Raw genomic sequence first — 51,585 nt, 5'->3', positions numbered from 1 at the left:
TTAGGTGTCCAACTCTTGGTTTCAGCTCAGGGCCTGATCTTAGGGTCATGAGATTGAGCCCTGCATCTCGCTCTAAGCTTCACACTGAGTCCCTTGAAAGTCTCTCTCCTTCTCCCTCTGCCCCTGTCCCCCCTCTAGCAAGCACTCACTCACTCACTCTCTCTCAAATAAATAATCTTTAAATCTTTAAATCCTTAAATAATCTTTAAAAAGAAGAAGAAGTGTCCACTACCACAGTTTGAAACAAACTTTTGGTTCCTATTGATAACATATCCATGGATTTTTCCAAAAATGAATGACCATACTAGGCCCAAATAAGAAATAGATGTTAATCCTTGAAACAGCTTCTTATTGACCATCATCTACACTCTGACAGGAGCTTCTCCTAACCTCTTGCATGAAGGAATTCAGCAATGAAGACTGAGAGTGTGCTAAAGGCTGGTTGGAGAGGCCACACTGAGGAAGAGAAGACACTGTGCTTGCGAGATGAACTTGCCCACACCGTCCAGCAGATTGCCTTCTGCAGAGCTATCATTGCAAAGCAGCATAAGTGAGTGAGGGGTACTGAGCTCTGAGAGCTGCCCTTGATCCTGTGGGACTTGTTCCTAGAATTGTCCAAAGAGCCCATTTTTAATCCAAGTCTGAATGATGGCTGGATTACAGAGATGTTGTAACTCAGAGATGGGATGTGCTGGTTATCATTCCTCTGCTTGCCTTCAAGATTCATTGAAAGGCTCCCCCTGGGCATGAGGAGGCAGTCCACCTCATTCTCCATCCTTCCCTGCCCTGCTCCGTGCCCAAGGAGATGGATCCACTCAGAGGAGAGGGTGGGAGGAGAGAGTGAGCAGGCCTTATTGTCTGCCCTCCCTGCTTAGGAGCCGTGTCTCTGTTGTCAGCCATGAAGTTCCACACCTATGTCTCCCCTCGGGTGGCCCATCTCTCATGCTCTAGCTCTCACCAGGCTCCAATACCATTTTCCTCCCCTTACCCCTTCCGCCCTGGGGAAAATAATGGCTTCCTTCAAGTGTCAGACTCAAAATCCCCTATTTATTTCCTCAACCCTGGCTGCACCTCTCAAGGTAGCCCCTTTCTTCCAGTCTCTTCATTGAGCTATCTGGGGGCGAATTCTGTTTCCTGTGGGGAACCTGACTGATAAACCAACTGGCACTCATTTGCACAATGAAGCTGTTAAAAGAGACCTTGAGTTAATAAAACATATTTTCTTCACAGTTTCAGAGTATTGCTTAGGAGTATGGGTTCCGAAGTCAGGCGGATCCGTTCTTATAATGTGATTCTATAAATGCTTCTCCTTCCTAAATGTCAGTTTTCTTATCAAGAAAATGGAGATAAAACAGTATTTAGCACATCAGATTGTTGTTAGATTGACATAATGTTTGTTAAATACTTACCACAGTGCTTAAAACATCAAAGACTGTCAATAAGTTGGAGCTCTCCTTTTTATCTTTATTAAGTATTTTCAAACTATCTGAGAAAGCATCTTTATCTCTCTATTAATTGTTTAGCGTTTCTTATTTATGAGATAAAGAGCCAAACACAATATAGAACACTATTATCTTGCCAGTTCGGACACTGGAAGCTCAAGGGATTTGTACCTGTAGATTAAGGACCAATAGCAGAGAAAGAAAGGCGTTCCAAGCCTTACCCTTGGTTACTTTTAGGAAGTAACATTGCTCCTACCAAGTCCCCCAAAACACATACCTAGTTTTTCACTCTTTTTCACTCCAGGCTACCACATATTCACCCCATCCTGGATGAGCAGTATAATGCAATATCTTGTCCCTTAGTGCAAAACAGAATTTCTCTTTTCATCTGTTCACTTGAAATATACTGAATCAGTTGGTGTTGGTTTAACTGTGAATGACCCCAAACTCAGAATAATAGTAGTCTAAGCAAGATGAAAGCTTATTCTTCCTTCACATAAAATCGGAGTGGGCAGTCCTGAGGTGGTAAGGGGCCCCATGGTGTCAAGGACTTGGGCTTATTGCTCTGCTTTGCATAACCCTTGTCCTTTCTTTCAAGATGGCGCTCTAGCCATTACAGCCGTATTCCAAGCAGCAGGATGGTGGGAAAGGGGAAAGATAAAGGACTTTGTGAAATAATAATAGTAAATATATATATTTGTCTCTGCTTCCCAGTTCCTGGCACAGAGCTCCTAGAACTCTTTTAATTTCCTAAGTAATAAGAGCACTAGGAGCATCTTTTGTTCTAACATTTGGCCCTTGACTATAGTTCGGACACAAAATTGCTTGGAATTTCCTGGGTGTGTCTTTTGTTCTAATGAAGCAACTCTTGTTGGTCTCCTAAATAGCTTCAGGATGGGAGCCGGTCACCAGAAAGATCAAACCATAATTACAAGCTTGGAATTTTCAATCCCACTCCCTCTTCTCTGGGGAAGTTTTGGGAAGGGGCTAGAGACTGAGTTAATAATTGCTCATAGGTATGAGTGATGAAGCCTTCATAAAAATCTCCAAAGTACAGGGGATTCAGAGAGTTTCTGGATTGGTAAACACACCAACATGTGGGGAGGGTGATGTACCCCAACCACACAGGCTGCATTTAAGACCCTGTACCTCTCCCATGTATCTCTTTATCTGACTGTTCATCTGTATTCTATATCATATTCTAATTACATAATAAACTGATAAATATGTGTTTCCCCAAGTGAAGTCATTGTAGCAAATTATCAAACCCGAAAAGAAGGTTGGGAAAACCCCGGTTATATAGTCGGTCAGTCTGAAGTACAGGGAACAACACCAGACTTGTGATTGGCATCTGAAGTGAGAGATGGGGGGCAGTTTTGTGGAACAAAGCCCTTAACCTTTGGGACCTGACACTAACTCCAGGTAGTATGAAATCAGAAAGAAACCAGAAAGCTGTACTGTCTCTTATTTTGCCCCACCTCAAGCTCTACTCAGATCATAACTTCCAAACCTGAGCAATCAGTAGATCTTGATTATTGAGATTCTCCATCAAGAAGACTTTTGAGTAATGTGCAAATAAGATCAGAATTGCAGTACAAGATTATTAACCTGGTAATGTTTTAAGTGGTCAGGAAAGAGAGAGAAGGAAGTTGACAACCAGTGAGCAGATACTGCAGCGCTAATGACAAGTGAGGTATACAGCAGGAATGGGAAGCAGATGACAGGTAGAGATCTACTCCAAAGAACTCAGAAGTAGATTGCTTTCAGGGGACACAGTGGGAAGGGGTTTAAAGTCGGAATCTGCCAATTTGTCATTCCAGGTACTTGTCTTCCAATGTTGTCTTTGTAGATACTCGTTTCTCTGCCACTCCATAGGATTTTGGCAAGGCTGCCAAGTTGCAGGACTCTGCCTTTGGAACACATGAGCAAGGACATGACTATGTGCATTAGCAGTTGGGGCCACCAAGTGCAGGTTCAATGATAGTACTTCATTCTCTTAGGTACAGTGACCCAGTCTGGGTCAGTTTGAGCCATTTTCTGAGACTTTTCAATTTGGAGCTGAAGGAGAAGGAGTGTAACTTTTTGGAAGTATGTGAATGAGGACTGCCAGCAAGCCTTTTTTTTTTTTTTTTTTTTAACTGCATGGAGAGCACCTGTCTATAGTGGGAAAGAATGATGGCAACATAGATAAGTGGACAAAGGATGCATAGGGCAATCAGTTGAGTTCCTGAGTCCCGTCAAACTGGAAGTGACATCACTTCCTGGACTTTCCTGCTATGGAGTCCAATAAATCTCTTATGTGTAAGCTAATTTGAGTTGGGTTCTGCCACTTGTAATCAAAACGAGTGTGAAAGAAGGAAGGAAAGAAAGAAAAAGAGAAAGGAAGGAAGAAAGAAAGAAAGAGTATGCTCTTCCTATTAGAAATAGACTTAATAAACACTTAAGAGTTCACAGCAAATTCAATGAAATGAATGCTTAAAGCACATTAGTGTCTAAGAAATATTTATTAGCAAACAATGGACAAATCAAAGGTGTTAGGAGAATGTCCAAGAAACCAGTTTTGCTCATTTTTGTTTTTTTCCATTCTGACACTGGTAGTTTTTGCTTTTGAAATTTTAAGAGGAAGAAAAACAGATGTGTCAGTCAAGAGAGAAGGAATTGATTGAGAGGCAGTAAAAAGATGTAGGGGAACAGAGTGATGCAAAAGGAAATGTGGAGAGATGGCACGGTGTAGACCCGGCTGTCATCTGGGAGGCAGGGGACATGGGTCCCAGCCCTGGCTTTGCCACTATAGTTCCATCTACTTGGGTAAACCACTTTGACTAGTTGTAATTTCTACATCTGAAAAATAAGGAAGCCTGGAATAAAGGATGATGAAGACCCCCGGGTTCTAACAGTTTAACATTCTAGTATAGCCCCTATTTCTGCCAGAAAAATGAAGGAAGCAGAGGAATTGGATTGGATTCACAGTTGTCCAGAGAATGACCTCAGGTTTCCCAAGAAGTCCAGCTTGGATGTCAACTGTGCTGACACACTCACAACAGTCTCAAATCATCCCATGGACAATTGAGGCTCTGACTTTCCCTTGGAGGGGACAAAACATGGTCAACAATTATTGGGCTTGGAGTGGAAGTAGATTCAAGGCAGGGGGCCCCGTTTATAATTCATTAAATAATTCATCTAATTCCTTAGTCAGAGAGGGCAGGACCAACCTAGTCTCCCTCTTCTCTCCCCACCCTCTTCCTACCCACTGAGGAATCCTGACCCACACTAAATCCTATCCAGAGGAGCAAACCTGGAAGCCATCCAACCTAGGAAGTGCAGCCTACTTGGCAGAGACCTGAGCTAACCAGTTTCGCACAGGAAAATTCAATAGCCTGCTATTATCACAGCCAGGGAGGCAGTGGGAGGGGCTGTCCGTCCCACCTATCACAGCGGTTTGAGGGGAGAAGGAGAAATCAGAATGGGCAGAAGAGGCAAATAAACAAACAGGGAAAGGAAGCATTATAGAAGGTGCTCCTGCCCAAAAAACTGAAGGATACTCTGTGAGAAGAAAGAGTTTTCTTCTAATTCTTTTAAAACTGTTTTCTCCATCTCCACCAAAATGGTCAGGAAGATGTCTCTCAGTTCTTAGAGCTCTGAAAAGACTTGGTACACGGTAGGCACTTAATAAAACTTACTGAGTGAAAAAAAAAATCAATGAATAGATGGACAAATCTGTTTGTCTCCATGTTTACTCTTTGCAATATACTCCATGGAAGAGAAGACATGATAAGGACAGAGGACCCTTGAAGGCTCGGCTGGAGCTGGTAGTCTGCACTGTGGATATCCAGGCAGAGTCATAATGGGTCACATCACACAGAGGGTGTTTCCTTCAGTCAATGAGCAATTGTTAAAATAACATGCCCCTTTGGGCCCAGGCCCATGTAGATGCTAGTCCTGGACTTCTCCTAACCAAAGGGACAGTGTTAGCCTGTATAGGGCAATGATAAGAGCCATATAAATTGATAAATAGCCTTATGTAGGGAGAACTATAATTGCAATTAAACATCAAAGAAAAGAGAGATGAGTGGGGGCTGGAACAGCCTAGAAAAACTCCATTGAAGTGGGATTTGACCTTGATGCAGAGAACAGGTGAATGTTCATTGATTTGGGAGGAACTTGGATTAACATTCTGAACTCTGATCCCATCTGAGTCATCATCACAGTGTTATTTTCCAGATGCACGGCCAAGCCCCCTTCCAATTTGCCTACCATAGTCTGCGTGGCAGGCGAGATTTCCATCACCATTGGAGCAGAGGGGGGCCTCACAAAGAGCAGTGCAATTTGAGTGCTGATGAGGCCAACAGGTTTGATTCTGAAGGTTATTATTGATGCCAGCCTCTAACCTAGACATATAAATTTGCTGCTTCAAATGTTCCATCAGGAGAATCAGCTGGGGAGCACTAATCCTAAGTGAAACCATCTTTATTACAAAGGACGAAACGACAACACCATATCGTTTAACTGCTGAACTTTACAATGAAACACAAGGCGGCTTTAAAGTTCTCTGCCTGTAATGCCATGGTTTAAGCAGTTAATCTTATTTTAGCTGAATGGCATGTTCATTACAGCAAATAAGTAGGTAATAAGTGGGATTGCTGAAAGGAAAGATAAATTAAGCCAGTTATGGGCATCATGTTGATTTTTTTTTAACTGTCTGGTTTAACTTGTATTTTTCAACAGTCAGATCTAATATATACTCATCTAGCAGAGATTAAGTAGATGGGACCCTTGCCCAGAAAAGGTATTATATACAACTTAAGATGCTAGTTTTAAGGGCAGCAATCCATGATACTCAGAACTGCCTCCAGCCTAGAATCTTCAGGGCTTAACCTAGAAGGTTCCTGAATGGTACAATGGCAGTTCTCTCTTTCCATTAAATATGTTTTCACCATTTATGCTTCTCCAGGGCAGCTGAAGGACTTTTCTTTAAGGTCTCAAATAGGGGCACCTGGGTGGCTCAGTGGGTTGAGCCTCTGCCTTCGGCTCAGGTCGTGATCCCAGGGTCCTGGGATTGAGCCCCACATCGGGCTTTCTGCTCTGCAGGTAGCCTGCTTCCTCCTCTCTCTCTGCCTGCCTCTCTGCCTACTTGTGATCTCTGTCAGATAAATAAAGAAAAAATCTTTAAAAAAAAAAAAAGGTCTCAAATATCCTTCTGGGTAGAACTGCTACGAAGACATCTTTTAACATAATGTATAGTGCAGGAATGCATTTTATCTCATTTACATGTGTTTTCCTCAAGAAGGCATTACTCTTCCTCCAAATGCCATTCACTGAACTAGGAAGATGAGAGAAAAGGGAGATGTATAGTCCCGGAACTGGGGAAGATTACAATTGAGTCAGGAGAGCAGGGATAATAGTCACCAATATAAGGCCCCTAGGAAACCATGGGAGAGGGTGTTCAATTGAGTGCCAGCCGCACAGTGCCGTCCATAAGGGGAAAAAACGAGTGTCTACTGAGGGATATGACGTACTGGATATTGGGCATTGGACTGTAGACTCTTGGTATACTTACTCTCATTTAATTTGCACAATAATCTTGTGAGGGCAGTATTACTACCTCCCATTTTCACAGCCCTCCCAAAGTGAAGGCCCAGAGAAGAATGGCTTGCCCAAGTCAGGGGAAAAACGGGAGTTTAAGCCCAGGTCTGATTGATCCTAAAGCCCTTGCTTTTTCTTTCATGGCAAGCTGCTTCCTTAAGAAATATGAAGAGTCAAGAGCAGAAGAAAATCCTAAAAGATGGAATGAAAGGAATGGAACTGGATCCGAGTCAGAATGTGTCTTCAGTCCAACTTAAAAATCACAAAGTTCTTGATCAGTACCTAGTTGACAATCCATTCTACTTCGAGGAATGGCCTAAAGAAATAAACTTTTCAGATAATGCAAAGACCTTAAAACATTTCGACTCCAAAAATAATCCCTTCTTGACTTTTATGCCATTGTTCTGTTTTTATTCTATTCATTCTCATATATATTAATGAATATAGAGAGAGCATATATAGACATCTCAAAGAATATTTTTATTGTATGCAGTCATTATTATTTAAATTTATCCATATATTTTACCCTTACATCAATCTTATCTTCCAATACCTCTGAGTTTCCATCTAGGTTCACTTTATTTCTGTCTGAAGAACTGTTTTTGGTATTTCCTTGAATATGTAGGCCTGCTTGTGAGAATTTTCTGTTCTTATGTCCAGATGTGCCATTATTTTCCCTTTTAATTTTGAAGAACATTTTTGGCTGGGCATATAACTCTAAATTGTTATATTCTTTTAGCACTTTGAAAATACTCTATTTGTCTTTCTGGCTTTATTTCTTTTGAGAAACAAGCAATAAGTTTAATTGTTGCTCTTTTAAGGGTAACTTACCTTTTCTCTAGCTGTTTTATAAGATTTTCTCTTTGGTTTTTATCTGCTATGAATGTGACTAGGTTTTTTTTTTTTTTTTTTTTTTTTTTTTTTATTTTAAATTCTGTTCAGGCTTCTTAATTTGTTACATTTTTCACCAGTTTTGAAAATTCTCAGCTATTATCTTTTCAAAAATTGCTTCCATCCCATTTTCTTTCTCCTTTGCTTCAGGGAATCTTAACCACATTTATATTAAATCTTATTAATACATCCCTTATACCTCTTATCCACCCCCTACCCAATCTGTATTTCCAAGCTTTTCTCTAAGTTTCCTTCTGGAGAAACTCTTCTAACTTACTTTGAATTAACTCTTTAACAATGCCTTATTTGCCCTAAAACCCTTCTATTAAGTTAATTTCAGCTACCATATTTTTTTGTTTGGGATTTGGTTCCTTTTTATGGCTTTCATAATTGTCAATCTTGTTTTTTGTTTTACCTCTTTAACTGTTGCTTTCTTGAAAACAAAACTATTTCATTAAAAAAAAAAAAAAAAGTAGGCTCTGAAAACAGAAGTTTAGTCCATTCAGGCCCTCAGTGTCCTAGTGGTAATTCTGTCCTTCTCAATGATGTGGACAATGAATCTCATGCCTGACAGTGCATCCCGATCCACAGTGTTAGCATGGTTTGTGAGATGGTTTCAAGCAAGTGTTCTAGATCCATGTCAGGCCCCAAGGGACTCACACATCACATACATTTATTTGGAGCAGGCACCACTGATCACAATGTTGTCAGCCACCATGGGGCAGCAGATAAGGTCTGGAGAGCAAATGAGGCACTTCAGGTTCTTCAGGTCCAACCCAGTGATGACTGGCTCTGTGTAGTAGGGGCCAATCCATCTCTCATACAAAACGTTGGCCACCATGCCCAGGAAGGTATAAGACTTGATCTGCCGACCTTCCTTCAGTTCATACAGGTTTGGCTGGAACTGGAGGTGCTGGGCAACAGTCTGGACATTGCTGGTGAGCCCAGCCAGGCCTATGTACAGCCAATCACCTATGGGAAAAATCTTCTAGAAGTCCATGGTCGCCACTTGTGGTTAGATGCCAAAGCACCTTTTGGCAGCAATGACCACAGTTCTTCCCATTCATTGTCATGATGTCCCCTCCATTATAGGACATACTAGACATGATTGCTTGGACCTCCTATTGCCATAATTCCAGTCAACTGGCTAAGGCCCTCACTGCCTGTTTTACCTCTTTGGATGTATTAAACTACTGAGCAATTTGCTGTCCAGTAAAATCTTAGAGTTGACAACAAAGAAGCAATCAATGAATTCTAGCCCTACTTATGATACAGAAAGCCTTAAGCACTGCTCCTACAAACTGTTTTGCTTTGTGCAGAGTACAGGAGGAAGAGAAGCAGCCAAAAAAAGTAAGAGGGGAAAAAATTGAAATGTTAACAAAAGCTTAAAGCTTAAAGACCAAGTATGAGCTAGTATGACAAATTAGACTCTCCAGGGGCCATGGATACAAGGGAGTCTGCCCCATTTGCCAGCACTTTCCATAGTCCTCCCTGGGTGTTTGTAAGAAAGACTTGGGGGACAGATCAGAAGGTTTGAAAGAGCCTCCCTTTGGTGAGATGAGCAGATGACAACCAGGTATCACTAGGAGAGAGGCATACAAAGAAATTCTCCCATACAAAGAAAAAGCCCTCTGTCACTAGAGGAGTATACAAAACCTTCCTATCCCCTGGTGCCAAGAAAAGTTTGGCCGTGGTAGAGGATGAGTTAAAGAAAAAGCCAGCAGATGCTGAAGGAAAGCAGGAAACCCACCTGTCCCCAGGATCCTTCACTGATACAGAGCAGAGGTCTGGTGCCAGTGATACAGGGACAGAAAACTCATTCCCATTTAAGACCTCACCCCATTACAATGCAGAGTCTAATTGCCATGGAGAGAGAGAGGTCCACCCTAAAATTCAAGAGCCCAGGACCTGCATGAGACTGCCTGCCCCAACCATAAGCCTTGCACAAAGAAACCAGCAACAGAATTCTACAGCCAAGGGAGTGAAACGACCATGGAGAGAAATCCCATTTGTTGCACATGTATGCAGTCTGCTGAAAACTGAAGGTGAAGTAGGAACACCAAGAAAAACTCTCTGGCATTCCAGGCCACACACCAAACACAAAGTAGCAGTAGTCTACCACTGGAGGAATTTGAAGCCTATCATGTACTGAAGGTAATGATATTAACCAATAAAACCTAAATCCAAATCAACTACTGGTAGGAGACATTCAGTTCACTCCATACTAATAGTCTGATAGAAAGGTTTGCCTATGTGCAGGTATGAATACTTTTTATCTCAGTTTCTTTTTTTTTTTTTAATTTTTAAAGATTTTATTTATTTGTCAGAGATAGAGGACACAAGAAGGGGGCACTCTAAGCAGAAGGAGAAGCAGGCTCCCTACTGAGCAAGGAGACCAGTGTGGGACTCAATCCCAGGACCCTGGGATTATGACCTGAGCAAAAGGCAGACACTTAACTGACTGAGCCACATAGGTGTTCCTTTATCTTAATTTTCCATGCGATGTCTGGCATTTAACCAAAAATTATAAGACAAATTAAACAAGAAGAAAATGACAATAATATTGTCAAGAGATAAAGTAGTCAACAGAACCAGATCCAGAGATGGCCCAGATATTGATACTATCCAACAAGAACTTTAAAATACTAAACAATCTGGGGCACCTTGGTGGCTCAGTCAGTTGAGCAGCCAGCTCTTGGCTTCAGCTCAGGTCATGATGTTTGGGTCCTGGGATCAAGCCGTACTTGCTCAGTGGGGAGTCGGCTTGAGGATTCTCTCTCCTTCTGCCCCTCCCCCCACTTGTGCTTGTGCTCTTTCTCTCAAATAAATACATCTTTAAAAACAAATAAAATACTGGGGTACCTGTGTGCCAAGTTGTCTTGGTGTCAGTTGACCAACTGCCTCTTGACTTCAGCTCAGGTCATGATCTCAGAATCATGAAACTGAGCCCCATGTCAGGCTTCATGCTCAGCAGGGAGTCTGCTTGAGATTCTTTCCCTCTCCCTCTCCCTCTACCACTCCCCCATTCACTTTCTCTTTCAAATAAATAAAATCTTTAAAAAAAAGGAATGATCTAAACTGAAACGCAAAGCAAAAGTCAGAGTGAATATAACAGAAGAGTGCATCCAATAAAGCTGCGAGACAATATCACATCACCTAACAAATCTAATTGGAATCCTAGAAGGCAATGAGAGAGAGAAGAGGGCAGAAGTATATTTGAATGTATATAGAGTATATTTGAATGTATGTATATTTGAAGTATATTTGAATGTATGTAGAATGTATATAGAGTATATTTGAATGTATGTAGAATGGCTGAGAATTTTCCAAAATTCATCAGAAAGATCTAAGAGGCTCAGATAATGCCAAGGAGAATACAAAGGAAAATATACCTAGACATATCATAGTAAAACTGCTAAAAATCAAAAATTAAGAGGAAATCTTGAAGGTAGCCAGAAAACAATAAAAACATTACACATAGAAGAATAAATGTAAGAATTATAGCAGACCTCTCACTAGAAACTTTGCAGTCCTGAAGGCAGAGGACTGATTTTTTTAAAGTACTGGCAAACTTACACTTCACTACACTCCTAGAAGGCCACTTGAATTTTTGTTGTTGGTGAAACTAATCAGGGCAAATAAAACTGGTGGCACTACGGAGACAAGAGTAGTTGACAGGGCTTAGATCCAAGGAGCTGGGTGGCCTTGAGAGCTAGAAGTGATACGGATATGCCTCATGAAATCAGGCCATCAATAAGCAAGGATCCCACCCCCCAAAAAGGGTTTTCCAGAGCCTGACCAGGTCAGAGATTACATTCTCTAAACCACTTCCAGCGTGGTAGGGTTAGTTACAAGAGAAATTTCTGTATCCATCCAAGCACCTATCCCTGGTGTTTCAAAAACACAGAATGAGTGGTGCAGATTTGGTGACAATAGTCAACCTACTAAGGATAGTTCCTGTAACTCCATTACTGGGTATTAGGAGACAGGGAAAAAAAGGAACAGAATCTCCAGATGAAGAGACCATAAACCTAGGAGGAACAGCCAAAGAAGTTAAACAACCATTTCATGCTGCTGCTGAGATGTGAGTTGATGCAAGAAGTCCTCAGAGGATGGTGAACTAAGTGTGCCAAGCAGTGTAATTTCAAGCAGTTTTAGCCCTTTGTGGATATGAATATCCATCCTTCATGGATATGAATGGGCTATCTATTCCCACCTAATACTACCCACTGAATTTGCCATGCACATACAGTTTCAAGACAAGGGACTCCCAGTGCTCCTTTTCCATATAGCTTTCCATCCCTAGGTCCCTCCTGTATAAACATTTGAGAATCACAGGGTGAAGGTGCCCCGGGAGAGATTAAATCTGGAGATTCTACTTGCTCACTCACACTCTTTACATCCTCTGCTAGCTGTTTGCCCACACCACAGTGACCAATTCTCCAAACCCATAGGAGAAAAGCAATGAGAGAGAGCATGTGTATATGTGTCCAGGTGGGGCAGAGAGGGTAGGGTGGGAAATGCTGGATTTGGGCTGGTACGAGTTCCTGAGTTGTACAAAAAACACTGCCTTATTTAGTGAAGAACAGTCAAGATACGAAGAGGATTTGGATTTTAAAAGGTCAAGGTCAAGCCCTTTATATGTCAGCTCCTATTACATTACTGGCAAGAGCACTTCAAATGAATGTAGAAAATGAGATACTAATAGGAGAGAGAAAAGGGAAGCTGTAACTTCCCCTCTGGAAACAGGGATCACCGTTGTGAGTGATTATTCCAGATAATTATTCCAGATAATTGCTGAATTGTTTTTCACTTCCAACACATTAGGCAAATCTTTTGGATACCAATTCTGGCACTTAGATAAGACACTGGAGGATTTGCTAAAATACCTAGCTAAAATGGGTTTATCATTTCTTTTAAAGGTTTGAAATATTTTTATTGCATTTGGGTACTGGGATTTTTTTTAAATGCATTTGTTTATCACAGGAAAAGGCGATTTTGCAATTATTGAAAACCTCCCTACTTTAAGCACAAGTCAGGTCAGATTATCTTTTAAAAGCTCTCTTTACTTTCAAGGAGAAAAAGAAAATTTCTGGTTATTAAGTTTGTTACATGTATGACTAATATTTATTATGCCCAATGTAATAGTTTAAAACAAGCAAATTTTAGTAGAGTTGTAACTTATGTGCTAGATGTATAATTCACATAGGCTTAAGTCCTTTTTATAATCAATACAATCACTTTGGGGAATTTTTACAAGATAAGCTGAGTAGAAAAACATTGGATTAAGTATTTCAAGTCTCAGTTTTAAAACTATCAAACAATGGCTCAGTCATAAATAAGGAGCTCTATGATGTTCTGCTTCCTTAGTTAAGAGAGAGGAAATAAATGATATACTTTTTAGAGGGAATCCATGCGTGGACAGATTAGATCAAGTGATCTTTAGGGACCCATTTGGCTCTAGGAGTCTTAAGACCAGATGACCTCTAAAGTTTCTACTAGCTCGGAAAACAATGTACTTGGAAAGTAATTTTTTTCTATCTGCAACTGTTACAAAGGTTACTAGTGTAATTTTGCTTTCTTAATTCATTGCTGCTGATGTCTATTATTCATACAATGTCAAGTCTTTGGTCAGGAAAGCAACCCCAACTGTATATAATGTTCTGGGAAAACATTTCACTTTATTAAGGAGTACGCTGCAGTAGAATTAGAGCCCATCCGTGAAACATTAGAAAATGCCGTCCCCTTAGAAGTAACATTTACCAACTAAACTCTGGTGTTACTGATTTAGAGTTACTTTAGGATAGCTGATGCTAGTTCAACATCTCAAATCCAACAAAAAAATAAATATTCCACAAGCACATTTTTATTTACAACAAAATTATTATATGGTACTTTTAAGATTTTATTTATTTATTTGACAGACAGAGATCACAAGTAGGCAGAGAAGCAGGCAGAGGGGGAAGCAGGCTCCCTGGTGAGCAGAGAGCCTGATGCAGGGCTCGATCCCAGGACCCTGGAATCATGACCTGAGCCGAAGGCAGAGGCTTTAACCCACTGAGCCACCCAGGCACCCCTAGATGGTACTTTTAAAGTAGGCACTTAAACTCAATGCCTGAAAAACTGAAATGTGATGTTCAACTACATCTGAAGTTTTAAAAATGCATTTAAAAATCAAATATGGCTTGGAACGCCTGGGTGGGTCAATGAGTTAAGCATCTGAATCTTGATTTTTTGGCTGAGATCACGATCACAGAGTTGTGAGATCACGCCTTGCACTGGGCTCCATGCTGAGTGTGGAACCTGCTTAGGATTCTCTCCCTCCTCCCTTCTCTTCCCCTCCCAACTCCCTTGCTCTGTTTCTCTCTCAAAAAAAACAAAACAAAACAAAACAAAAAACATTAAAAAAACAAATATGGCACTGCAATTTCCTTAAATTACTTCCTTTATTTCAAAGTGTCAAAAAGCTAAAGATTATCTTACGCACACACATAAGCTATGTGTCTCAGAATTTGAAACTATGCAAAGAATTTTTCAGTATCACCTAAAAATGAAGTATCTACACACTTTAGTGTAATACTTAATACTTACTTTTGAAATCTATTGCTGATGCTACTTCTAATGACCAACGACTCAACCAGAAAAATAGTAAAGGTTGTTTTTTCTTTTCCAAAGTGCTTATTAGCAACCATATCCAAAAGCAATGGTTTTTAGAAACACATAACATTGAAAGGTGATCAAAGAGTCACTACTTACAGATTCAAATATGCCAGTTTGTAACTCTGCATATGTAAACTGGTTTTATCTGCATTAATGAAAGATTGCTTTCAATGGCCCTCAACTCTATGCTTCAAATCAAGACAGTGCTATTAGTATCAGCAGCGTGAACAGTGACAGTGGAATAAACCCCAGCACATTTTAAGTGGATCACAGCAGACTAGAAAACCTGTAACAGCTTCTGGATATGTTATATATCCAAAGATGAGTCTTACTCACTCTGCATACACAGTAAACATGAAAAAAAATTCAAAACTTTCTTACCTCATTATAGAGCAGTTATAGTATACAAAGGGATTAAAATTCTTCTACTATTCAACCTAACTCTTACTTCTATATAGAGCAGACTTCATTCTCTCAACGTTTAAAACAAAGCCTATTTTCATCAAGAAAGCAAGAAGGAATTAACAAATGAAATACCTAGCACTAAAAACCTGAGGAAAAAAGTGATGCCCAATTCTGAAATGAAGCTTTTTTTTAAAGAAAGTTTGATTTAAACATTCCAAAATAGAATTTGCTTTCTGACAGTGCAACATCTGACTTCATTTCCATCATGTCACATTTATCTGCTTAAATAACTTAGAAAAAAAATAAACATCTTATCCTAAATGCTTTCTGTATCAGACTCTCATCTTAACTCATGCCCTCAACATGAACCATTCAACAGTCTTATGGTGCGCGTCCCCTCAGGTCCTTCCCTATCTATTTTCTGAGCCTTAAGTTTTTTTTACCCCTCTTTTCTTTCCCCTCCAAAAATCTTCATATAACCCAAGAGAAACTTGATTTTTTAAAAAAACCACAACTTAAATATATTGTGATAATGCTACGTTTGACTTAAAGTAGTAATAAATTATAAATTGCCAAATAGCTTCATGTAATTCACAATGCAAATCCCTGGTAGAAAAAGAATCCATCTTGCCCTGAATATAATACAGCAGTCCAGTGATTTCAAATTACTTATGAAATAAAGACAAAAATAAGGTGCAAAATACTATTTATAAAAGTTAAGTAAGAAACCAGTTACCATATATCTTTTTACAAAGATAAATGTAATGTGCCTTCCTGCTTCTAAAAATTGCTAGGGAGGTTTATAATTAGTGGTTTCAAAAGTGACTTTAAGGAAACTAGAGATTGAGTCACATATTATTTATAATATATATGATATTAAATATATATGTAACAATAATACTGCAATGGTGAATTTGATCTTTGGACCGGCTACTTTTGGCAAGTATATTTCTTTTTCCAAAGTCTTTGCTATAACTGATTAATTTTTAAATGTTAGTTTTCAAAAACTCTGCTACTTAAGTACTACATTAATAAGGAGATACCAGAAGTCTCAAAGAGTAATAATATGCCTACAAAATAAAATGAAGATTGTTCTTGCACCTTATGTTATTATAACAAATACACTTTAAAATAGATGACATTGCTAGGCCTGGATATTAAAGATACCCAAACCCTTAAAAGGGGGATGGAAAAGGAAAGAAAAATGGAAAATTCTTATTTAAAAATAAATCCGCAGTTCTTGCATTTCTTAGGAACTTGACTTGTCAAAATCAGTTTATCTTCTTTTGGACCAAGCTGTATCTTCCACCATTCATCTACGGAACATGATGTTAATTCTCCGTTTTGTAGATTTCAGTTTGAATTTTCTTGAATGTTTGCAAAGCTGGTACTGGACTTGAGACGTTTGGCTAGATAAATCAGAAGTATTTATATTTTAAGCATAAATTATCCAAACATAATTATTAATTATTTTTGTGTAAACTATAGTATTCACTTATTAACTCTATGTTTGAATCAGAATAGATTATTTTCAATAGAAAATGGAATCAATTTTTTTTTTTTAATTTTATTTATTTATTTGACAGAGAGAGATCACAAGTAGGCAGAGAGGCAGGTAGAGAGAAAGAGAGAGAGAGAGAGAGGGAAGCAGGCTCCCTGCTGAGCAGAGAGCCCGATGTGGGACTCGATCCCAGGACCCTGAGATCATGACCTGAGCCGAAGGCAGCGGCTTAACCCACTGAGCCACCCAGGTGCCCTGGAATCAATTTTCTAAGAATCAAAGCCTAAGCCTATTTTCTTCCACCAACCTCAAAAAACATAACTTTGCTTGAAGCCATATATGCCTTTGTTAGAAGCAGTACCAAATAAAACAGACATAATTTATATCATCCTGAATATTATAATCTCAAATATGTAATGCAGTTAAGAGTACTCTACTTAAAAAAATGGAAGTGCTATAAGGTACAATAATATAATGACATATTTAAAGTCGAAGTTAGAAATTCAAATCTAGATTTCTCTTAAAATAATTCTGTAATGTCAAAAAACTGTCAAAGTAGAAAAAAATTTAAATGGCTTACAAAGAAAAGTGAGTCATATTACACACACAGACACAGGCACACAAATATATATATGGCTGTTAATAAAATATATACAATCCATTTTGATTACAATGCCAATGGGACTGAGTCATTAGGGTTAGTAAAGAAAATCATGCTCTTTCACTTGATAATACTCATGCTGATAGTTAAACATCGATGTTTCTCATGTTCCAGGAATGAAAAACAACCGTGCTGGAGTAAAAGTATCTTACTTGGCATAAGGAGGAATCTCTCCACTTTAGAGGTTTTTCAACATGAGAGTGGAGGTTGTGAGTTTGAAGGTCTGCAATGGGACCCAGGCACCAACTTTTTTGTTCTGCTTTAAAGCTCTGCACACAATTCTGATATGCGCTCAAGGGTGAAAACCAGTGTTTTAGTTTCCATCACAGCCTCTGCTGGTTTTCACTCTGAGCGCAAGATGACAACGTAACGTTCCGGACCAGTGTATTGCTTCAGGCTAAACTAAAGGGCAACTGACCTAAAAAACAGTCCAAGCTAGGAGTCTACTCTTAAGCCTTCTGTGGATTTGGAAGGCAAACTAAATTAAGAGGGCTTTATTTTTATTATTGTCATGCTGTTTAAAACCACTAGAAGTAATCTAGCTTCCTACTAAGTACCATATTAAACGAACCAGGTGGCAATATCAATGAGTGCATAGATCTCCAACTTCTTTGTTTCCTTATTCTCTGATAAATCCCTACATCCTTCAAAATTCTACCCCAGGGGATACTAAAAACAAAACAAAACAAACAAACAAACAAACAAACAAAAAAAACCCAGTTCTACCCAAGAGATCATCATCTAATGATGAGTTCCAACATCCCAAATGCAGAGTTAGTCTTACTCTCCTAGTCTTATTCCAACCACGCTGTATACCTCCACTACATTTGTTGTAGTAACTGGATTACAGCAGTGTGTTCTTTGAGGGTATTTATTGTGCCTTGTTCCTTTTTTTAATCTCTAATTCCTACCACAGGACTTAACAAATGGGGGCATAAAAAATTGTGGCATAAAGAAAAGTAAGTAACAAAGTCCATCAGGTAACAGCATAAGAACTGTTTGCTTATACTAGCATTTTCTTAAATTCATAAATCAATTCATAAACAATGCTTCCAGGAAACATTAATAGGTGTTATGCAAAAGTTCTGCTGTCAAGTTTTGGGAATGTAATCTTAGAGCCTTTAATTTATATTCAGGTACATTATAAAGATCATAAAAAGGAATTTCACAGGATTAGTATTTTAAGGAACATACTCTAGGAAATACTATCATTCAATACAATGTTCTTTTATTCAATGAATTTTTTTTTAAGATTTTATTTATTTATTTGACAGAGATCACAAGTAGGCAGAGAGGCAGGCAGAGAGAGAGGAGGAAGCAGGTTCCCTGCTGAACAGAGAGTCCGATGCAGGGTTAGATATATTAGAAGTGAGGTTAAATAAACTATGAAGAACTAAGAAAGGCTAGACAGAAATTTATTGGGAGGGAGGGGTGCCTGGGTGGCTCAGTCAGTTAGGGATCCCAACTCTTGATTCCAGCTAAGGCCATGCTCAGTGCAGTCTGCTTGAGGTTCTCTCTCCCTCTGTCCCTACCCCTGCTCATGCCCACTCTCTAAAACAGGTAAAGCTGGGAGGAAGAAAGAAAGGAAGGAAGGAAAGAAAGAGTACGAGAGAAAGAGAAAGAAAGAAATAGAAAAAAAGAAAAATTTATAAGGGAAAGAATTTTTATTTCATAGGTTCCTAGACTAGAATAATTTTTAAGAGAAAAAAAGCCTAACATTTTTCTACAAAAGGTATTCTCTATTTAAAAAATTAAAATTACTGGGGCGCCTGGGTGGCTCAGTGGGTTAAAGCCTCTGCCTTTGGCTCATGATCCCAGGGTCCTGGGATCAAGCCCCGAGTCGGGCTCTCTGCTCAGCGGGGAGCCTGCTTCTCTTCCTCTCTCTCTGCCTGCCTCTCTGCCTTCTTGTGATCTCTGTCTGTCAAATAAACAAATAATCTTTTAAAAAATAAATAAAAATTAAGATTAAAATTACTAAGGGATAAGCCCATATCTTCATCCTGATAATAAATGAGAAACCATGACACTTAGAAGCCACTCTTCTTCAGCTAGATGGGATTTTCTAGTTAGTGCTTTTTCTGCTCTGCCCTATTTGATGGGGAGTATGTGTTGAGCACATGCTGTATTTCAAGTATTGATCTTGTAACTAGGATTCTAATTTGTTCATAAATCATCTGTGTTTTCACCATGTTTCTACGTGCCTTTTTAGATGGCTTTCTAGGTGGCTCTGCAATGGCTTCAATGGGCCTAACAGCTGTCTATCTCCCTACTATGGCCATTTCAAGTCTGCAAAACCTTTGTTGCTATTCTTTTGTTGCTACCAGCTTTATTCCATGCTTTCTCAATTAAAAGACCCGAAAGATCCTGTACTGTTGACTTTAATTATCTGTAATTATAAACTCCTTACATATCTCTTCTATTAGTAAATGTAACTAAAATTTGAAGTAAAGAGCTTTTTTAGCTTAATACAGTTTGAGTTTGCAGAGCATATACATCATTTCTAAAACAGGCCTAAGTGTTTAAAATACAGGTGTTAGCTAAATAAATAAACAGTTATAAAAAGGAACTTACGTAGAATGAGTTTGCGTTTCTTCTGCTCTGAATGAAGAAAGCTACTGAGGTAAAAGACAACAGGTAGAAAGAGAATAAACACAGAAACAGCGATGACAGGCACTGTGTCACTGCAAGGGACTGAACAATTGAAAGTTCGACTCCAAAGTCTTCGGGTAATATTCATCTGGAACAGTAACAAAAAAATTATTTTATTTTACATTTAATTTGTCTTTAATTCATATAATTGTTTTATTAATAACATAACAGGCATCCATAATTTAAATATATATCCCTAAAAAAATCTATTGATAGTTGAAGACAATTTCTTCTGCCAGGGAAGTTCAGTCATTATGTAAGTTCACAGTCACTATGTAAGTTTATATCCATATAGAAATTTCATATTCTAAATTTACAGCACCATCCAAAGAATGCCAACCTTCACAGATCGCAAACAGAGAATCTATAACAATATGAATATGGTTAGACCATGCTTCATTCATTAAAAAAGACTGAAAAGGGTAATTATGTGAGGTGATGGGTGTGTTAACTCGACTGTGCAAACCATTTCACAATGTGTGTATATCAAATTATCACACTGTACACTTTAAATATATTACAATTATATTTGTCAATTATACCTCAATAAAACTAGGGGGAAGGCTTACAAAAAAACAAAAAACAAAAACCTTTTTTCTTATGTTACATATAATCTCACTGAGCTTGCCACATTATTTTTAGACTGGAAAGAAAAATATCAACTAAATATAGCTGCTCTTCAAGAGATGATATCTATGAAATGTTTAGCATATTACCCAAGATATTATAAAAGATTCATATGGCAAGCAATTTAAGTACATAATATCTAATGAGTCATGGAAATTGTTATTAGATAATATCTTATTTAGCAGCATACAGTAAAAACTGACATTTAGGGTCAGCAATACCTCATTTTCACTGAGTCCATGGTTTCTGTTGAACATGCTAAGTGATATATGGAAACTCTCAAATTTAATGTTGAAAATAAATTGAATAACGTTCTTGCCTGAATTTTGTCTGAGATTCGATTTGCAATTGGTGCTTTGTATGTTTCCTGCTAAGTTTTGTTTATTATAAGAAGGATGTTCTAAAACAGGGGGTCATGTTGATGTCTTGTATAAACCAACTTATGTCAGAGAATCAGTATTCATTTTTCTTTATTTTAAAAATTATGAAATAGACTATTATTCTTAAAACATATATTTAGTATTTATAGAGAGCCTATTGGAAGCCAGGTACTAATCCAGACATTAGAGCAGTAAAAAAACCAAAAATCCCCATGGAGCACCCATTTTAAGTTTGATATTAAGTGCTTTTTACCATCTTGAATATTATTGATGGACTATAGTTCACTCTGAGCTGTTTCACATTCATCATTCTCAACCATTAAGTTTATCAATTTGGACCTTAAGCTCTCTTTGAGCCAATTTCTCTTCCCTTGGATGCCTCAAAACTCAGGCACCATAGTCCCATAAAAAGGCAGGAACGCCATCTAGTGGTGCCCCATGTGAAGGCAGCCTATACCATGGAGGAAAAGGCTCTTCTTGACCAAACCATACACATTACCAATAGGCCCACTACATGCTAGGCACTGGGCTAAATACTGAATAGCAAACAAAAAAGGACATGAGGTCCTTGTCCTCACGTGGCTAATTTTTTAGTGAGGGGTGACAGGCTATAAATAAGAAAACAAATTAAAATTTTCAGATTTATAAAATAAAAGCAGTGGGGTATAAATGGTTGCAGAAACACAATGATAGCAAACCAAAGACTTCTTTAATCAGCAACAAGTGCACAAAAACTGAAATGTAAACTTATAACACCAATGCCTCTGCAAATGAAACATATCAAACTTGAAAGACCAAAACAAAAAAACCCTTGAAAGACCAAATATACCAAATTCTCAACTCATTTATGAAGTACTTGATTAGTGTTCATTTTAGTTTGATAGATCAGGATATTCTAAAATTTTACTACTTATAACCAGTAATTCCTAGTTGAAGACAGCATATACAGATTCCAACATACCTCTAAAGGGAATAATGATACTGAAGGCATAATCAGCAACACCACAAAATATACATCATATCAGAAGTGAATTACTTACTGCATCTTCCACATCAATGCATAAATGTGTTCCAGATTCAGCCTTATTCTCAAGTTCATTCATTTTCTGCATTTCGTTGTACAAACTACTCAGAGTTTTGTATGCTTCACGACAGTTTTTGCAAACTTCTGAATAGTTCCTTAACTGCTGAAGACTGTGAATGCTCCCCTAAAACATCAAAGGCACATATAATATACATTACATCTCTTTAACATAAGCTATTTGGCCTCCTAGAGTACAAGTACAGGAAAAATATAGCACATTGAAGTATGGAGCTATGATGCTAGACAGATCAGTAAATCACTGTTGAGCCTCAGTTTTATCATCTATAATATATTGCTACCACTACGGGTATTATAGATCTCAAGGACTAGAGACCTGGTATGAAAGGCAAACATATAGCAAAAACCAGGGGCGCCTGGGTGGCACAGTCAGTTAAGCATCTGACTCTTGGCTTTGACTCAGGTCATGATCACAGGGTCCTGGGATCAAGCCCTGCAGTGGGCTCCACGCTCAGTGTGAGGTCTGCTTGAGATTTTCTCTCTCCCTCTTGTCCTCCCACTCATGTTATCTTCCTTTCTCTCTAAAATAAATAAAACCTAAAAGAAGGAAGGAAGGTGGGCGCCTGGGTGGCTCAGTGGGTTAAGCCTCTGCCTTCGGCTCAGGTCATGATCCCAGGGTCCTGGGATCGAGCCCCGCATCCGGCTCTCTGCTCAGCAGGGAGCCTGCTTCCCCCCTCTCTGCCTGCCTCTCTGCCTACTTGTGATCTCTGTCAAATAAATAAATAAAATCTTTAAAAAAAAAAAAAAAAAGAAGGAAAGAAGGGAGAAAGAAACCCACCGTACTAGCCACTGGTAACAGAGAACAGCTCAGATGCCAAATTACTAATGCCTAAATACCAAAAATTTCCTAAATAATTTGGTCATTATCTAGCTTACTCACACAGAATAAATAAAATATGTCCTTGCCTGAGCTGACTTAACACTGAAGTCTGCCTTACTGAAACAGAGGGGACTTTATTAATGGGGAAGGAAAATGCACCAAAACTATATCCCCACTCCACTCTCTCATCCCAAGGCTTGTAATCCAGGCCTCTCTAGTCAACAAAAAGGGACTAATGCCAAAGAATTATATAACCTGACATGAAGGTGGTGGATATAACATATAAGATATTATATTACTTCCCGAACTGACATTTGTCTTTTCAAGAACAAGTTTGCTAACCAGTCAGTTCACATTCCTGCTTTCTCTTCCCCTTATTCTTTACCTTAGAGCCTAAAGGAAAATGCTGGAATGAAAGAAAAGAAGAAAAATTAAAGGAATTAAACTGATGTAGCCCCCACAATGCTACCCTCACCATCTATCTGACAGAGAATCAGTCTCCTTAGTTTTGCCACAAGAAAAGCTTTTCACAGAACCATGGTGCATTTAGCTAAATGTGTTAGGTCAAATATACAGCACAGAACCTTGAAGGGGGAATGTAATTTAGCCACTGATATGAAAATGTAAAACGCACATATCTTTTGACAGAATAATTTCACTTCTAGGAATCTACCAGACAGTTAAAGTCAGAGGAATACTCCAAGTTATATGGAAAAAAAGACATGTTTGTAATCGTAAAATCTCCATCAACATGGGGACTGACTGAATAAACGACTGCAGAGCCTAACGATAAAAAGCTTTGCAGTGCTTGAAAGGAATGAGGAAGTAGCATTCTGGGAAGAGGATGACTGAGCCCAGTGCCTTAAGAAAGGTAAATCCAGGCACTTGAGTAACACCTAAAATAGAAAGAGGTGACATGCAAGTCTTCTCACAGGAAGGTGATACTGTAAGACAAGCTACAATACCTGCCCCAGAGGGACTCACCAGAACCAGTCCCTTGTGAACCTTGATCCTCTGAGCCCACTCACTGTCCTCTAGAGATGCAACAGGCAAGCACAGTAGCCCTAACTTGCCAGCAAATCCATCCACAAAAGTCTTTCCACAGCCACCAAGACAGTACAGGTTTCCAGAGAAGCCATCTACAAACACTTAACTACCCCAAATGGATCTGGTTTGGAATAAACCCACATCCCAGCCCAGTCACTGAGCTTGGAGCCACTGCCACAGCCCACATCACCAGTTTCATTGCTACCCTTGAAAGAGGACTTCGTTACTTCCCTTCTGACTCAAACTTTTTAGTAGGGTTTTTCTTTGCTATTGGTCTCTTGACTCAAGTGGAAGACCCTAAGGGCAGAGCATCCCCTAATGGGAGCCAACAGTACCCCCTGAAGCTTCAAGAACTGCCCTAGCCTGTAAGACGCCCCCCCCAAATGATTCCATGAAAATGATCCGTTTGACCTTCAAAGACTCCCTGCAGGTATCCACCCACCTTTGCCCCACATTTTCCTTATATAAACCTGGAAGGAGTTTTGGCAGGCACTTAGGTGACAGTCTTTCAGAGGCTAGCCCACCCCCCATTCCCCACCCCCGCCCCACTCCCCAGTGTAGGCCTCACGGAAATTCCTTTCTGGTTTCAACACCATCACCATTCATTTCTCTGCCTTTGGATTTAGTCAGCAATGAGTGGCCAAATTTGGTGTGCTTGGGACCCCCGGAGCCAGGTGCTCTCACACCCCTGCGTCCCAGTGCACCACTGTCTCTTTAGCTAGTTCCCTTACACACACACACACACACACACACACACACACACACACACTACCTTTAATATCCCCAGAACTCAGTCTTTGGGGCTTCTTTATATCATCATAGCTTCACTCACTCACACCCAGTCTCACGGCTTTAAATGTCATCTGTACCTGATCTGACGATTCTCAAATCTCTATCTCCAGCTCACACGTCCCCCCTGTGCTCCAATTTCATTTATAATACTATTCAATATTTCGACTTAAATACTTAATAGCTATTCCATCTTAACTTGTTCAAGACAGAATCCCAATCCCTTACAACCAGTCTTTCCTGAGGCTCCATCACTCTCTCAGCTACTCAGAGCCAAAAGCCTAGGAGAACCCTGGTTCTTCTTCCTTTTCCATCAGCCTCCACCATTCTCAGGAATTACCCAATCTACCAGCAAGTCCTCTTAGATACACTTCCAAAATATATCCTGATCTACGTTTCTCCAACACTGCAGCCAGTACCCCAGTCCACACCATCTCTCTCCTGTGACAGCCTCTTAATTAGGTTTCTTCTTTCCATTCTTGCCTAGGTTCAACTGAGTTTCTCCACAGGGCAGCCAGAATGCGGTATTAACATGCAATTCATATCATGTCACATTCCTGATTTAAATGGCTTCCCATTGTGCTTAAAATTCAATCCATATTTCTTCCTTTGTTCTGCACAGCTCTACATGATTTGGCCTCTGCCTATCTCCCCATATCACATTCACATATGCCCGCTGTGCTCCAGCCAAATGGGCCTTCTTCCTATTCCTGGCACATCCAAGCTTATTCTCTTCCCCAAGGCCTTTATCCTTGCTTCTAAGGAAAACATTGTTCCTGTGGCTGACTCTACCTTATTTAGATCATCTCAAAATTCACCTGCTTGGAGAGGTACTCCCTGCCCACCTAATGCAGTACACTACACTCCTTTTCTGGGACTCATTACTCTTAATTACCTCATTTCTTTGTTATTAATCTTACCTGTACTAGGACATAGTTCATACAAACAGAAATCTTACCTGTCTTGGTTACTGCTCTATCCTCAGTGCCCAAAACACTGCCTCCTGGCACATAATCGGTGCCCAATAAATGTTTGTTAAAGTGAGTGCATGGAGCCTGCTTGAGGGAACTTTTGAAAGCCAAGCTACAGAAACCAAACTCTCCATGGAGAGAGAGAGAGAGATTTCTTCCAGCCCTCCCAATCTGGTACAACCATCCTATTACATTACCACATAAGCACATAAGAAAGTAAGACAAGCCTGGGACGCCTGGGTGGCTCAGTCAGTTGAGTGTTTGCCTTCGGCTCGGGTCATGATCCCAGGGTCCTGGGGTCGAGTCCCACATTGGGCTCCTTGCTCGACAGGGAGCCTGCTTCTCTCTCTGCCTGCTGCTTCCCCTACCTGTGCACTCACGTTCTCTCTGTTTCTCTCTTTCTGACAAATAAATAAGATCTATTAAAAAAAAAAAAAAGTAAGACAAGCCTAATAATGGATAGAAAAAGAAAACAAAGTAAAATAAATTTAAAAAAACAAGCAAATAAAATTATTCAAAGGGAAAATAGATTACTAGGCAGCAGAGCCAATGCCTCAGTGAAAAAGAATTCATTCAACAAATAGGAGGGAACTTTTATTTATTTTTTTAAAGATTTTATTTATTTATTTATTTATTTGACACAGAAAAAAAGAGAGAGAGCACAAGCAAGGGGAAGAGCAGGCAGAGGAAGAAGGAGAGGCACTTGATCAAGTCCCACTTGGGACTTGATCCCAGGATCCTGGGATCATGACCTGAGACGAAGGCAGCCACTTAACTGACCGAAGCCAACCAAGCGCCTCAGAAGAAAAACTTTTAAAAATTAATTACAACCCAATGTATGAAATAAATGTCCCTGCGCCCATATTGATATAAATAAATAAATGTGGAAGAAGTGGCAAATCCTCCTTACAGAAAGATTGCTAAATAATTTAAGTAAAATGCCCCCCCCCAAGACTTAAAGCTTAATTTCTCCACCCCCATTCCTGCTACTTCATAACTTGGTTCAAAGAATAGATTATGGAAAGAGGAAGAAAAAGGTAACTTTCCATTGAAGAGAACTGCAAGCACTACCCTGTCCAGGTGATGAGGATAACACTGCCGGGGACAAACCAGGTCATTAGTGTGTATCTCTGACAGGATGTGGGGAGAAGGACACTTCACTTCTGCAGTGCTCTTCCCCAAAACCCACAGTCCCAGTGTAGCCAGGGGAAAAACATTAGACAAACTCAAATTGAGGGACATTCTATAAAATATTTGACCAGTATTCCTCAAAATTATCAGTCATGAGAAACAGGAAAGACTGAAAAATTGTCACAGACCCTAGGAGGCTAAGTATGGTAATAATGGGAAACAGATATTTGGTCTTTGTCCTGGTTCCTGGCACACAGCTCCTAAAAACCTTTGGAGTATGCAGATAAAAAGAATGTCTCTGTATGCTAATCAGATGGCTGGTGGGTGGGGGTCCCTTTACAGCTTCGGGATGCAGGCTGTTCACCAGAAAGCATGATTGGAGTTTGGAACTTTCAGCCCTACCTCTGACGTCTAAGGAGGGAAGAGGAGCTAGAGACAAAGTTAATCACCAGTTAACCAATCATGCTTACATAATGAAACCTTCAGGGGTGCCTGGGAAGCTTAGTTGGTTAAGCATCCAGCTCCTGGTCCTGGCTCAGGTCCTGATCTCAGGGCACTGGGATCAAGCCCCACATCAGACTCTGCCCTCAGTGTGGAGTCTGCTTGAGATTCTCTCTCCCTCTCCCTCTGCCCCTCCTGCTTGTGCTCTCTAAAATAAATAAATATTTTAAAAACATTTTTAATAATTATTAAATCACAAAGATATCTCAATAAATTCCAAAATATAGATAGGCTACATTTACTGGTCACAATTTCAATAAAACTTGAGATGTACTAATGCAAATAAAAGAAATCACTCCTATTAAAAAACAATCTTCCAAAGAATTCTTAAGTCAAAGAACAAATCAAAATTAAAATCAGAAATTTAGAAATAAATGCAATGTAATCCCTTTATATCAGAATCTATTTTCAGAAAGGCCAAAGTTATAAACTTTACAACCTGAAAATTATTTTATTGTTGAGCAAGAAAAGCTGGAACAAAATTAACCAGTCAACTCAAAGAACTAGAAAAAAGACAAAATTAGGGGCGCTTGGGTGGCTCAGTGGGTTAAAGCCTCTGCCATCGGCTCAGGTCATGATCCTAGAGTCCTGGTATGGAGCCCCGCATTGGGGGGGGGGCGTGTCTATGCTCAGCAGGGAGCCTGCTTCCCCCTCTCTCTCTCTGCCTGTCTCACTGCCTACTTGTGATCTCTGCCTGTCAAATAAATAAATAAAATCTTAAAAAAAAAAAAAAAGACAAAATTAACTGAAAGATTCCAGGAGGAATTAATAAATGCAAAAGAATAAACAAACACATTAAGGGGGAAAAAAACCACTCAGGAAATAATAAATAAAACCAAACACAAGTTTTTGGAAATATCAATAAAAACGAACATACCTTAAACCTAAAGAAAACTCAAAGGAAGAAAGAACTCACAAAAAAATAGCATTTGGAATAAGAAAGGGAATGTAGCTACATATACGATAGAAATTTTAAAGAGTGACCAGTTACTTGTTATCCTGGAATGGATCCTTAAACAGAAAAAGGACATTAGTGGGAAAAGTGGGAAAATCAGAATAAAGTCTGGCACTTCACTAACAGCTCTGTACCAATGTTGATTTCTTTGTTTTGACAAACAGACCATGGTACCATAGGCTAACATCTGGGGAAACTGGGTCAGCAATATACAGGAATTCTCGGCGTTACCTATACAACTTTTCTGTAAATCTAAAATTATTTCAAAATAAAACATTTTAAAAGAAAGTAACCCATGAAAATCTGTGGCGAGAGAAGAAAAGATGTCACTCACAAGGGCACCCAAAGCAATAGAATACCTTGGAATAAGCGTTGGAAATAAAACCTATACGAAACTAAATAAATCAGTAAGACTGTGTTAGAGGACATTTAAAAAGTAGAGAAAAATGGTGGTTGCTGGGTCTGGAGGAGGACATGCGGAATCACTGCTTCATGGATACAGAGCCTGAGTTTGAAAAACTTCTGGAGATGGATGCTGGTGATAGTTGCACAACAACATGAATATACTTAATGCCACTGAACTGTAAGTCTTATATTCTATTTTACAGCAATAAAAAGATAATATACCATATTCCTAAACAGGAGAGCTCAGTAACGTAAACATGTCAATTATTTCCGAATGATGGATCTAAATGTAATGTAATTGTAATAAAATCTTAAAATGATTGAATTTTTTTTAACTTGGTTCTATGATTCATTTCATCAGGAAAAAAGGCTTGGAGTTATGCCTGACATCGTACGCCAAAATATATTTCAGATAGAGAAAAGATGTTTAAATGCAGAAAATGAAACCATTAAATTACTAAAAGAAATCAAAAGAGAGGGCGCCCGGGTGGCTCAGTAGGTAAAAGCTCAGGTCATGGTCTCAGGGCCCTGCTGAGGGCTCCCTGCTCAGCAGGAAGCCTGCTTCTTCCTCTCCTCCCTGATCCTGTTCTCTGTCACTATCTCTGTCTCTCTCAAATAAATAAATAAATAAATAAATAAAATCTTTAAAAAAAAAAATCACAGGAGAAATTTTAAAAATAATCACAAAGTGGGGAAAACCTTCTAATGTGACACCAAGTGTGCAAGCTATTAACATTTTTTTATAAAACTGACCATATAAAAATTAAAACTTTTCTCATAACAAAAAGAAAAGCAGAATGAAAAAATAAACAATAAACTAGGAGAAAATATTTGCAACTAACATCCCAGGAAAAATATTAATTTCCCTAAAACATTCATCAGAACACTTACAACCAAAGAGGAACTGGTCAAATAGACTTGTATATAAAAATTACCATTTGGAGTTTTACAATGTACATTAGTCCCCTAAAGTTCTAAAGTCCTGTAGTAAAGCATTTCCCAACCTTATCAGAACACTGAACCTTTTTTTGTGGCCATGTATTAACACCTTGCAGAACACATCTTGGGACCTGCTTATCTAATAGTTCTTATTCTCAGGGAAATTCCTAATCCTGTGTCATCATATTGATTAAAGAGGAAATCATATATATCTTATACTAAACATTTTTACATCTATTTGCAGGGATTACTTATTTGCTAAGTAAATTCCAAATCTAGGATTTTATCAGAATTCCAATCTCACCCCTAGAAATCACCAGGAAAGTTCCAAGACCAACATTCAAGGGTCAGAGGTGGAGAAAACAAAAACCAGAAAGATGTTTCTTTTTATTTTTTTTAAGATTCTATTTTTTTAAGTAATCTTTTCAACCAACATGGGGCTTGAATTCACATTCCCGAGATCAAGAGTCACATGCTCTACCAACCCAGCCAGGCACCCCAAGGGTAGGTTTCTTAAAGGCTACCTTTTATATTATAATTCAGTTACCTTACTAAGCAGTGCCTTTTAAAGCAGGTAAAATACAGTCAAGCAAATACTAAGGCAAAGAATTAGCTGCCTATAGACAGAATCATACGCTGCATTACATAATACCTTATTGCATAAACAAAGCCAAGGTAAATTCCTGTCAGAACAACATTGTGTCTTTAATTAAACAATCATATGCCTGAGTTACTGTGTTCATACTCAGTATCTCATCGGATTCTCACTATGAAATACTTGGAGGTAGGCAGGATAGATTTTACTGTTCCCACCTTACAAATAAGAAAACTAAAGTTTTGATGATTTTCCTAAGGGCTAGTAATATTAAGAACTTAGCAAAAATTCAGGTCCACTTACTCTTCTACATTGTGTGTATAGGTAAATATCAACAGTTATTGCTAAAAAAAATTGTTGAATTATTCATTAAGCATTTGTACAAGGCAGCGTTTTAATTTCAAGTATCATACAAAAAATACCTGGAGGTTATGCTCAAAGCAGGTCAAGGTTTGATTAAATAGACTGAGGAAGTATTGTGTGCTATTTGATAATTCTTCACTTTTGTTCGTTAAACAATCTGCAAAAAAACAGAAACGTATGTTAATGTATCTCCAGCAAAAATTATAAAATGTCATTTATCTCTCAAGCAATCATCTTCTGTTTCAAACCATAGTAATTCTTTATTCAAACAAGCACTGTGTACAGAAGAGAATTTTTCAGGGTGCCTGGGTGGCTCAGTTGCTTAAGCAACTGCCTTTGGCTCAGGTCATGATCCCGGAGTCCCAGGATCCAGTCCACATCGGGCTCCCAGCTCCATGGGGAGTGTGCTTCTCCCTCTGACCTTCTCCTCTCTCATGCTCTCTCTCACTGTCTCTCTCTCAAATAAATAAATCACTTTTTTTTAAAAAAGGGAGAATTTTTCAAATACATGAAGCTTAATTACCCCTTTTAGTTTCTAAAAGGTTTTTTTTAATATAACCATTTTCACAAAAATCTTAAAATAATCGCATACTCTGTTTATGAAAGCAATACACCAAATAAAATTTAAATTGATTTTTCATATGCGGTAGTCTTTTTTAAGATTTTATTTTTATTTATTTGACAGAGAGGGAGATCATAAGTAGATAGAGAGAGAGGAAGCAGGCTCCCCACTGAGCAGAGAGCCTGATGCAGGGCTCGATCCCAGGACCCTGAGATCACAACCTAAGCCGAAGGCAGTGACTCAACCCACTGAGCCACCCATGTGCCCCTCATATGCTGTAGTCTTAATCTTGAACATCAGCTATCAAATGCTCACTTAATAAGGGTTCTCTTAGTGCTGTTTGGGCATCAGACTGTTTATCCTACACTAATTTAACCTAAATTCATATGCTTTTTGATCCTTTTTTGTGTCAAATTTAATAGTTCTGTGTCTCTTCCATCTTCACTTCTATTGCATCTAACCTTTTTCAGTTTGCTCTTTTAAATCTATTGAGTTGTGAGACCAGAGAAACAAACTGGTAAGAATCTGGCCTAAAATACTGATAAAGGGGCTTTAAGTAAAGTCTGGAAATAAAACAGAATTATTTTACATGTTTTTTTAGAATCTGAAATAAATGCTATTCCTCTGCAGCTTGATACTCTTGCTTAACATTAGCTCAAGTTCAGTCCTCTTGCTTTCTATTTATCTAGGACGTAGGTGCAAGTGCCTGGCTTCATATCCTGAAACTTGGGGTCAGCCATATCAGTCTCACTCTTCTGGAGTCCTTGTCCTGTCCTCATTACATTCCACATACTCAGAAACATCTCTAATCCTGGACAACCTCCAGGTACTTTCTCTACTCCCAATTCTGTTTGCAGCACACTCTTAGAGAAAATTCTAACTCAATTCCAATGCTAATCTCAGGGCCACAAAACAATCCTTGTAGACACCCTACCAATTATTCCACAAGGAAGTTCCAAATATTTTCTATGCCTTAGCACCTACTCCACTCTACTCTTTTTTTTTTTTTAAGAGTTTTTTATTTGAAAGACAGAGATCACAAGTAGGCAGTGAGGCAGGCAGAGAGAGAAGAAGGGAAGCAGGCTCTCTACTGAGCAGAGAGCCTGATGCGGGGCTTGATCCCAGGACCCTGGGATCATGACGCGATCTGAAGGCAGAGGCTTTCACTGAGCCACCCAGGCGCCCCTACTCCACTCTACTCTTGTCCTTAATTTCAACTGATGGCTGTGTATTATACCCACTCAGGGCTGTCTAATAAGATCTCTCCCAACTGGGAGTGGAGAGACAGGATAGGAAGCTCTTACAATTACCTGGGAGAAAGATGGCAGTGCAAACAGAAAGAATTCAATGGATAAGAGATAGAAAGAGTAGGTAGTGAAAGGTACTAGAATATGGCCTCCTCAAAATATGCATATAGACTATCTGAGAGAGAGAGAGAGCAAGTGTGGGGATGGACGGAGGGGACAGAGGTAGAGGAGAGAGTCTCAAGAAGACTCCACGCTGGACTCAGGACCAGACTCACGACCCTGACATCATGACCTGGAACAAAATCAAGAGTCGGCTGCTTAAGCGAATGGGCCACCCAGGTGCCCCTGCGGTATCAACCACTGGGAACCAACAGAAGCAGGAAAAAAGCTCTAAATCAGGGAACACCATTATGTTTCCTAAGATAAATTTACATTTTTTTAAAGATTTTATTTATTTGACAGAGAGAGATCATAAGTAGGCAGAGAGGCAGGCGGAGGGGTAGGGGGGGATGCAGGCTTCCTGCTGAGCAGAGAGCCCGATGCGATGCGGGGCTCGATCCCAGGACCCCTAGATCATGTCCCAAGCAGAAGGCAAAGAGGCTTACTGAGCCACCCAGACGCCCCCAAATTTTACATTTGTAAAGGAAATTTCCATTTGTAAAGATGTCTCCTTCACGGTGAAAGGAAGTGGACTCTAACAGCTCTAACCAACGGAAAGGCTCTAACTTAAACCTGTACAACCGACCTGACTAAACAACCCTGGTTTATCCTACTTTTCCTGGGTCACCTTCCAATAACTTGCCTGCTCCACCCAGAAGTCCCAAACCCCTTTTCTTTTGATTGGCCTAAGATGATAGGTAGGCCCAAATTCTAGCCATCCCTTTGGATTACTCCCGTCTGTCACTCCCATCAGTGGGACATGTTAATAAACTTGTTTGTTTCTCTCAATCTGTTTTTGGTCAGTCTAATTTAGAGTTCCAGCCAGAGAACCTACAACAGGTAGAGAAAAGAGGTTTTCTTTTTCCCTCCCCTACAGGAGACACTAGGCTATGACACACTGTGACATATGCACACGCTCTCATAATATTAAGAGGCAGGCATGATCATTATCCCCATTCTCTAAATCAGGAACAGAGGCTTAGAGCATTGAGGAAGTTGCCTATGGTCACAAAGTTGTTAAGTGAAAAACCTGGAATTCCTATTCTGTCTAATTCCTGAGCCTGCATTTCCAAACACTGTGAAATTAATAAAATATTCACATTTATATTCTTTTTTCAAAGATTTTATTTTTAAACAATCCCTACAACCAAAGTGGGGCTCAAACTCACCACCCTGAGATCAAGAGTTGCAGGCTCTTCCAGCTGAGCCAGCCAGGCGCCCCTCCCATCTATATTCTAAACCACTAAAGTTCAATCCTGGGAATCAATAACTATATGCCACTTCTCCTCCCTCCATTACCTATAGATATCTTACCCGACACAGGGATTCCAACAGTCACTACCAACTGATCAGTATTGGCAACTGACATGATCCTTAAACTTGGTGAGCAGGAGAGCAGCAACCAGCACATTAAAACTCCTTTGTGCAAATTAGAAAAAGACATCTTCTCTGGGCAGAGTAATCACAAAAAGGCACTCTGCCTCCAGAAGCTGAGCTGGAATTCATCCCTATTTACCTGCTTATGCCCAAGCGCAGGGCTTGGTGTGTGCCAGGTATGCATGGGGACCCCTGATGAACCTGTTCCTAGAGTCTTTCCCTCCCTGAACTCTTCTCTGCATTCTGCCCATCTTTATCTTCTCAGGAATGTGAGTCCCATTCAGAGCAATAAAGTAATACACTGAAGATCATACATCAAGTTAGCAAGGCACTGAAATACCAAACATACTTTCATTTAAATAGTCTCTTCCTTACATCACCTTTTCTTTACTATTGGAAAATGTTACTCCATCTGTCAGCTTTCGAAGAGTTCACACACTAAATTCTTTAAAAAAAAAAAAAAAAAGATAACATAAACCCCTCTTAATCCTGGTTTAATGTTACCACAAAGTAGCCTTGAATCCTTTCACGCAAGGGGCAGTACATAATATATAAAGACAAACACAACTACAAATATGCAGAATATTAGTATTTGGCTGAAACGATTAAACAGGTTTTCTGGTTTTGTAGCTGACATTTTGCAGGGAGTAGTGGGAATACAATTCCATTCATAGCAATTTCACACCCATGTTAATGACCCATGTCATGGCAACTGACACACAGTATGTGGACAGAGGAGTGGGTCCCTGTACTCTTACAACCAGCCAGTATAAAGAACATGAATGTGAGAGAGCAGTGGCAATTTCTTCTCTACACGGTATGTAATTGAAATAATTTCTTTATAAAAAAGTAATTTATAGGATAATTATGGAAAATAAAAACAAATGAAAAAAATCATTTATAAAGGAAGCTTCCTCTGAACAAAAGAACTTAATCTCTTCTCCTTTACTGACAACCATTCCTTTTTATTTAAATTAATTTGAAAATTAAACCAAAAGCTAATATAGACTGGTCATCTTGTTAAGTACCACATTAATGCAGTACCATCAAAATTTTTTCAATGATCATTAAGAGTGGTATTATAAAGCACAAAGGAGGTCATTTATACAATAGGATTTTAAATGGCTTCATTATTAAAGAGCCCTAACTTTCTGATTTAAAATAAAGTAACTCTAGTAAAATTCCTCTTTTACACTTTTGTAGGAATTGGGAGCATAATGTTATAAGCAGTGAGAAGCTATATATTTTAGAAATTAGTAAGTTAAGGAATATTAATAATAATAAAGCTTCCTATAAGCACTAAGTGAAGTGGTTATTATGAATTTTCCACATCTCAGATAATCAATGCAGCCTCATCAAGGACAGATTAGCATAGCCTCTTTCTCAGTGAGGGCTCGAGCATCAGCTCAAGAGGCATCTTAAGGTGTGGAGGATTCAAGTTAAGATACATAGACCTAAATTATCATGACGGAAATTATTAGCATCTTTAGATAAAGTATTTGGCATCCATTATGAGTTTGTATAAAGATCTCTGCTGTTTTGTAAAACTAGTTTTATAGAAAACAACAGAGACAATCACCAATTTTTGAAAAATAGGGCAAGCTTCAGAAAATATAGTATAAACTCTGAGAACTTTGTACCTGAAGAACATAATTAGGTTTAATGAGTATGAAAACAGAGACTTCTTAAATTATAAGATACAAATAAGTGAGTCTAATGCTTAGTAAATTACCATGTATAAAATGAAAAAGAGGGGTTCTGTTTAACTGAACTTTTGGTTAACCATGTAGTTTTATTATTCACCTTTTTAAAAAAGATTTCATGTATTTACTTGAGAGAATGTGAGAGAGAGAGAGAGAAAGAGAGAACGAGTAGGAGGAGGGGCAGAGGGAGAAGCAGACTCCCTGCTAATGGGGGAGCCCGATGGGGACTCAATCCCGAGACTTTGGGTTCATGACCTGAGCTGGCTTAACCAACTGAGCCACTTAATACTGACTTTTAAAGAAGTAAGTGCTAAAAATGTGCCCCCTTCCTTAAAGATATTTTCAGCTAAAGTCACTTGAAAAACAGTAAATGTAGAAAGCTTTCTGTGAATTGCCCTTATCTACCTAAAAACAGATCTTCCAAAAGAAACTCGATTATCATAAATCCCTTTCCTGGAAATTCCATCAACTAGGTAAGATGGACTCTTATCACAGGAAAGGAGACCAATGGAATAGAACTGAGAGTCCAGGAATAAAACCCAGCTGAATTCATAGAAAGAGAAGGATGATGATTGCCAGGCGGCTCAAGAAAATGAGGAGATGTTGGTCAAAGGATACAAACCTCCAGTTTAAAGATCAGTCAGTCCCAGGAATCTAATGTACAGCATGGTGATTATAGTTAGTAATACTGTCTTATATACTTCTATATTTGAATGTTGCTAAGAGAGTAACTCTTAAACTTTCTCACCACAGAAAAGAAATGGTAATTATGTGACACATTACACCTCACACCATGATGGTAATCATTTTGCAATATAGATCAAATCAATACACTGTACACCTTTTTAAACCCATATTATATGTCTATTATATTTCAATATAGTTCAAAAAAGAAAAAACAGAGAACCAAAACACTTTACCATAAAACAATCCATGGTCTCATCAAAGCTTGTGAGCCTGCTAATTATTCAACTGTCAAATGCAAAGGATAACTAAGAAGTATGTCAATAAGAAGACTATCCCTATGTCAACAATATGCTATGAAATTCTGTACAGGAGAAATATTAATATATTTTCTTTACTACTTAGCAGTCTCCACAAGAACTAGTTTCTGTGTTATTTGTAACGTGAATTGGAAGAGCTGAGCTATTAACATTTTTTTTAAGTCTCCATCAATTTCCAGAAGCTTCTTTCCTATCAAGACTAATATCATTCAAAGACACAGGAATTCTAAAGATAAAAGAGATAGGAGTGGTACAAGGATCACACTATCCTTTCTATTGGGTTTCTAGCCTTCCTTTCATCAACTAATAACTGCAGAGACAAGATGTCAACCCACAGCTAGATCAAGTAGAAAGGAAAGGTGGTTTATGGCAGTGTATTAATTTTAATAATATTCTTTTAAACAGTATTTTAGCTTTTATATTTATACATTTTTAATAATCCTTTTTAAGCTTTTATTTATTTATTTATTTTTAAAAGGGAGGGCAGAGGGGGACAGAGAGGGACAAGTAGACTCCACACTGAGACTGGTTTCAATCTTACAACCCTGAGATTATGACCCGAGCCAAAACCAAGAGTCGGGAGCTCAATCAAATGAACCACCCAGGTGTCCTTTTAATAATCTTTTAAATTGTTTTGTATTTTTATATTTAAGTAATATTCTTTTTAAAAAATAGTCTCAGGGTACCTGGGTGGCTCAGTGGGTTAAAGCCTCTGCCTTCGGCTTGGGTCATGATCCCAGGGTTCTGGGATTGAGGCCGCTTTGGGCTCTCTGCTCAGTGGGGAGCCTGCTTCCCTTTCTCTCTCTCTGCCTGCCTCTCTGCCTACTTGTGATCTCTGTCTGTCAAATAAATAAATAAAATATTTTTAAAAATGGTCTCTTAAATTCACTTAAAAAGATTTTTACCAGTATAATTATAGTTCTGCATTTGCTAGCAGAGAGGATGAAAAAAATAGTCATTTTATATCAAGAGATACATTCTTACAAAATGGATACCATATTGGTTTAACTCTCCATTAAAAGCAATTTTTTAGGGGCGCCTGGGTGGGTCAGTGGGTTAAAGCCTCAGCCTTTGGCTCAGGTCATGATCTTAGGGTTCTGGGATGGAGCTCCACATCAGGCTCTCTGCTCAGTGGGGAGCCTGCTTCCCAACCCCCACCCCACCCCACCTAACTCTCTGCCTACTTGTGATCTCTGTCTGTTAAATAAACACAATTTTTTATGAAAACAAATCAAAACAAAGATGCCAAAACCAAAAACAAATAACAACAAAAACCCAATTTTTTAAACATATCAGTAGTTTTTGTTCATACTTTGTCATTTTTTCCCTTCCTATTTTATCTTTTAGATGCTAGAATGAATGGATTCCATATTATTCATCATTAAAGATCCTTATTGTTGGTCTCACCCATCGGGGTGTATTTGCAAATTTAATTAACTAGATCATCACAAAAAGGTAACGGAGGCAAATGGGTCAGTCGCTTGAGTTTAATAATTTCACACAAATTCTGAGAACAATGTTTTTTTTTGTATTTATATATTAAGGCAAATAATCCAGAAAATTTTAAATTTATATCGTGATTTTCATGTATATATTGTAAAGGAAAAATAATTTTCCCTCTATTTTTTTAAGTTCTCAACTAGGGCTCCTGCAATAAGACAGGTAACAAGAGAAAGACAAACAGAAGTTTGTTAACTTGTATCTCTCATATATACGTGGCAGACGCACAAGAAAAATGAGTAACTCAAAGAGATGGCTTAGAATTCAGGCTTAAATGTCACCTTCAGCTGAAAACAAAGAAAGAGTATGAGGGAGGCTGGTTATGAAGAACTGACCAGGAGAAGCATGGTAAACCAATATAAAATTAGTTATGTAGATGTACGTCCCTGCCTTTTCCATTTTTAAGATTCATTTGTGATTTAGAGTCATCTGTTTCTTGGTAACAGAGAAGGAAATATTCTTACAAATGGAGATTTTCTTTATAAATACAAATTTCCCTTATAAAGTGGTTACTTCTACTCTGTCTTCACAGCTTCTCCTGTGTCTGATGTTTATCAAAGTAATCCGTTCAAAATTATCCTCATAACAAAGAGGCACTTTTGGGGGTGGCATATTCTGGTGTCCTATAGTCATATTTTGGAGTAGTAGTTACTAGTTTCCTACAGTACAAAATTACAACATCCAAACAAACTTCTGACCAGGCATAATTCCTTTAAAATTGTAACATAATAAAACTGTTGTCTTCCATTTATTAAAAGAGTAAATATCCCTTGTATTCTTCTACATATTTCTAAAGGTCAATGATTTAAAAAACAATGAATAGGTAGGAAATAGATTTTCTTCTAAGTGCACAAGTAAATGGAAACCTTTATCATCATTCATTAAGAAAATTAAAGTCGGGGCACCTGGGTGGCTCAGTTGGTTAAGCATCCAACTCTTGGTTTCTACTAAGTTTGTAATCTCAGGGCCCTGAGTTCAAGCCCTGCATCTGGCTCTGTACTCAGCATGGAGAGAATTAAGGTTCTCTCTCCCTCTCCTTTTGCCCCACCTCATCTCAAATAAATAAATCTTTAAAAAAAGAAACAAAGTGTAAGGATCCCAAGAAATTAGTCTTTAATAGATCTGATTGCTAGAGATGCAATTTAATGAGAAATTGAGGCCAGATCACTGCTGAGCATTTACATTTTCCTAGAAAATGCACAACTCTATTAATAATTTTTTTCACATTTAATTTTATGTACTGTTAATTGCTCTTTAGAAAAAGAGAGTATTTTACATTTATATTTTTAGTAAAAGATTAGGTTTTCCATAATATCAAGCATGTAAATAGCATAAATGCATCTGGCTTCTTTCACCTGACTACATGTCTTGACCAAGTTATTTTTAATTAGAAGTAAGCATTTCATTTGTTCTTCAAAAGAAGTTCAATCAGGGAATATTTTCAAGATATGATGGCTCACAGAAAAACAAAGTTAACCTAAGAATTCATTCTAAAGAATTTTATAGCTACATATTAAGTAAATATGCAGCAAAATGTTTTCCTTCTCTTTGAACTAACTTGAAAAGAAAGCTCCTTTGAATTAGTGAAGTCATTGTCACAAAACATCTTTTAAAGAAAAGATGTTTTACCTCTCAAATATAAAAATTAAATCGCACAAGTCAAAAGAAGTGAACCCCAATATATATCCATTTATTCTAACTAATTTTAAATTGTTTATAATTAACATATTTTTCTTTATCAATGGAAATAAGGGTTTAAGAATACTTAAAAATAGCTCTCCCATACAGGTTAAGCAAACTGTTCCATCATATTTGACTAGAAACTTTCTTTTTAAAGATTTATTTATTTGACAGACAGAGATCACAAGTAGGCAGAGAGGCAAGCAGAGAGAGATGGGGAGAAGCAGGCTCCCCACTGAGCAGAAAGCCTGACGTGGGGCTCGATCCCAGGACCCCGAGACCATGGCCTGAGCCGAAGGCAGAGGCTTAACCCACTGAGTCACCCAGGCACCCCTATTAGAAACTTTTACACCAATGGAGTAAAACTTTTGCTCTTACAAAAAAAAAAAAAAAAAAAAAAAAAGTAACTGTCAGCCAAGCCTCTGTTCAAATTACCAGAAAATCTCAATTAATAGAGACAAAACTAAAAAGAGTCAATAATCGATATACCACAATGTACTACAAAGAAAAGAAACTTAGCAGGGGTCTTTTTGCCATTTAGTTTTTCTCATATGAACTAAATAAAAAGACAAGTCCTTAAAAAAGTTAAACTCGGGGCAGGGGGTGCCTGGATGGCTCAGTGGGTTAAGCTTTTGCCTTCCGCTCAGGTCATGATCTCAGGGTCCTGGGATCGAGTCCCGCATCAGGCTCTCTGCTCAACAGGGAGCCTGCTTTCCTCTCTCTCTCTCTGCCTGCCTCTCTGTCTACTTGTGATCTCTCTCTGTCAAATAAATAAATAAAATCTTTAAAAAAAAAAAAAAAGCCAAAAAAGTTAAACTCATTAACAACTTACAGGCACACAGATTTTTTTAATCCTGTCGATTTCTCCTGCCCATGCCTTACTTTGTTTTCTTTGCTTCTTGCCTGAACTATTTTGTAATAACTTCCTCACTGGTCTCTCTCTTCCTCTTCCAGTGGTATTCCATAAAAAGAAAAAATACAGGGTCTTCATAGCAAAAAAGAAAAAAAAAAAAGAGCTACAGATAGGGACTATAGTTACTGTGGTAAGCACTGAGTAATGTATAAAATTGTTGAATTGCTAAGCTGCACCGCCGAAATTAATGTAACACTATAGGTCAACTATACTTCAATAATTTTTTAATGAAATACAGTTTAAAAGAAAGCTTGGGAAGTGCTAGCTTAAATGTTGAAAAATATTTTTTTAACCTGTAGTACTTCTTACTGCCTTTAATATTCCATGTGTTTTGTAAATGTCCAAAATACTATTGCAATAAACTACTGTATCAGTCAAGGTCCTACTTTCCTTTTCCAACTTTACCTCCCACTGGGCTTCCAGACCCTAGAACAACTACTATTCTTTTACTCCTCTGTGCCTCTCTCCATGATGCCCAGCTCTCAGCAGTGTCCTTCCTCTCATCTCTACTTCCCCCCAGGATTCTCTGACTTTATTAAAGCATTTATTTGTCTGCCTTAGGTTATCCTATAAACATAAATTTCTCCCCCACTAAATTATAAGGCATGGAAAATAAGACCTGCTTAGTACACAGCTGGTAGTCAAAACACAAACTGAAACAGTGGTTTTAATTTTTCCAAAGAGTGCCTGAAAATAGATCTCATTCTGTTATACAAATACATATAAACTTATAAAACTGGTAGAACAGATGTTACCACCTTCCATCATCCACCATTTGACAGATTATAAACATCATAATTCTTATTAAACAGTTAACATTTCTTCAACATTATGTGCCAGCTACTCAGAGAAGTTCTTTACATAATATTTTTCATTTAATCCTAAAAACAATCTTATAAGGTAAGCTGCATTATTATCTCCAATTCATCCCCAAATCAGATGAGGAAACTGAAGGTCCAAGAGGAGAATTTACAAGCCCAAGATTTGACTGCTAGTGAGTCAGGGTTAAGAAGTGGCAGAGCTTAGAATCAAGGCCAGATCTGTCTGACTGCAAAGTTCATTCTGTTAACTACTACACTTTTCTGCCTTTCAATATTTGCCCAAGTAATTCCCACTAATAAACCATGATGCTAATAGTAGTTCATTTAAACTTAGTAATAAAAAGTATTATCTAGCTTCAAAGATCTCAAAATTCACTAAAATAAAATCTGACATCTATACTATTGAACTGTAACTGCAACATGAAAATGAAAGAATTACTTACTTGCACAATTTGCCTTCTGCCAGGTAGAATTAAAAAACTCAGACAGAATCACAACTATCTGCATTCTATCTGCCATTAAGAGACTTTTGGCACAACTATGACTCTCTGAGGTATTCTGTAACAAAAAGACAGAAAAATACAATCTGAATATTTTTAGACTTCCCAAACAACAGCTTTAGGCAAAACAAACAAACAAAACAATGACAAAAACCTTATCAAAATAACTAAAGTATTTATTAAAAGCATTTTTTAACATTTTGTTTGATATAATCAAATAATTATGTCATTAATAACTGTAATAAAACAAAAACAACTAAATATTTATTGATACCAGGTTCACCATCAAGGGAAGAAAATCTTTGCTTCTTAAATAAATACTTGCTTCTGTTGAACAATGTCAACCACTTAGGCCAAATTGTGTGCATCATATTTCTTACTTTTTATTCTGGAAAGCTTTCATCAAAACGCAGCACTGGTTATCTCTGAATACTGGAAATATGGTCATTTTCATTTTCTTTTTCTTTTTTGCCTCTTTTATAGTAAATTCTTCTACAATGAACATATATTACTTACATAATTTATCTGGTGAGTAAATGATTACAAAATCTTTAAGTGTCATCTTCTGGGAAATTTTTGGTTCAAAACCTTGTAAATCACAAGAAAATGGGACACACCAATTTTGCACTCAAATAGTTCATATCCACATAGAATAGGCTTTCCATAGATCACTTTAATGAAAACTCACACCATGCAAAAAAGTAAATCCAAGTTCCTAAATTAGTTGATCCTTATTGATTTCTTTTCCCTTTTGCCCCAAGCAAAAAATTAGGTCGTGCTGACACTTCATTCTTTCGAAGTTATTTAACTCCCACTACTTACTTACCAGGCACTCTATCTAAGAATCCTGGGTTTTGAGGATACAGAAAGTATAAGGAATGGCATAAGCCCCGGGACTTCAAGAACCCTCCCTGAGGTTAACTACCAAATCTTGTCAATTCTACCTCCTACATATCTCTGAAATCTGTCCATTCCCCACTCCCATCAAAATGGTCCCCATGTAGCCTAGCCACCATTTCTCACATTCCTGCAAGAGTCTCTTAATTTACCTCCCACACCTACTCCTCCCCTCCCATCCCCATCTTCTGTTCCCTCCACTTTCCCTCAAGTAACTAGAATCTGGTCATGTCATTCTACAGAATCTCTACTGCTCAAACAACACCAGACTCAGTCTTCACACCTGCTACTTTTTACATGTATTCCTTCTCACCCTTGAGAACCCTCTCGATTTTAAATATCAGCTTTCACACCTGCTACTTTTTACATGTATTCCTTCTCACCCTTGAGAACCCTCTCAGATTTTAAATATCAGCTTTAACCACTGACCACTCTACCTACTACTAGCCCTAGTCAAGATCAGCTCCCTTATTATATGCTTTGGAAGCATCTGGCGTTTTTTACTCTGCAACACTTATCGCACCTGGATTAAATAATTACTTGTATTATTACATGCTTAATATCTGTTTTCCCTACCAGACTACAAGTTCTGCTTATTCACAGCTATATCCTTAGTAACTACTAGCCTGCACATACTAGGTTCCCAATAATCTTGAATTAAATGCATAAGAAGCATTATTTTCTTTTTTCTTTTTTGAGATTTTATTTATTTATTTGACAGAGATCACAAGTAGGCAGAGAGGCAGGCAGAGAGAGAGGAAAGAAGCTGGCTCCCTGCCGAGCAGAGCCCGAAGCAGGGCTCGATCCCAGGACCCTGGGACCATGACCTGAGCCCAAGGCAGAGGCTTAACCCACTGAGCCACCCAGGTGCCCCAAGAAGCATTATTTTCTGATCACTAATGAAAGATTATTATATTATTCTATGTTCTGAGTTTCTCCGTATATTTCTAAGAGTTTATCAGTCTATAGCCAAAAAAAGTATGTTGAAAAAATAAATAAATAAATAGATAGATAGATAAATAAAATAAAATAAATAAAAATTTTTATAAAGTATGTTGAATGGTTCTAGGTGCATACCCCTAATCACTAGCACCTTCACAAATATATATACACATATCTTTATATATCTATACCTACCTATATAAATTTTTTTTTTTTTAAGATTTTATTTATTTATTTGACAGAGAGAAATCACAAGTAGGCAGAGAGGCAGGCAGAGAGAGAGAGAGGAGGAAGCAGGCTCCCTGCTGAGCAGGGAGCCCGATGTGGGACTCGATCCCAGGACCCTGAGATCATGACCTGAGCCGAAGGCAGCGGCTTAACCACTGAGCCACCCAGGCGCCCCTACCTATATAAATTTTAAACAAACGAAGTAGAATGAGAGAGAGCTGAGTTTGGGGGTCAAAGCATCCTGGCAACTTCTCTGAGGATGCTGAACAGCTCAGTGAAATCACTATCAGTTCATACTAAAAGAAGAAAGCATGACTCCAAGGAAGAGGAAATCAGTCACTCATGCCACTCAAGTTTCACAAATCACTGTATTCTTTACCTTCAGATAATAAAACTATACGTGGTTCTTGTCTCAGTAATTCCAAGAGGAAGTAACAAGAGAGAATTCTCACTAGACAATTCTGTTAGATTAAATGAATGAGCTTGCTGTAACAGAGAAATAGCGTGCAAATTTCTACCTTTGATTCTTTTTCTCCTTGTTATACTTCCCTCCTCTCTCAATTAATCCATGGACATGGATTCACCCTGAAGAGATGATAAAGGATATCTTATTCAAAATTCAGCTTATAGGTTTTCTTTGATTAACCCCACCTGGCTCTGTTCCCCCCTTTAATTCAGCATCTCCCTTAACCTTTTTGCTGTAAATTGCTATTGTTCAAAATATAACATTCACATTGATGATTTTTTCCTTTTTTCTTCTTCTCAAAATAGGTTTGTTTCCCTCAACTATGTTGATAGTCTGAAGCTTGGGCCTTATCCTTCTTTTCCTTCTGTATTGTTTTACCAGCCCAATATTTAAGAATAACATGTGCTGGGGCGCCTGCGTGGCTCAGTGGGTTAAGCCTCTGCCTTCGGCTCAGGTCATGGTCTCAGGGTCCTGGGATGGAGCCCCCACATAAGGCTCTCTGCTTGGCGGGGAGCCTGCTTCCCCCTCTCTCTCTGCCTGCCTCTCTGCCTACTTGTGATCTGTCAAACAAATAAATAAAATATTAAAAAATAAATAAATAACATGTGCTTGCTGATTAAACTGATTTAAGGGAAAGATTGAGTCTATGTAGGACTAATACATTACTCCCTAGAAATAGCCTCCCCCTCGCCACACACAAAGAACAACTGATTCCTTCAAGTTCACTTCTAAGAAACTCAGAACACTTTTTTTCCATAAGTTCATTATTACACATTATGATTCAATTCCCAAACCAATCCAAGAAAGCCTATTAAATCCATGAAGAACCTCAGAACCTTGGAAATAATGCTTTTGAGCTAGCAAAGCACATCCACCTCTACTGAGGAAAGGAAGGGAAAGATGTCAAGGTCTAAGATGAATTGGAGAAGAAATCCAGATTGAGTAAAGGGTTTTTCTTTTTCTTTCTTTCTTTTTTTTTTTTAAACTCTTGCCTCTTCCTTCCATACAAGGGTAAAGTGAGTCTGATGCTCAGATCACTGGGAGAATTTAACAGGCACAAATGAGAGGAAGAAGGAAGTTTCTACACCCCTCCCCCAGACCCTCACCCATGCCTCTCTTGGGCAATGAGGAATTCATGTGGAAATTCAAACACAGATTGGGTGATGATCATAATACTGCACCACTAGAGTCTGGGGTAGTTATTTATTTATTTATTTTTATTTTGGGGGGGGGTAGTTTTTTAACCTCTTCTTAATTCCACAGTATCTACACAAATGAGGAAAGCATTTGCTCCCTCAAAAGATCCACAATGTATCATTATTTAATCACCTTGGCCACAAAACAACTCACGAATTTGCTCAAAACAGAACATGATGTCATATCATACCTTGCTATATAGTGACAGGGACAAGTCTTGGGTACTTTATTTTTAACTCATTGGAAGACAGATAGATAGGGATATATGTTATATCTAATAGAAGTATGCCTGGAAAATATCGCAGATAACCCTAAATTTATTTAAACTATGTTAAAATCAAATACAAATGGAGATCAGACTTGAACATTCCCTGATCAGACAAAATCAACTTAGTCATACAAACAAAAGCTTAATTTAGCTGATCTTGCAAGACAAGTGAGGTTAACCTGACCTGGGCCACTTCTTCTCTCTTTGGAAAATCATAAACCAGACTTATACTGTTCCCCAAAATTGATATGAGGTAATTGTTAAGCCATTCTCTTTTAAGAAAATTCCTATGAAAAATAAAAAGAAAGTTCCTATATTGTAACCAACTCTGTGAAGAACTAATGCACTCTTCCATACTATGTACATTGCTTTATAACAATGCATCTCTAAGCCTCATTCCAGGTTTTGGTTTGAGGTCTCCCAGGTTGCAAACTGTCTTTTTTGGTGTGTGCACAATGAACTTTTACTAACTGCTATTTCAGTGATTCATTGGTTTTACTTGTTTTTTCCAAACTTGAAAACTAGCTCTTTACAGAGAGATTGACTATATAACTTATTTAATGCAAGTAAATTTCCTACTTATGTAAAAAAAAAATGTTTTAAAAACCCCTAGATCTGTTAAGTAATATCAGTTACTCACTATCCTGCTCACTTAAAGCAGGATACATCTCTATGCAAGGTCATATTTTGTCACACCAACTATGATTTATGCAATAATTCCAATCACATTTTTGTGAGACTACTTGTCCTCTCAATACAAGAGGAACTTTCCCTCTCCACAGTCCCAATGTCATTCTTCATGTTTTTCCTTTACAAAGCATATCCAGCCCACACCTCATGACTCCTACCAGGCCTGACACTCTTACCCTTTAGGACTCTAGACCCTGTAAGTTTCTTATTACCAGAAACGTGTATTCTCTTCCTTTCTCCCTTTTTCATTAAAACCCTCACAGGACCTACCACATGACCAGAAAAGGGCTAAGAGTACCAAAAATGGAGGACAGTTATATCACTTCCCAACATTTTAGCTCCCATTAACTGATAACTACTACTATGTGTTTGTTTTCTAAGAGCTCTTTTTATCTTAATCAATAAGAAAACAGACATAGAGAATGTAAGTCACTTGCCCAGAATATGCCGCCTACTACAAACTGGATTCCTGGCTGACTGGCTGCACACTGTCTTAATCACTAAAATAAGCTCTCATATGTTACCTCGTTTAATCTTTGTAACAGTCACATCAGACAGCTGTTTTTCTCCATTTTGCAGAGGAGTAAACTAAGACTATACGATAATTAATCCAAGACCAAGCTGCTATAAAGTGGCGGATCTGATATTACCTGGCTACAAAGCTCAAGCCTCCTAACCACACTACAGTTGCCCCACTCGGAGTTTCAGGAAAGAGTCCTTCCTGGGAACACCTGGTAGAGATAGGAAGAAGCTGTATCACAGTGGGGTGAAGGAGTCAAGGAAGGGAGGGAAAGGAAAAGTAGGGTTAAGGGTGCAGGATCCCCACGAAAAACAGCCATACCTATCTGCAAATATGTATCAAGAAGATGCCCCAAAGCAGCCATGGAGGCAAAACTCCAAACTCCAAGACCTATAATACCACCCACTCTTCTGATGCCCCAAACTACAATCCCTTTTCCTTACAAACAGAGAAACTGAGCCACCCCCGCCCCCCGCCCCGAGTAAACCACCATTACATCCTCCTTTCCCAACCCTCCATGCCGGAGGTCCCGGGTGTGCTCCTCTACCCACCCCCACGGCTCGACTGATGTTGTCCATCCTGCTGGCGACCTGTTGGAAGAGGGGGTAGCAGGTCTGACAGAGGCGCACCGGCCGGGCGCTGCGCACCAGGCACCCGGTCAGCTCTGCGCTGCTGTTGGCGAAGTCCAGTAACAGCTCCCGACACTCGGGATCCAGATCCGGCAGGTCCGGCGGTAGTGACAGCGGCCCCAGCCTTCCGCCCTGCAGCAGCGCCAGGGACAAGTCCTCCACCTCCAGCAACTGCTGCTCCGATAGGAGGTTGTGAAGGACCCTGTGGGGTCTGCTGACCACGGCGAGAGCGCCCAGAGCCAGCCCCGACCACAGCAGCGGCACCAGCAGCAGCCGCGGCAGAAGCAACGACCTCCGCCGCGCGACTGTCGCGCCCGGACCCATTGCGGGGTTCACAAACCCCAAGGCACTCCCTGCCGCCCCTCCACCCCGAGCCGGTGCTGCTGACCGCCGCCGCTTCCGGCTTCCTCGGGCCCAGGCCGCGAGCGGGGTCACGCGGCGCGCGCGTCACGGCCCCGCCTCCGGCGCGCGGCGCCCCGCCCCATTGGCTGCCGAGAGCCTCTCGCGGCCCTCGGGCCGGCGCGCGTGCCGAAGCGCGCACACACAGGCGGGCTCGCGCTCCCGGCCGGCTCCAAGCACCTGAGTGAGAGGATGCGAGACCGAGGATGCGAGCGTCGGGCTGTGGACCACCGAGCCCAGGCTCGCCCACGCGGTGACTGCGCGCGTCCACCACGTCGAACAATTGAATCTCGGGGATCGCGGCCCTCGGTCGCCCACCGCTTTGGGAGTTCCCTGCGTCCTAGAAGTCTGAGGAGTTACTCCACACCGCAGAAACCGGACGGCCTGCGCCGGGGGAATCACGAGTGAGTTCCTTGAGAAAGCCTGCTGGCAGGTGCCTGTGCAGGTCTTTGCTTGGTGGTTTCTTAGCATAATTTCCTCCCTCGTCCTATCTGGAAAAAGTAATAACATCTGTTTATTTTGGGTAGGGGAGCCTAGTGGCTTCCGAGCTTTTTTTTTTTTTTTTTTTTTTTCCTTTTAACTTGAAACTGTTAACGTCCGCGTTGTCTAATAGTCGTTGTGCGATCATGGAAGAATTCTAGATCTGCATTTTCGAATACGGTAGCCACTAGCCACTTGTAGCTGTAGAGCGGATGTAACTTAGCTACTGCGACCGAGGAACTTAGGTTTAATTGTTCTTAATTAAATTGTAAGCAGCCCCATCTGGCTCGCGGTGCTGTGTTGGACAGCGCAGGTTCTCTCACTGTGTCGCCTGGTCCTCGGGTGGCTCATGTCCAGGTTTGCTTGGGACTGAAGTGGTTCTCGGGGTGCAGCACAAACCTGCATCCAGGGCAAAACCCTGGAAAGACCTGGGCAAACCGCCTAACTGCAAACTCCCAATTGCTGACGTGCCCAAGCACTGTCAGCAACAGCTGACAACGCTGACTGTTGGAGGGGACACGCTAACCAGTGCTGGATACCATTGCTGAGCTGTAAGATGCAAGCTAATGACCTGCAAAACGGTTTTCTGACAAGTATCTGTCGAATAAGTTTGGTAGAAAAAATACTCCCTGGCTATTTTGTGTGCTCCGGTCTTCACTTTTCCTTGTAAATTGCAGAGTTACTGTACTAACTCCCATTTAGCTTATGGTACTAATTTATGTTTCTGAGGGTTCTTAAAGTTACTTCTTACCAATCTGTTTGGTTATTGTTTTGTCTTTCTAAATTTGCTTGCGATGGCTAAATTTTGTTTCATTTTCTTTACCAAGAAGCTGAACTACTGAGAAACTTGATTTAGGGGCGCCTGTGTGGCTCGGTGGTTGGGCGTCTGCCTTCGGCTCAGGTCATGATCCCAGAGTCCTAGGACCGAGTCCCACATTGGGCTCCTTGCTCAGTGGGGAGTCTGCTTCTCCCTCTCCCTCTGCCTGCCGCTCTGCCTCCTTGTGCTCTCTTGTCAAGTAAATACATTTAAAAAGAAAAAAAGAAAGAAACTTGATTTATATAACAATAAATGTATTTCCAGAGAAGAGAAAATAAATTGTCTTAATTTTTCTCAAATGTTATCCTGTAACTTTAAGGTCTTTCCTATGCATTAGAATTGCTATTCTTGAGAGTTATTTCAGGCATCATCATCATCAGTAAACTGTTCAAACTCTGAAAAGTAATGTGGCACAGTCAACATTACAAATGCCCGTACTCTCTGACCTAGCAAGTCCACTTCTACGAATTTACTTTAAACATATACTAACCTTGTATAGACATGATTATTAATTGCAGTATTGTTTGTAAGAATAAAAGAATGGGTGAAAAGAGAATGTTAAAGAAATCATGGGCCTTTTTCCCTTCCCTTCCCTTCCTGGAACAAAGGGTGTCAGAGCACAGGTAAGAAGACAACAACGACACTGGAAGGTGAGGAGGAAGCATCAGCCTGATGCAGAGTACTGGATGGTGGGTAGAGTAAAAAAAGAGTTTCTGTGCAGGGAAGGAGGCCGCACAGAGTGGGAGTTTGCCTACATTCAGAAGGATTGATCAAATAAGAATAAGGATATTATTAAGGATAATGGGAGTCCAGTTTCTCACTGTCATAGAAGGGAATTCCAAATATGAAAACAGAAAAGTCAGGGTGTCTGGGTGGCTCAGTTAAGCATCTGACTCTTGATTTCAGCTTGGGTCATAATCTCAAGGTTATGCGATTGAGCCCCACCTTGGGCTTCTCCCCGGGTGTGGAACCTGCTTAAGATTCTCTCTCTCTCTCTCTCCCTTATTCCCTCTCCTTCCCTCTCTCTCTGCCTCCTCCTACCCTAAAAAAAAAAAAAAAAGAAAGAAAGAAAAAGAAAGAAAAACAGAGAAAAGTAGAATGAACTCTGTAGTGTTGGATTAGAATGAGCAATAACAGTGACTGGAAATACATATAAATATAGATGTTAAATGTATATGTCTGTATATTTATATATATGTGCATGCACGCACTCTGTGTGTGGGTTTTCCCTGACTTTATCCAATGAGAAGGCCTAGTAGCAGAGGTACCCTATTAATAATAATGAGTATATATAGGGCCCAGATGGTGGCTTCTAAATATTTTTCTCCACTAAAGGGAACCAAGAATCCTTGGAGAAGTAACTGATTCTACCACTAGGGCTGGGAAAGCTTAAGTTTAGCCTGGATCTTGTTGTGGCAGAAAGTAAGAAAGTGCTCAACGAATTAATGGGGCATGTCAAGAACATACAGAAGCCAGCTTGAATAGGCTCCCACTGGCCAAATGTGGGACAGTTTGAGCATCAAAATAATTATGTTAACATGTCATAATCCGTTGAATAAATGGGAAATCATGAGCCTATATTGATATATTTAAATAAATTAATAAATTGAATGTTTCATGAGAAATAAGATATTTACATATTTTCAAAGTGACCCCCCCAAAATACTTACTAATTACAAATGGAAAAAACGAGTAAATTTACAGTGGAGAAATCTATCAGACTCCATGTTAATCAAATGGTCAACATGAATATCAACACAATGGGATAAATAGAAATTGTATGCCAGTTAGAAGGTCACAGAATCACTTTCTTTATATTCCTGTCAAAGATGCATAATATGATGCTAATATGAGAAAGCATCAGGCAAAGCAAATTAAGGTTCATTCTGAAAAATAGCTAGCTTGGGCCTCCTAGGTGGCTCAATCAGTTGAGTGTCTGCCTTCCATTCTGGTCATGGTCCCAGGGTCCTGGGATCAATCCTGCATCTGGCTCTCTGCTCAGAAGGAGCCTGCTTCTCCCTCTCCCTGACACTCCCCCTTCTTGTACTCTATCAAATAGATAAATAAAATTTTTTTAAAACTTTAAAAAATAGCTAGCCTGTAATCTTCAAAAGTGTTATAGCTATAAAAATCAGAAAGATTAAGGAACTGCACCTGACGTGAAGGACA

General features: G+C 39.1%; 1 protein-coding gene and 1 pseudogene across 1 annotated transcript; both read right to left on the bottom strand.

Moving 5' to 3' along the window:
- Positions 1-8,409: 8,409 nt before the first annotated feature.
- Positions 8,410-10,136, bottom strand: LOC101681908 (annotated as a pseudogene).
- A 4,207-nt stretch (positions 10,137-14,343) lies between these two features.
- OSTM1 (osteoclastogenesis associated transmembrane protein 1) lies at positions 14,344-48,140 on the bottom strand. Its single transcript, XM_004753454.3, has 6 exons — positions 47,643-48,140; positions 41,827-41,941; positions 30,477-30,574; positions 21,840-22,007; positions 19,715-19,880; positions 14,344-16,390 (listed from the first exon to the last, which is right to left on the bottom strand). The coding sequence occupies exons 1-6, from the start codon at positions 48,042-48,044 to the stop codon at positions 16,335-16,337; spliced, it is 1,005 nt and encodes a 334-aa protein (XP_004753511.2). The 5' UTR covers positions 48,045-48,140; the 3' UTR covers positions 14,344-16,334.
- Positions 48,141-51,585: the final 3,445 nt, after the last annotated feature.

Source organism: Mustela putorius, unplaced genomic scaffold, assembly GCF_011764305.1.
Source record: "Mustela putorius furo isolate JIRA1106 unplaced genomic scaffold, ASM1176430v1.1 tig00000450_pilon_pilon_pilon, whole genome shotgun sequence".
Lineage (NCBI taxonomy): Eukaryota > Metazoa > Chordata > Mammalia > Carnivora > Mustelidae > Mustela > Mustela putorius.
Note: the sequence above shows the minus strand (reverse complement) of the source record. Positions and strands in the feature narration are given on the sequence as shown.

Excerpts from the sequence above, each read along its gene's own strand:
- OSTM1 (XM_004753454.3), bottom strand. The coding sequence starts at position 48,044 with ATGGGTCCGGGCGCGACAGTCGCGCGGCGGAGGTCGTTGCTTCTGCCG. Across the intron at positions 30,575-41,826 it reads GCAGAAGGCAAATTGTGCAA|ATTGTTTAACGAACAAAAGT; the intron begins GTAAGTAATTCT and ends GTTTTTTTGCAG. Across the intron at positions 19,881-21,839 it reads GCATTGATGTGGAAGATGCA|ATGAATATTACCCGAAGACT; the intron begins GTAAGTAATTCA and ends TTACTGTTCCAG.